Here is a 72,089-nt window from a genome sequence, read left to right on the forward strand (position 1 = left end):
ATACTGCAGTATCCGAAATTCATCCAGCTCCTTCCGCGACAGTACAATTATTATCTAATGAACAGATTGATAAACATTGTATTTGACAAAACGAAGACAAAGGCTATCAGACAGCACGAAGCTGTCAAAAGAGAGGAGAAAAATAAACGTTTAATTTGGAGAGATAAAATACAAAGAACTAATATTTGCAAATAACAGATCGATGAGTTAATCAGGGATCCGAGCAAGGAAATCGCGTGGGTGGCGTCTGTCTCGGTGGCGGCAATGTTTCGAGCAAATATATAAATACTCTATGATTTTACCTTCACCCAGTGGAACGGGAGGCTGACTCAGGTGGATAATTTAAAATCAAAAACAATTTTAACATTTATTATTTAAAGTTGCTTACATTTTGCACGCCGATTTTTCAGAATGATTGTATTCATTGTTCTTTAACACAAAGTGTTTATTTTGTTTCTTTTTCCTCAATTGTATCTTCTCATTTGCAGAATATGTTACATTACAACAACTCCCATAAGAACTAAATTCAGTTTACCAGTCTCTTACGTGTGGCATCGGTCAATAGTATATTTAACAATATGTGGAGATTGCAATTTACTTTTTTACTTGCCTGGTTTTGTGTTACTGGATCTACAATCGCAGCCACTTTTATATATTCTTAGCAAAATCTCTGTTACAATTACAACGTTGAGCATGAATGACATTCCACTAAATTAACAAAGCCAAGTCGGTTGGCTGTCTGGCATAACTTTATTGCCTTTAGGTTGTTTTTCCTCAACTCAAAGTCAATAATAAGCAGAAAATTTGTTTCACTTGGTGAAAATTCAGATTTTAGACAGTGAAATTTCATACGTTTCTGACAAAATTTCAGACTTGGTGAAATTGCACATTTCATATTCATTGTTTTGAAAATTAAGTACAGTGCCATCTTTAGCAAAGGGTGGAATTTTCATGATCTGGTCTAAAACTTAAGTTTTTAAAACTATATATTTAAATATTCACCCAGTGGCTACGTTATTGGGTACAAACGTTAATGCAAATATCTGACAGCCGAAGTGGCAGCAACTCATTGAATTAAAGCATACAGAGGTTCACTTCAGAGATCAAGGTGTTCAGTTGTTATTTTAGACCAAACATCAGAATGAGGAAGGAATGTGATTTTGACCGTGGAATGATATTTGGCGCCAGACAGGGTGGTCTGAGTATCTAATAAACTGCTGATCTCCTGGGATTTTCACGCACAACAGTCTCTAGAGATTACAGAGAATGGAAGCAAAAAAAAACTCCAGTGAGGAGCAGTTCTAAGGGTGAAAACACCTTGTTAATGCGAGAGATCAGAGGAGAATGGCCAGACTGGTTCAAGCCGACAGGAAGGCGACGGTAAATTAAATAACCACGCGTTACAACAGTATGTTCAGAAGAGCATCTCCGAATGCATAACATGTCGAACCTTGAAGTGGATGGGCTACAGCAGGCGAAGACCACGCCAGGTTCCACTCCTGTACCTAATAAAGTGGCCACTATGTGTAGAAGTACTGTACAATGTCACGATTACCCTAAATAATAAGTGTGCTGGTAGTGTTACATTATACAGACCATGTGTCTTGCATTGAGTTTAAAAGCATACCATCCATATTCTCCACAATCTGATATCGTGGTACGTAGACAACGTAAACATTGCAGGATCTTATGGCAGATACACACCAGCAGGTGGGGCTAAATTCAGAGGATAAAGTGGTTTGAATGTAAGAATCCTGACAAAGCTAATGAAATTGAAATTCCAGCATTTACCGTGAATCTCCGGGAGCTGCAAATGAACTGAGAAAGAGCTGCGTGCAATCTGTAAACTGCGGCTTGATTAGTCCTGAAAGATAGTCTATATAGATTGACCGATGTCAGCAAAAGCCAACGGCACTGCAGGGCTGTCACTATAAACTGGAAACACCGAAAAACAAGTCAAGATCGGCAAACAAACGTGAAAGGACTAGAGTCTCAGTCACAGAGTGCTTTATTCAGATGTACCATAAAGTGCTGAAACTTCGGGACACACACTCTCGGGAAATTTAACTGAAGTTTGGAAATTCGTGAACTAGAATCTCATAAGAGCTTGGAATGAGGAAAGCATGAAATTAATGGAAAAGTATTCAAGAATCCCGGGGGGGGGGGCGGTTGGATAACTAACGGAAGTGAAAAGAACATGAAATGACCCAACCCTACATAGATGCCGCATTCATAGAAAATAGGAATATGTATCCCATACAGATATATAGTTTGAGACAATCTTTTTCAATTGTTAAGATTTGTTGACCACTAAATGTATCTTTCCGCTTTCAGGCAAAATTATTAGCGCTAATCTTTCGTCCTTGGACTCACTTTACACCGCATGCTGTCGGAGCAGTGGTGCCAGGAAAATCAAGGATACGACCCACCCAGCCAACACACGTCCCTCTTCCCTCCGGAAGAAGGCTCAGGAGCTTGAAGACTCGTACGGCCAGATTTGGGAACAGTTTCTTTCCAACTGTGATAAGACTGCTGAACGAAAACACGAGAAATTCTGCAGATGCTGGAAATTCAAGCAACACACATCACTTTGATGTGTGCTGCTGAACGGATCCTGACCCGGATCTGGGCCGTACCCTCCAAGTATCCGGACCTGCCTCTCGTTTTTTTTTTGCACTACCTTACTTTCCCTTTTCTATTTTCTATTTATGATTTATAATTTAAATTTTTAATATTTATTATCGATTTGTGCTCCAGGGAGCACGAAGCGCAGAATCAAATATCGCTGTGATGATTGTAAAGTTCTAGTATCAATTGTTTGGCGGCCATAAAGTATAATAGCTGAAGCAGTGCCATCTAGAATTATGTCCTAATTCACCTTTCTAATACCCATTGGGTGGCGGGGTGAAGACTGAGTCTCTATGAAAAGAGGTGTAAGGCGCTCATTCCCTCCGCTGCCTGCAGGTCATTCTTGAGCAAAGTGTAGCACCTGCTTGACTCCTTCTCTCCCACCCCTCCGTTACTAGGGTCAGTGAAAACATGGGAGCAGGTGGTGGATGGTCGTATAGCAGCTTGTGCATATATCAGGTCCTGGTTATGTGACCACTGACGACAGGCAGATAATCTCCGAGGAATATTGATAATGGCTAGGGTCACTCGGTTTGTAAAGACACTGGCCAGAATAAAGCAATAATGGAAAACCAATTCTGTAGACAAAAAAATGCCAAGAAAATTATGGTAATAGATAATGATCGCCCACGTCATACAACACGGCACATAGTGATGATGATGAATACCTACTTCCTTGGTGTAAATGAAATTATTGAATGTTATTGGAGGCAGATACATCTTTGTCCCAGTTAGCTGAAAAAAATCAATAAATCCCATTCTTCTCTTTTCCTAGGATATTAACTTTTTTTCCAAGTATTCATCCAATTCCCCTTAAGTTACTAATATTTCCACCATATTTTAGTATAATTACCAATAAATTACAACACATTAAAAATATTCAGATCAAATTCACTGACTCTGTTGTCAATTACTTTAAATCTGCTGTCTTCATGTTACTAATATTTGCTTTCAACAAGTTTCTCATAACTTGGTCTTAAACAACATTTCCTTTAAATTTTTCCACTCCAAGGAGGACTTTTCCAGCTTCTCTGGTACCTCCCAAACCCCATTGCTCTTCTTGCACAGTGCCACAACGTGGACAGAGTCAGGGCATGAATACAAGCCATTCAGCCCACCATGACCTTTGGGTACCCATTCATGTTAATCCCACTTTCCAGCATTTGCCCCATAGTCTTCAATGCCTCAGTGATTTAGCTGTTCATCAGTACACCTCTTAAATGCTGTCAGAAACTGATTCCAACTCTGTGTGGCAGTGTATTCCAGGTATTTACCAATATACAAGGGTAAAAGATTCCCCCTCAAACAAATTCCCCTCCACGACACTCTCCTCCACCCGGCAGAACTGGCCCTCACCCTGAACAGTTTCTCCTTTGGCTCCTCCCACTTCTTTCATGCCATGGGCACTCGCATGGATCCTAGCAACACCTGCCTGTTCATTGGCTATGTGGAACAATCTGTGTTCCAAGCCTACACTGGCATCACTCCCCAACTCTTCCTATGATACATCAACTACTGCATTGGTGCTGCTTCCTGCACCTATGCTGGGCTCATCAATTTCATCAACCAACTTCCACTTGATCCATTTCCAACACACCTCTCCCCTTTCTTGATCTCTGGAGACAGTTTGTCTACTGACACATTTTATAAACCCACAGACTCTCACAGCTATCTGGACTATACCCCTTCCCACCCTGTCAGTTGTAAAAAATGCCATCCCCTTCTCTCAGTTCTTCTGTCTCCACCACATCTGCTCTCAGGTTGAGGCTTTTCATTCCAGAACAGAGATGTCCTTCAAAGGGGCTTCCCTTCCTCCATGATCAACACTGCCCTCACCCACATCTCTTCCATTTTACACACATCTGCCCTCTCCCCATCCTCTCACACCAGGAATAAGGTTCCTTTTGTCGTCACCTATAACCCCACGAGCCTCCACATCCAGCACATAATTTTTCATGACTTCTGCTATCTTCAGTGGGATCCCACCACCAAGCACATCTTTCCCTCCCCCCACTTTCTGCAGGGAATTGCTCCCTGCGCTACTCCCTTGTCCATTCATCCCTCCCCACTGATCTCCCTGCTGGTAGTTATTCTTGCAAGTGGAACAAGTGCTACACCTCCTCCCTCATTATCATTTTGGGCCCCAAACTGTCCTTCCTTGTGAGGAAACACTTTACCTGTGAGGCTGCTGGGGTTATCTACTGTGTCTGGTGCTCATGATCTGGCCTCCTGTATATCGGTGAAACCCGACATAGACTAGGAGACTGCTTCCTGAGCACCTTTGCTCCATCTGCCAAAAAAGCAGGATCATCCAGTGCCCACTCATTTCCATTCTGATATGTCAGTCTATGGTCTCTTCTACTGCCACGATGAGGCCACACTCAGGTTGGAGGAGAAACACCTCATGTTTCATCTGGGTCACCTCCAAGTTGATGGCATGAACATCGATTTCTCAAACTTCGGTAATTCCCCCCCCCCCAACCATTCCCCAATCCCATTTCCCTGTCTCACCATATCTCCTTACTTGCCCAACACCTCCCTCTGGTGTTTCTCCCCCTTCCTTTTCTTCCATGGCCTTCTGTTCTCTCCTATTAGATTACCCGTTCTGCAGCCCTGTATCTCTTCCACCAACTTCCCAGCTCTTTACTTCACCCCACCCAGTTTTCATTTATCACCTTGTGGTTCTTCCTTCCTACCCCTACCCACCCACTTTCTTACTCTGACTCCTCATCTTTTTCTTCCCCCCAGTCCTGATGAAGGGTCTTGGTCCCAAACGTCAGCTGTTTACTCTTTTCCACAGATGTTGCCTGGCCTTCTGAGTTCCTGCAACATTTTGTGTCTGCTCCCCTCGAAATCGGTTTAGTTGCTGAACGAGGCTGCCGTGCTCCTTTGCATGGTCCTTCTCCTTTTGGCAGAGGTGCGGAATAGAGTTATAGACAATGACGCTCTAGTCCTGTTACTTTATTTTTGTTTAAAAATTACACCTATGACAGTGAAATTTCACCACACATAGTCGATTGCATTTACACAGGAGATTGTTTGAATATTCGAGCATTTATTTCTTCAAGTACATACCCAAAAAAAAAAAAAAATTGGTATTCAGATACAAAATTAAACAACCCAGAAGTTGTATTGGGACAGAGAGCAGGAAGATTGCTGAAACAGAAAAGAACATTAAAAGAAAATTTTATTGATTGAATGAACAACAATGAGGCAAGGACTGAGTGATACAGTATACAGAGAAATTAGTATTTCAAAGCATTGAAAAACAAAATAGCAAAATCCAAAAGAACAAAACAAATCCTGATTTGTAGACACAGTTAAAATGACAGAAATGTAGCAATATTAATTATGCACCCGAAGTGGTAATTTAGATTTTGCTATTGAATTGTCCTCCACGGACTTTGACTGGTCAACATTAGCAGTATGTTTGTTTTCCTTGTCTTTTTTGTGGCCTTTCTTGTGCTACAAAAGGAGAAAATAAATACAATTATTAATTTGCTGTACACAGAGAAAAATGCTTTGATTTTAAAATAACGAGATGTTCAATTTACTACAAAAATTAAGATAACTTTGCTTCTTTCTAGTTAGTGGCCAGAGTCTCATTAATATACAGCATTAAGGCAGGATGAGTGTAATTAAATACCAGGCATTAAATCAATCCATGTTATGAAGAGCATCTATGGATATGCAAAATGAAAAGATGAGCTTAAACTGTAACCAAGAAAAAGAGATATTAAACAGGTACATTATGTCCTTTCAGCTGAAGAGAAAGGACTTTTCAGAAATAGTTGGGAACCAACTATCTACAAAGAAAGAGGAATTAATTGTAGTAAACTCAATCATCTGCAGTGGAGAAATTATCCAAGATATATTTCTACAAAAATTGAAAAGGACTGAGGGCAACAGATCCCATGACTAATGACCCATTCTTTGGATCTTAAGTAGCGAATTCTTTCCAACTTTCTAGAATTTGCTAGAAAAAGGGAACAATTGACAAGATAGTCTCAAATACACAGTTAGGAAAACATTATTTGCTGGTATTATTTTTATTAGGGGCAGGATGCTTTGGACTATTAACTTGAATATTTTATTTCAAAAATCCAAAGAATTTGCTATTATATAGCTACATGCTTCAGGTGGCAATATCCAAAGATCCCCACTTTCCAGGCAATCATTACAGCTACCACTGAACCAACTGGCAAATGCTGATTGGTACAGGCTAGTAACACTGTGACCATTTTGCACTAAAATTGACTTTTTTTGTGTTCTAATTGGGTTGCTTCTTTTCCTTGTGAATGCTGCTTATATGATGCTATGTGCCTGTGATACCGCTGCAAGTAAGATTTTCATTGCACCAATGCTCATGACAATAAATTCAGTTTGACATTTCTGAAATAGACGGGGGTGGGGTGTAATTGAGATTGATGTAATGTATTTGGATCTGAATTTCCAAACTGCAGTCAAAGTGCCACCTGAGAGGATATTACAATTAGAGTATATGCATGGGTGGGGCAAGGCAGAAAAATATAAACAAATTTTCAATTAGTAAAAATGGTCAGTATCCAGAAGGGAGAAATAGATAATTTAATTTGGCAGGGCGTTGATCATTTTTGGCCATAAAATTTCATATCGTTAGCTTAGATGAGTGCATCAACTGTAAATTTCCGTACAAACTGCAAGGAAGATGCAAAATAGGAGTCAAATGTTAGTGAGACTACACATTGAGCGATGCGTTTGAGTTTTCCTTATTGAGGGATATACCTGCATTAGAAGATTAATTGGACTGATTCTTGGGAAACATTTGTCGAATAATTGTGTAGAGTAAGCCAATATCCCTTAAATTTATGAGGACCTCAGCCTGAAACTAAGATTATTTTTTAAATGGGTATAACAGGATATTTACTAGACAATAATCCCCTTAGGTGGAAAGACCACATCTCAGAGGGTCAGTCTCACAGTTAGAGATCAGCCACATTTCTTCATTCAAAACACAAGATTAACTTATGTACAGAACACTATCAGAAAATAGAGAGGAGGTCAGATCGGTTTTAGATATTGAGGGCTCACAAGATGGCACAATAAGGTGTAGTTCAGCATCTGACACAACTAAGGTATTACTGAATGATACAGCAACCTATAAGAGACAAATGGGCTGGTCCTGTTACTTTTTCTTAAAAAAGAAAATGAAGCCAGTAACAAGTTGAACAGATTACCTGGAAGAAAGGGGCACCACCACCATGGCAGAAATCCTCACTACTCAGCTTCTCACTGGCAGAGCTTTCATAACTTGTGCTCATTTGTTCATTTTCCACAGTGTCCTGAAATTAACCACAATATGATATCCAAATTAAAATCTAAACATTAAAATTTGTGGCAATTTTTTAAAAAAACGTATACACTAAAGCACTTCCAAACTACGCCTGCTTAGAAAAAAGGCCAATTCTTAAATACAGCTCTACCTCCACCTAACATTATGTGGCACAGGAAACACCGACTGAACCAAGGTCCACACAATATCAGTTAAATCCAATTTTAAATAAAATTGTAATTTACCTTTCTATTTGTTCAAGGACACAACAATTGAAAACAAATAAAAATATTTTGTTTAAGTATGTCTTCAGGCGAGCTGTCATCACCATGTAGAGGTACAATGGAATGGAAGTTGGATTTCAGCCACTAAATTTATTGCGAGGACAGTTAAAAATTTTTTTGCAGTAATTGGAGTGGAAAAATCAAAAGGATTGAATCTTTCTATAAATGAACAGAGGTACAGAAATTCTTTATTTTCTCTCGGCCTGAAATACTGCTGAGGTGGCAAACAGGGCTAACCTAATCTAATGACTGGACTACATAGAAAAGATAAAGGTCATCAAAGTAATTATATGGGGCCAAGTACCTAAAAAAATTGCAGAGACTGTAACAGTCTGGAGCATTAAATAACCCCCTGCATCCAATTTCCATTCAATTATTTTGGGGAGGAGGGAAGACATTGTGGAACTCTAGCTCTGTTTCTATTCCTACATTAGATAAAGACAGTGTCTGGCCTCTATTTCTATATTTGATAAAGACTGGACTACGATAGCTACTTGATCAAAAGGGAGGGATCTATGAGGAGGGATCTCATAGAAACATTCCAAATGTTAAAAGGCCGGAACAGATTAGATATGGCAAATTTATTTCCCATGGTAGGGGATTCTAGGACAAGAGGGCATGATTTCAGGATTGAAGGGCGTCCATTTAGAACTGAGATGCAGAGAAATTACTTTAGTCAGAGGGTGGTAAATCTGTTGAATTTGTTACCACGAGCGGCTGTGGAGGCCAAATCACTGGATGTATTTAAGGCAGAGGAGTGGGGAAGACTGGAAGAATTGGATCAGCCCATGATTGAATGGTGGAGCAGACTCGATGGGCTGAATGGCCTACTTCTGCTCCTATATCTTATGGACTTATAATCAGAGATAATAGAAAGATTACTCAATGCAGAAAAAGCAAAAAGAGGATCTAATTCAGTGAGATCAAGACCAAATTATAGAGCCACAAATTGGGACCACACCCACATGCCATCAGACCATTGCTCTTATTACATCAGTGCAAACTAACCAAGAATTTTGTTCTTAACTTATCGCTAATCACAATATGCTGTAAGTGACTGAGCTAGTGCTTTCAAAAAGCCATTTTATAATGACACCTTACCTGCTCAGGAATGGTTTCCTCTTGGATAGACATGGCAGCAGCCAGAGAACCCTGCAGTTCCTGCTGTTGGATCTTGTGCTGAGCAATTAAGACATCGCGTGGCTCTGTTCTGGAGATGGCGTGTGGATATGGATAGTTTCTCCGCTTTGGAGTGGTACCTCAAATTAAAAAGCAACTGTCACCAGGGCAGAATCATACCTGGTCTGCCTCAATGAAATGGTACCACCCCACCCACTATTACTTATTGCCAAACAGTTCCCAAGATTTCCCCCATGGACGGTCCCATGCCCGGCTAAGAAAGGGGGGAGGGGGAATTGGGCTCAGGGCCATCAACCCCATCCCGTAAAAACCCAGAGCCAAAGCAACACCAACAGAAGCTCCTGAGACCTCATCCCTGGGAGAGAAGGGATCGATGACTGGTTATGCGCGGGGACATCTTGAAAGTCTGCCCAGGATTGAAGATTCAGGCAAGCAGCTGTTGGCAGCCTATGCCCCAGTTGGTGCAATGGTCTTGAGAAGAAACAGTTCCCAGGGCAGCAGATAATCCCAACCAGTTATCTCAGTGCAGCATGATTCTATGCACTGATGTACTGAGCCTGATGTACTTCCAGTATTCTAAGACACATTGTCAGAAGAAATGGCTACACAACTAGTTTCTTTTTCATTAAGCCTAGGGACTACTGCTCTGTTGCAGAACAGCACTGGTATAATAAAACCCAAGGCAAACAATGACAGCTTTGCAATCTATAAATCAAGGATCTATTCCAGTATAGTACTACTTTGTCAGGGGTAGCTGGCTTTAAATTTTAAAAAGCCAAATATAAAAGATTGTAAAATACGAAGTAAAACCATAAAACAGGAAGTTCTCCTCTGCCAAAGTCACTGTGAGCAGTCCAACCGGACGTTCGTCTCAAACATTCATGAGCCCATTGTGCTAATTAAAGTTATTGTATTCAAGGTACTTAATACAAAGATGAGGCATCGTATATTTGCAAGATTTTATCATTTCTAGACTATCAGCAATTCAGTGACCTCCAAATTTTTTAACTCCCATGTACAGCAATATAAATAATATTCAGTTGAGAAAAGTTGTTCCAGCAAGTTACTTTCACAGATAATCAGCACAATTCTAAACAAAATATTTTATTAGTATGATGATGGCTAGAGAGGATAATTTAGCTACAAAGGGTGGTGAACCTGAAACTTCAACTCTTTCCACATTCCACAGATACTGCCTACCCTAATAAATGTTTTCAGCATTTTCCATTTTATTCCCTTTAAAATTGCAGGAACTTAAGTTTTATCAAAAATTTCGTTCATTGAAGACACTTTCTCCTCCACCACTCTTAACAGTTTAAAATAATTTACTGAGTAAAGGAATTTAATCTCACCTGTGGGAATGTCCTGTCGGAGCTCATCTTTTAAAAAGTTAGAAACATGTTCTAATCCTGCCCGTTCTAGTTCAGTCAACTCTTTTAAGCATTGTGTCATTTCCCCTTTATCATCGTTAACTTGTTGAAGTATGGTGGAGAGTATTGACTCCTCTGCATCACACTGTCCTTTCAACTCTTCTGTGATCTTGGTGACATGGGGGTCACAATTCTCATTCATAGTCTGTGCAAAAGAAGACCACAATATATTTTGACTTGTTTGCAATAGTCAAGAATAGGTCAATTTCAGAGTAATGTCAACCCATTCCTTACAAGTTTAGTTACAATAAAATATTGAATAGCAGATCAAAGCTATTGTAAAATTCAGATTCTTAGATTATGAAAAAAAGGTATATTTTCTTATTAATCTCATTCTAATTGTCAATACCTTAAAAGTACATATTTTATTTAAAATTTCATTCCAAAATACAACCTTTAATAAGAGGGAATTGGGATGATTTTTGAGATTGGACACAGTGAAGCAGGCCAGGAAGGAATCACAGCATAAACACCTACCTGTACCAAGTTCCTTAGCTGCCTTTTGTTAACATCAAAGAAAGATTCTTGATCCTGACTTAACGTGTCAACAGTGCCCTCTGTTGATTCACACCACTGGCTGCTTTCCTGGTGAAGGACTTGCATGTTACAGCCAAGCTGCTGGCACTCAACATTCAACTTATCTGCAGTTGTTATCCCCTCACAGGACGCATTTTTGATTTCATTTGCAAAACCATCTAAAGAAGTGACAAGATTCTCTTGTTGAGAAGTAGCACCATCCATAACATCTGCAGATTGACTAGAAAATAAAACAGATGATTTTAAAAAGTAAGTTTTGTTGTAAGCCAAATGGTAAAGGCAAATGAATCAGAATCAGGTTTATTATCACTGGCATGTGTTGTGAAATTTGTTAACTTAGCAGCGGCAGTTCAATGCAATACATAATAAAATAGAAAGATAAACAAACATGTATATATATGTATATTGAATAGATTAAGGTGCAAAAATAGAAATAATATATTAAAAAAAGTGAGGTCGTGTTCACAAGTTCTGTGTCTGTTTAAGAATTGTATGGCAGAGGGGAAGATGCTGTTCCTGAATCACTGAGTGTGTGCCTTCAGGCTTCTGTACCTCCTACCTGATGGTAACAGTGAAAAGAGGGCATGCCCTGGCTGATGAGGGTCCTTAATAATGGACGTCACCTTTCTGAGGCACCACTCCTTAATGGCATTTTCGGTACTATGGAGGCTAGTACTCAAGATGGAGCTGACTAATTTCACAACCTTCTGTAGCTTCTTTCTGTCCTGTGCAGTAGCCCACACACCTCCCCCCACCTCCCCATACCAGGCAGTGTTGCAGCCTGTCAGAATGCTTTCCACGGTACATCTATAGAAGTTTGAGTGTTTTAGTTGACAAACCAAATCTCTTCAAGCTCCAAATGAAATGCAGCTGCTGTCTTACCTTCTTTTATAGCTGCATCGATACGTTGGGACCAGGTTAGATCCTTAGAAATCTTGACACCTAGCAGCTTGAAATTACTCACTCTCTCCACTTCTGATCCCTCTATGACGACTGGTTCACGTTCCCACGTCCTACGCTTCCCAAAGTCCACAATCAGCTCTTTCGTCTTACTGACATTGAGTGCAAGATTCTTGCTGTGACACCCTTCAACTAGCAAGTTTATCTTGCTCCTGTACGCCTACTCGTCTCCATCTGAGATTCTACCAACAATGATGTATCACTGTCACACCTCGCTATCAGGTGTGAGCAAGCCCGAGGAGGGCCACCAGTTGGGAAAAAAAACACAGATGGTAAACTGCAAAATCATGTTAGTGCAAAGGGGTTGTATTTAGTGCCGGGGAAAAAAAAAAGCAAAAGTTGTACATTTTTTTTCCTTCACAAGTACAGAAATGAAAAATAACATCTATGTACAAAACTACAGAGGCTTTCTCCAAGACACACTTTGTCTTTAACCCTCCAATTTAACTATTCACTGACCATCACCTCTGACCTCCACACCTCCAAGTGGTCACCAGTCCCGTGACTGAGCAAGAGACAATAGGGGTGTTCCTCTCTGGGTGTTGATGTATGCTGGGCCAGCTGTGCCGCGACCAGTCCATTGGAGGGCTCGTGTTCTTGGTCCCAGGTACGAACACTCCCCAGCGAGACCTGCACCAGCAGCTTGAGGATGATGAATTCCCCCATTTCTTCCTTGCTATGGACGCCTGGCCTCATCAGCTGGCACAGACCTCCCCCGCAACCTCAGTCAATAAGTCTCCAACGATATGTTGAATTTTGCCAGGTTCACCTCCTTCAGCTCAGGATAACAGCTGGACCTATCCTCATCTGTGGCTGAGTAGGCAACATGCCCACACCTCCAGGGGCCTCCCCCACAAGTCTTGGCCAGCCGTTCGAACCACAGCAGATAATTCTCGATATCTTCTCCCTGTTGGAAGGCTAGTATCTTGGGTTCTGACTAGAAGGCAAAGTCTCCACACAGCAGGCCCAGGGGAGAAAGAAAACTTCTTTTGGTGTTCGGAGAGCTACGAACCAGCCTGTGCAGGACTCCAGCACCAGAGACAAGTGTTGACCCGGGAGCACCCAGTGCATTGGGAACTCCAAGGTTCGTAGTGTCTCCAGTCACCTTGGAGAGCACGCCGGCGCTGTTATCTGGGCCTCCAGGTATGCAGGACCAGCCATCACAGACATCGCAGGTGCCTTTCCAGCAACCGGTGCCTGCACCCTCTCTTTCATCTGAGCCAAGACGTGGATATTTCACCTACCAGTCAGAAACCAAGATGCCAGCCTTCCAAGGGGGAGAAGGTACTGAGAATCGTCTCCTGTGGTTCGAATGGCTGGCCAGGAGGCCCCTGGAGGAGTGGGCATGTTGACTCCTCCCTCTCCTGACTGGGGAATTCATCATCCTCAAGCAGCTGGTGCAGGTCTTGCTGGGGGGTGTTCGTACCTGGGACTAAGAACACGAGCCCTCCAATGGACTAGTCACAGCACAGCTGGCCCAGCATACATCAACACCCAGAGAGCAGCACACCTATCGTCTCTTGCTCAGTCACGGGACTGGTGACCACTTGGAGGTGTGGAGGTCAGAGCTGTTGGTCGGTGAATAGTTAAATTGGAAAGTTAAAGACAAAGTGTGTCTTGGAGAAAGCCTCTGTATATTTGTACATGTTTGTACATGCATGTTGTTTTTCATTTGTGTACCTCTAAATATTTTTTTTCTTCACAACTTTTCAGCAACTTTTTCCTCCTGGCACTAAATAAAACCCCCTTGTACTAACGTGCTGTTGCGGTTTACCGTCTGTTTTTTTCCCCAGCTGGTGACCCTCATCGGGCACGCTTACCCATACCTGATAGTGAGGTGGGACAATCATCAGCAAATTTATAGATGGTATTTGAGCTACACCTAGCCACACAGTCAGAGGTATAAAGGAAGTAGAGCAGTGAACTAAGCACACACCGAAGTGTGCCAGTGTTGAGCATCAGTGAGGAACTGTGCTTCAAATTATTAAAGAGTAAAACTCTAAAGAAATTTGAGAATTTCCAGCATTTAAAACAGGCATGAAAGCTGCTGTCAGAATCAAAACAAAGTATGAAACTTGTGCATTTTTACAAGGTTGATAATAATGAAATACTGAACAGTGATTAGTACAACCCAGGTACTTACAAATGCACATTTTCCTGAAGCGTATTCAATGAATGTTGTACGTTTCCATTCTGAGTTAGAAGACTATTAAAACTCTTCTGAGTTTGATGAACTAACAGATCAAACTGTGTTTGTAGATTTGAAATCATGTCTTCCTGTGATTTTTGTAGTTCTTTCCTCAGTTCCTCATTCTCATTTTGGATTACACCCAGAGCACTGCAAGTGCTCTCTTGCATTTGCTTAAGTCTTTTGCTGTGTTGACTAAAAAATGCATTGGTTTCCATTTTCATAACTTCCATCTGAAACATGAAGTAACAGCACAGTAAGAAGCAGCATTGCTGCAAATAAATAAATTAAATAAAATAAACAAACTCAGTGGCATGATCTGGCTTCATTTTGGTTTCTTGAGTCTTTGGTGGTGGGTGCCGATGCTTTTTTTTGCTGGAAGGGGAGGGGGATCATTGCTTTGCTGCTGCTTACGCGTGGGAGGGAGGCGAGATGGGGGGTAACTTTGGGGTTCTAACATTTAACTGTCATTCATTCTTTGGAGGCACTCCTCTGTTTTCGTAGATGGTTGTGAAGAAAAAGCATTTCAGGATGTATATTATACATTTCTCTGACATTAAATGTACCTTTGAAACCTTTGAAATAATTGATCATTAATATTAAGTACTTATGTTCTAGTATTATTTATTTTTACACATTAGTTTTTTGTCAGCCTTAATGCTTAGTTTTTCATAAATTCTATTGTATTTCTTTTATTTTCCCATAAATTCCTGCAAGAAAGTGAATTTCAACGTAGTATATGGTAACATACATACATTGGTAATAAATTTCCTTTGACAGGTGTGTTAGCAGCAAGAATATTTCCAAAATGGTAAGCTTTCAGTATCTGCAAAAATATCTTTCTTTTTTTTTTAGGGAGAAGTGAAGACAGATGAAAGGAAAGAGAAAATCTCATTTTATTAAACAGATGCAGAACAAAGTATTAGTCACCTTCTTTGCCATTCCAGAATATGTCTCAAAGTTCAGTTTGAGACAATTGTTCAGTTCTAATATGCTGGTAATCATGGGCTTTAAATTCTGCTTGAACTTCTTTTCCATTCCTTGCTTGTGGTCAACCTGAAAACAAAGAGAGACTTAAAAACATTTATAAACCATAAAACCAGTAATCACAACTCCATTATCTACCAGCCCCAAATGCTAATTAACCATAGATAAAAAAGGATCAAAAACATGTTGATTCAGATAAGTAGAACATAGACATCGACAGCACATTACAGGCCCTTCAGCCCATTATGTTGTGCCGACCATGTAACCTGCTCTAGAAACTGCATAGCCCTCTATTTTTCTAAGCTCTCTTAAAAGACCATTCAGACAAATCTGCAGAGCGACTGATTTATAATCAAAACACACCAAAACTACATACTCAGCAAAAGTCTTAGAGAATAAAAACACATTATATCTAGGGTGCCAAAGACTTTTGCACAGTACTGTAATAATTTTATGTGTTGCATTGTCCTGCTGCCACAAAAACATATGGGTGATGATCAACCTCATCTGATATAGGATCTCTATGGTGGACTGAGAGTGGGAGAGGGGAATTCTAGTTGAAAAAATAGGAAGAGAAAGGGGAGGGAGCAGGAAGCATCAGAGAGACATTCTGTAATAATCAATAAACCAGTTTTTTGGAATCTAATAACACCGCCTGGTATCTCAGGCTGGGTGTGTCTGCACCTGTGCCTCCCTCTGTCGCTGGCACTCCTCCTCTGCCACCTGTCCCACATCCCTCCTGTTGCACTTCCCTCTTGCCATTCCCAACATGGTTTTCTCGCACTCTCCAGTCCAAATACAGTACTATGCATATGCCCTGAAATAACACAGATTCAGTCACTGTAACCAACATAGGAAAAGATGGTATTTGTTTCCATTTGGGAGGAAAATGCACAGACAATTCATATTCAGACAAAAGAAAAGACAGCTGAAAAAAAGAAATGATTTTTAAAAAAAAACTTCCAACAATGTATGGCTATGAATGTTCTGCAACTCACTGGAAGAGTGAAACAAGAGCAGCATGTTTAAATGATAACTCCTTTCCACAAGCCCTGGTAAACTAATCTCAGCCTGAAAAGTTGGCCAAACTTCCTTATTCAACAAATGTGTATTTTTATTTTTTCTAGGTCTAGTGGCTTGAAAGAGACTGCATTTAGTACATTTGTATAATAGTAACAAATCTAATTATGTGCAGGGATACAATGCTTGGATAATCCCGACTTAGTGTTCAAAAAGGACAGGATCAAGTTTCAGGCACCTGAAACTTTCTAAACAGTGAGGTGAGTGGGGAAAATAAAAAAATACATGTTTGCTTTTTAAGGTATTGGAAAGAGGGCTGCAACTCCGACATTCTTTTTATACCAAAATCACATGCTTGCCTTCTCTCAGTGATTTGGTGCTCTCCCATCTATAGGTGGCTCAGACATTGATCACTATCTCATAACAATCTGTGGAACCTCAGTAAGGAGGAGGGTGTAACCAAAACTACACTTTACGTGATGATATGATTGAATGGTCAGCCAATGCTGTCAGACCCATGTAGAGGAGGCATTTGAATGAAACAAAAGTTCCCCAGACATTCCAGGACGAAAAGTCTGTCCTGGAAAGGAGGTTTAGAAAAAGTACTAAAGGGAGGATTGTGAAACAAACTCTGACACATTGTAACTACTACTTCCTTCCTCCACTCTTTGTAGGAACTTACCAGTGCCTTCTGTATGGAATTTAGTGACTGCTCAGTCATACTCTCTTGTTTTAACAACTCCTGAAGACCTTGTGATACTTCCGAAGATATCACATCCTTCATTGCTGAATATGCAGCAGCCGTTGATGACATGGCAGAAGTTATTGCACGGACATTTGCACCCACGAGGTCACCTGAAAAAAAATTTTTACATACTTAAGCCAAGAAGGACAGAAGATTTATTTTGTAAGAAGCAGCCACTTATGAATTTAAGTAAAAAAAAACATTTGAAATCCAAAACTCACCTACTGACTTTGCATAACAATCTAGCACTCCCCACTGCCTAACACGGGCTTTGTCAGTTTTTGTCTGCATTTCAGTGAACAGGTCATTCATCTGATTTAGAAAGGCCTCCTGTGCCCTATGGTTATGAAATTCGACGTTGGTTTTACGGTCAAGCTTATCATGAAGACCAGACACATCTCTTGTACTCACTTCAACCACCTGCAACAACTGAAAGAAGTGAACAAATTTATTATAATAAAAAACACCTGGGGGAGAAAAAGAAAGTGAAGTGGGGAACAAAAACACTCCATGTACTTATAAGGCATTTCACATTACCTTGATTCAGTGCTTAACCAGACTATAAATCAGACAAAGAAACGATTGACATAAGCCAAAGATGATATGAGGGTAGGTGATCAAAAAGGGACAAGTCCTGAGATAAAACTTAATGACAGAAATCCAGTGCCTGTGTCAATTTGATAAAACATAATCTTTTAAGATTTTAAAATCAAACAACAACTCCCTCAATGTGGCTAACAGTAACAGTATGCATATCACACAGAAATACTGTAGCTGCAAGGAAACTTTAAAATTGTTATTAAAATGTATACCAACTTAATCATTGCATTTAGTATGATAAAATACTCAAGGCCTTGCTCAGTTAGTGGAATAGTAAGCCTCTGTGTTATCAAATTAATTCTGTTCATTGAACTACCAGCCAGAATAATGTAAAGACTCGGAAATCAGAGGAGAGAATCTGTACCCCAAACACAACACCTGGAATTTATTGTGATACATTATCTGGTCATTCTCTTGTCATTGAAATCCAGATCATATAAATATACAGGACAAGACTGAGGTCAGATGTCAACCTGTCGTGCTGAGGGAGCGAATGTAGAGGAGAACAGTGAGAGTGCACGTTTCACTTCTCCCTGTACCGAATTTAAAACAGAATCTCACTGCTGACTATGGAACATTCCAGTTTCAGGCAGGATGTGAGCATCTCCAACAATCAGCACACGATTTCAAAGACTGAACCCCACAGGAATAAAAACTAAAGCTAGTCATTAACTCACAAACAAGAGAAAATATACAGATGCTGGAAATCCAAAGATGAGCATCTAATCATCTTTTTTTTTTTTTTAAATCCAGTCCTCCCAAATGGTCTCGGCCTGTAACGTCAACTGTACTTTTTCCCCATAGATGCTGCCTAGCCTGCTGAGTTCCTCCAGCATTTTGTGTGTGTTGCTAGTCACAACAGGTCAAAGATACCACATTTATTATTTAAGGAGATCTTCAGAATGTCAAAAGAACACACACATCCCATTGCCATGTGTGGCATAGTCTTTATATGGTAACCATCATATGGATTTGGCAACGCCAAATAGATTCTTATTTTATAAAATGGTGAATGAATTTCTAATAAAATGTCATTATTTTAAAGATAGTATTTCATAGATTAATGATCCTTCTGACTTGTAGAGCATCTGAAACTGCGTACTTTAAAGAAAATTGATAGCTTGGTCTTTCCATTCAAGCTTCTTAGTCAATTTACACTGCGCTGTAGAGGCCCAGGCCTGGTCTTTATGCTCAGTGTGCTTCTCAATGGGAAGGTCTGGAGTTACCAGATAATTAGGATGTGGGCTGAGTTTTATTTTGCCAATTGTATTGATGCTTGCTGAACAGAGCTAATTCCACTTTCAGACACATGATCTGAAACCTGAAGGGACACAGACCAGAAAGGGCTCTTTTACATATTTCTGGCTCTTCCACCCTTTTGGATGTTTAGCACTAGACCTGAACATGGAAGCTCTCCCTCTTCCCCCTACCACATCTCCAAGTCTCTCTGATTCATCCACCAATTTCTTTAAAGCTATTACCTCTGCTTATTTGCTTGGTCTTTCTTATCTGAATTGCCCATAACTGTACATGCCTCATTTAAATCTTCTTCCACCTTCCTGTGTTCTAATCCAACTTCCCTAATCGTTGCTCACATGGCTGTCCTGGCAGCAATCTGGGAAAACTTCTCTAGCATGACTGTACTCCATATAAATAGTAACTAGAAATTCGGACATCAACTCCAAAATCTTTGTCCTCCTTTTCTCAAAGCTTTTCACTGCATATTTATTCATCTATTTTACTCTAACAACCTACCGACATCACCCAACCCACATGTTCATCTCAGTCTAAACTGAGAAATCAAATGAAATGTTCCTACTGTCTATAGCTTCCATCAGTTTCAACCACATGGAAAGCATCTGCATCAACTGCAATTTCTTAAATCATTCTGTCTAGATTCAGATTCGGCCAACAATGTTGTACCAAACTTTTAACCTGCACCATGATCGATCTATCCCTTCCCTCCTACATAGCCCTCTAGTTTTATAACATCCACGTACCCATCTAAGTGTTTCTTAAATGGCCTTAATGTATTTAGAGTTAAACTAGAGTTGCAAGGGAATGGGAACCAGTGTATGGAGACGCTGTGCAGACAGGTGTTGTTAAGACCTCAGACAAAGTCAGGGATCAAAAGTCTGAGCATGGTGTGACTAATGTTCTGAGTTGTGTATATTTCAATGCAAGTAGTATTGTAAGAAAGGCAGGTGAGCTCAGGCCATGGATCAACACTTGGAATTATGATACTGTAGCCATTACCAAGGCTTGGTTGCAGGAGGAGCAGGGCTGACAGCTCAATATTTCAGGGTTCCGTTGTTCTTGACACGAGGGATGAAAGGAGTAGGGATGGCATTACAAGTTAGTGAAAACGTCATAGCAGTGCTCAGACAAGACAGACTGGAGAACTTGTTTAGTGACGTTTTATGCGTGGAACTGAGGAATAAGAAAGGTATGATCAGAGTGCAGGATTTAGAGGAGCAAATTTGTAGAGAGATTGCAGACTGCAGCAAGAAAGAATGTTGTTATAGTAGGTGATTTTAACTTTCCACATATTGACTGGGACTCCCATACTGATAGAGTTTGTCAAATGTGATCAGAAAAGTTACCTTAATCAGTACATAAAAGGCTCAATGAGAGAGTGGGCGATACTAGATCTCCTTTTAGGGAATATGACAAGGCAGGTTACAGAAACTTATGTAGGGAAACACTCTGCACCTTGTGATCATAATGCCATTAGTTTCAAAGTAAATATGGAAAAGGATAGGTCTGGCCTCAGGTTTAGTTTCTAAATTGGAGACAGACCAATTTTGATGGTAGCAGAAAGAATCTGGCAAGTGTGGACTGGGACAGGCTGTTTTCTGGCAAAGTTGTTCTCTGTGAGTGGAAGGCCTTCAAAAGTGAAATTTTGAGAGCATAAAGCTTATATGTGACTGTCAGAATAAAAGGTAAAGATAACAGGTTTAGGGAACTTTTTTTAAAAAAAGATATTGAGGACATGGTTAAGAAGAAAAAGTAGGCGCATAACAGATAGGAACAAATGAGGTACAAGAGAACACTTAAGAAAGAAATCAGGAGGGCTAAAAGAGGGCATGAGGTTGCTCCAGCAGGCAAGGTGAAGGAGAATCCCAAGGGATTTGACAGATGTGTTAAGAGCAAAAGGATCGTAAGAAACAAAACTGACCCACTGGAAGATCAGGATGGTAATCTATGCATGAAGCCAAAAGAGATAGGGGAGATCTTACATAGGTTTTTTTTGCATCTATATTTACTCGGAGGTGTTTGCTGTATTGAGGCAAATTAGAGTGGATAAATCCCCAGCGTCTGACAAGGATATGGGGGTAGAAGGGTGGGTTGGCAAGTTTGCAGACGATACAAAGGTTGGTGGTGTTGTAGATAGTGTAGAGGATTGTCAAAGTTTGCAGAGAGACATTGATAGGATGCAGAAGTGGGCTGAGAAATGGCAGATGGAGTTCAACCTGGAGAAGTGTGAAGTGGTACACTTTGGAAGGACAAACTCCAAGGCAGGGTACAAAGTAAATGGCAGGATACTTGGTACTGTGGAGGAGCAGAGGGATCTCGGGGTACCTGTCCACAGATCCCTGAAAGTTGCCTCACAGGTGGATAAGGTAGTTAAGAAAGCTTATGGGGTGTTAGCTTTCATAAGTCGAGGGACAGAGTTTAAGAGTTGCGATGTAATAATGCAGTTCTATAAAACTCTGGTTAGGCCACACTTGGAGTATTGTGTCCATTTCTGGTCACCTCACTATAGGAAGGATGTGGAAGCATTGGAAAGGGTACAAAGGAGATTTACCAGGATGCTGCCTGGTTTAGAAAGTATGCATTATGATCAGAGACTAAGGGAGCTCGGGCTTTACTCTTTGGAGAGAAGGAGGATGAGAGGAGACATGATAGAGATAATAAGAGGAATAGATAGAATGGATAGCCAGCGCCTCTTCCCCAGGGCACCGCTGCTCATTACAAGAGGACATGGCTTTAAGGTAAGGGGTGGGAAGTTCAAGGGGGATATTAGAGGAAAGTTTTTTTACTCAGAGAGTGGTTGGTGCGTGGAATGCACTGCCTGAGTCAGTGGTGGAGGCAGATACACTAGTGAAGTTTAAGAGACTACTAGACAGGTATATGGAGGAATCTAAGATGGGGGCTTATATGGGAGGCAGGGTTTGAGGTTCGGCACAACATTGTGGGACGAAGGGCCTGTACTGTGCTGTACTATTCTATGTTCTAAGGTGTTCCCTCAATCCTGTGGGAGGAAAATGCACAAATTGCAGAGGCCCTAGCAGAGGTACCGGAGGATTGGTGGATAGCTGAGGTTGTTCCACTGTTTAAAAGACCAGGATATTATAGGCCAGTGAGCCTGATGTCAGTAGTGAGAAAATTATTGGTAGGTATTCTAAGGGATTGAATAAATGAGTATTTGGATAGATATGGACTGATTAGGGATAGTCAGCAGGGCTTTGTACATGCTGATCAATCTTATAAAGGACTTTTGAGGATGTTACCAGGAATGTGGATGAAAGCAAGGTAATGGATGTTGACTACGTGGACTTTAGCAAGGCATTTGACAAGCCCCACATGGGAGTTTGATCAAAGAGCTTCAGTTGCTCAGCATTCAAGATGAGGTAGTAATTTGGATTAGACATTGGATCTGCGGGAGAAGCCAGAGAGTGGTAGTAGCTGGTTGCTTCTCTGGCTGGAGGCCTGTGACTCGTGGTGTGCCACAGGGATCAGTGCTGTCCATTATTGTTTTGTCATCTATATCAATGATCTGGATGACAATGTGATTAACTGAATCAAATTTGCAAATGACACCAAGAATGGGGCTGTAGTGGACAGCAAGGAAGACTATTAAAGTTTGCGCGGGATCTGGACAAACTGGAGAAATTAGCTGGAAAATGGCAGATTGAATTTAATGCAGACAAACATGAGGTCTTACACAGCAAACGGTAGAGCACCAGGGAATGCAGTAGGACAAAAGGGATCTGGGAATACAGGTCCATAATTTAAGGAAAGTGGCATCACAGGTAGATAGAGTGGTAAAGAAAGCTTTTGGCATATTGGCCTTCATAAATCAAAGTATTGAGTACAGGAGATCGGATGTTATTTTGAAGTTGTACAAGACATTGGTGAGGCCTAATTTGGAGTATTTGTGCCGTTTTGGTCACCTACCTACAAGAAAAATGTAACTAAGGTTGAAAGAGTACAGAGAAAATTTACAAGAATGTTGCCAGGACTGGAGGACCTCAGTTATAAGAAAAGATTGAATAGGTTAGGATTTTATTCCTTGGAACATAGAAGATTGAGTGGAGATCTGATAAAGGTATACAAGATTATGAGGGGTACAGATAGGGTAAACGAAAGCAGGCTTTTTCCACTGAGGTTGGGTGGAACTATAACCAGAGGTCATGGGTTAATGGTGAAAGATGAAAATTTTAAGGGTAGCATGAAGGGAAAATTCTTCACTCAGAGGTGGAGAATGTGGAATGAGCTGCCAGCACAAGTGGTGCATGCAAGCTTGATTTCAACATTTAAGAGAAGTTGGATAGATGTACGGACGGTAGGGGTATGGAGTACCATGGTCCAGGTACAAGTTGATGGGACGAGGCAGTTTTAAATGGTTCGGGACGGACTAGATGGGCAAAGGGCCTGTTTCTGTGTTGCACTTTTCTGTGACTCTTTGTACCTCTAACAACGCCCCTGGCAGGTTGTTCTATACACTCACCACTATGTTAAACAAAAATAGATCTCTGACATCCGCCCCCCCCACCATACTTTCCTCCAATCATCATAAAATGATGCTCCCCCAAAAACCAGTAGAAGAAATCTTTGGAAACAAACAAGATGATTTCAACATGTTCTGCATTGTGAATTAAGAGTAGAATAAAGACGATATGTAGAAAGCCCATTGACCACTAGAAGCAAGAAACTTCATTGCCATCCACCACCACCATTTGGAAGGTCATTTAATTCTTCTGTCAGCCGAGTTAGCTGCAACAGTTCAGAAGATCTGAATGTGATAAGGAAGGAGAGATGCACCGTAGACAGCCAGAAATCAAGCAGCTTCCTACCTCATTGGCTGTACTGTAGAGCTTTTGTTCAGTGTGAGCATGGGCATCACAGACAAATTCTTCTTCAGACAGCTTTCCTTTGGTCAGCTCCAAATCTTGCCAAGTCTCCTGGAGTGCCTGCTCTCGCTGTTGCAGTTCAGACACACACTGTTCAAGTTCTTTCTTGCCATCCAGAAATAGCTCGTTAACCTGAAGGTAAGCAGGGAGAAACAAAAAGGGGAATTGTTATCTGGAGTCCACTGAGTGTTAGATGATTATTTAATCATTTTAGCTAATTCTATGATACTAAAGTCATCCCCAGAGGTGGTGACTAATCAGCCATTTGCTATCAGCACTTGGCATTTTGATTTCAGATTTCAATATCTGGAATTTTACTCCTAGTCAGAGCGATGTAGCACAGATACAGGCTCTTGGACTCAACCAATCCATGCCAGCCCAGCTAGACCCAATCTCCAGCATTCTGTCTATATCCCACTAAATCCCACCCATCGAAGTGTATATCCAAGTGCTTCTTAAATGATACGACTGCACCCGTCTCAACCACGTTCTCTGACAGCTTGTTCCATAAACTCACCACCCACTGCATGAAAAAGTTACCCCTCAAGTCCTTTTTAAATCTTGGCCCCTTCACCCTAAAATTTATACTCCCCTACTCTGGGTAAAAGATTGCTACCCCCCCAGTTTATCCATGCCTCTCATAAGTTTAAACATTTCTATAAGATTGCCCGTCATTATCCTACTTTCCAAGGAATAATAGCCTAGCCTGGTCATCCTCTTGCTTTAACCACAACTTTCCTATTACAAAATGACCAAAACTGTGTACAATACTCCTCGTGTGGTCTCAAAGATTTACACCACTGCCACATTGTATCCCAACTCCTACTCAATCCCCTGACTGATGCAGACCAGTATGCAAAACACCTTTTCACCACCCTGTCTACCTGTGGTGCTGCTTTCAGCAAACTTATCATCTCACACTTATCAGTATTGAAATCCATTTGCCACTCCTCAGGCCAGCTTCCTTAACTGATCAAGGTCCCCTTGCAATCTACGATAACCTTATTCACTAGCAACAGCACCTCAAAGTCGAGTTATCAATAAACTTACTGATCAAGCTTCGTGTATTCACAACCAAATCACTTACATAAATAGCAAAAACAAGGGTCCCAACGTTTGCCCCCGTGGCACATCACAAGTCACCAGCCTCCACGTCCATGCACAAAAATTTATGTCTTGGCATCTATACATTTCTCAACTGTTTCTTTTAAAATCTCAGGACAGAAGAGCTTGTTTCAGAATATTTGTAACTCACTTTTGCTCTTTATCATCACTAAGTTTTAGCAAGACCCAACTCAGAAAGCAACATTAGTTTCCTTGGGATACTAGCTCTTCCTTCAATTTAAATAGTTTTGCAAAGTACTCAGAATCAATTGTATTTCCACTACTTAAAAACATACAAATAAAAGCAGGTTACCCAGTCCCAACTACAACCCATCTCCTGTATCATAAAGCATGTGTATCATTTCTTTACAATTGGCATTGTTATCTCAGCTTTTTCTTTTTTATTTATTCCTCTTCAGCTACCTGGATGTGTAGTAAATCTGATTTTATAAGTATGCCATTAACTTTACCACACCAATTTATTTTGGCAAATAGAGCTCCTACACTGGCTGTGTTACATAAACCCATCTTAGAAAATATCCCAGCACTCTGCTGCACTTGTCTAAATTATAGACTTCTTGGTTTACTGAAGGCAGTCTCTCTCATCACATACAAGTCAACTTTTCTCAGCTTTAGATTACTAATAGCTTTAACTATTGCCACTCAGTGTTCCTCTCTTCAATACACAACATTGAATTTATTAAGAATGGTATTAGAAAAACATTCATATGACATTTAGCTAAATCATTCTCATCTGCTCTGATAATGGCCCACACCCTTTTTAGATTATTTGGATACATTTCTGCAAAAACCTATTTTATGCCCAATCCAGAAATTAATTGCTTTGTGAATACAAGGTACTTCGCTTATCTTCATCTATATGAAAAGTTCTTCCAGCTACTTACTGGGTGGACTGGTCAATGGCTTGAAATCAAGTTCATCCTTCTCTTTAGCAACCATCTGAGGTTGAGGCCAGATTCATCAACAGCCTCTGTATGGAGCTTGATCCAAACAGATATAATCTACGACAAGACCCTTTTCCAATTCTGGAATATCATCCAATTTGCCCCTGCCTCAATTCAGCTACTACTGAACCAATAGCTTTGACTATTCCAGTGCTCACTAGCAACCCATCTCCCACCTCCATCAAGTGTGTCCTTCCACAGTACACTGCTGCCTGTCCCATAGACACCCCGGTGCTCCCAGCCCAATAGCACAGCAACCACTTCCTCTATGGCCTCATCCCACCCAACCTCTTCGTCCTCTTCTAGCCTTCGATATTCTACCCATTTTGACATCTTCTACAAATTTATATTAGAGAACTATATTGTACCTCCAGCTTTCTTTGTTCTGGTCTGGAATTCCCTCCCTCAAAGTCTAAAGTGACTCCTTAAAATCTGTTAATTAAAGTTTTGTCTTAATAACACCTTCTGTGGCTAAACCTCAAATTTTAATTTACTTGGTAGTTCTGATATACCGGGGATATTTTGCTGTGTTAGAACTGCAATACAAATGCACATTGTTATCCTGGGGTAACAATTATTATGGTGGCCTCCTACCCGTTTCAGCTCTTCCTCCATAGCAGCGATCTTTTCTACATAGTCATTAATCATCTCTTCCTGAACGGTCACTTTACTCTGCATCAGTCTAAAAGAAAAAAAAAGTTGTATTACCATAGCATAGACTTCCATATTACACATCTAAATTTTGCACAAACTGCTGGGTTTTCCTTGCTACAGTATCAAACCACTTAACATTTATTATGAACAGTGTAATAGAGCAGCTCAATCTCATTCCCTTGGCAAAAACTGCTAGAATTGTCACCCGCACAATACTTATCACATGACCAAACTTATCCCCCACAGCCCAGATCTTAACACTTCTGTACATGCCGCTAGTATCAGATTAGCTCTTAAATATATTCAACATGAGGACATCTGGAGTCTGGAATCATTGTATATTGCATTTAAGTAGCCCCCTCTGCATTGAAAACAGTGGAAGGAGGGACGAGAAAGCTGCGGACCACCATAAGTGGGGAGTGTAAACATCCATACCCCTTACCAAGCAAAGCCCTATATCAGGAGCCTCACTGTTCAAAAGTTGCATTCTAAAAACCAAAAAAAAGCAAAAAATAACAGCTCAAAGGTTAAGCTGAAATCACCATTTTGTTTCAATGGAAATTTAGACTCAACATTTGTACCTGAAATGTAAACTTACTCGTAGTTTTCTACAGACATGAATACTCCATTTTTTTCACGTGCTGCAGCAAGATCCCGTTTTAGTCTTTCAATCTCCTCGGTGTACTCCTGCAATCAAATCAATTACCCAGTTGGACCACTTACACCAAGTTGAACTTGAACTACAATCATTTGGAAGTACATTAAAAGAAACTACAGCCGGCCCTCCTTATCCGCCAGTTCCGCATGTGCGAATTGAACCAACCGCGAATCGAGAAAACCCGGAAGTGCTCTTCCAGCACTTGTTGTTCGAGCGTGTACAGACTTTTTTTTCTTGTCATTATTCCCTAAACAATGGAGTATAACAACTATTTACAAGGCATTTACATTGTCTTAGGTATTATAAGTAATCTAGAGATGATTTAAAGTATACGAGAGGACGTGCGTAGGTTATCGTGGATCGGGATCAAAAAAAAACGGAAGTTCTCTTACTAAGTGGGAGCAGGTACACCTGATATTATTTAGCGTCAGTTAGTCAAACGTTTGTCTTAGTATATAGTATATATTTTACCTTTCTAGGCATATAAAAAAATTAAGAAATGCAAGTTTCAGCGCCGGGCTTGGGAACGGAAGTTCCTGAGTTCGATCCAGTGACAGACCGTGCTCTCCATCCCTGCCGGGATGATGTGGGGGTTCAAAAACCCAAAACCCCAGAACCCAATAATTAAGCCACTACGTTGCTTAGTAATAATTGTAGCTTTCATTAGGGCAGGGCCTTTCTCACTTTATCCTTTAAAATTGTTCCGATCGTTGACCGACTGCAGCCTAACGCTTTTCCAATGACCGATGGCATTTCACCTCTTTCCGATCGCTTCATTATTTCCACTTTATTTCAAATCGCGATCATGATTATTTTCGTAAACAGAAGCACTGCGGATTCAGAGCTTCGCTGCCGGGTCCTAATGTCCACTGCACTGAGACGGCTTAAATAAGGTCCGGGGTTCCGCTGGGTCCTAAGATCCACCGCATTGAATCAGCTTGAATAAGGGACTTGAGCATCTGCGTTTTTTGGTATCCGTGAGGGGTCCCGGAACCAATCCCTCGCGGATAAGGAGGACAGACTGTAATTTGTTACATTGTATTCTCACTCAAAAATACATCTAGCTGGATTGTAGAATGTAATACAATAACTTTTAGGAAAATCATGGTTCTATTTCTACATATGCATTCAAAAAATAAAACATCAGAAAAAAAACACATGAATTGTCATTACTGGAGTCAGAAACAACAGTCGTTACTGCTACAGTTTATTTCATGTTCTTGGTTCTGCCACGCAGTTTCTGGTGTGAATACACGAATAGTTGAACCACAAGTTTGAAACAAAAAAGAAAGGAAGTGAGAGATAATCAGTATCTTTAAATGGTATATCAGCCTCTGCCTTTTGCAGATAGAAGCTGATCCAACTTATTCAGGATTTGTTTTTTTAAATCCTTGCAAAACAGAAGAGGCTGTGCCAGACTTTCAAAAGGTTACATCTAAATAATGACAACTCATGAATTGCTAAGGATTTTGATTTTATGGCTTGTTTCATAAATTTGTAGAGTATATCTTTTTTTAAAAACATTGAATGAAGCATCTTAAGATACCTTAATCAAGGCCCTCTTGGTGAGTTTCTGATTCACTTCGGGTTTATTCAAGATGTTCTTTGCACGATAGGCATAATCCAGAGTGCTCATGGTTTCCTGTTGTTAGGGGACATTGAACTGGATTAATTAACTCCAAGCAAATGTGGCAGCTCTACTTCAATGAACAATCAAATAACCGTTTCATAAATAGGCTTTCAAAACTATTTTGAATGGCAAACAAGAAAGAACAACAGAACTGCCATTTTGATCTCTCTAGATTAACAGCAACTTGCTGGCCTCAAGTTAGATCATACTGACTTCAAGATTCACGGAAGCAGGGGAAATGGTGGCAATAATTGAGGTTTTAGTCCGTCCTCCAAGAGAGTCCTGAAGAATCCTGGTAAGTTTTGATTCTCTACAAATGTACAGAGAAAAAAAAAACATCATGAGCAGGTTCACAAATAATATGATCCATAAGTAGATTTTTAAAAAAAAAATGTTGAAGATATATACCTGTATGGTATATGAGGGGCTCTCTCAACTAATGCTGTGATTACTCTTCCCAGAGTAAGCAATGACTGATTTATATTGCCAGCTTCACGAGCTCGTTTATCCACAGCTCCAGAACGGCCAATATTTTCGCTCCCAGCAAGATCCACCTTTAGGGGTTCAGAAAATAATTGGGTGCAATTAAAACCACGTCTATTTGCACTAACTATAATTGAACAGAAGATTCTGAGCCACCAATTATCCCCTCTTACCTAGGTGGAGCATATCTTACGGTATCTTAAGGAACAATGTTTTCAGCTACCTCAAATCCTTCTGAACATTTGTTTTAATATAGCAAACCAAACATAAAACAACACAAATTTGTCAAGATTACTCAGTTAGAGATATCCTGCAATCCAGTTCACAAAGTGTTTTGTTTCAAAACAAATTTTTGATCATCTTTATAGTTTAAAAAAAATTCCATTAGTAGCTTTCAGCAATTCACCTAATTTTTAAAAAAATATACAAATGAAAGCTGCAAAGAGTATTGTAGGTTATTTGATCCAAGTAGTTATCATAAAACCATAAGATATAGGAGCAGAATTTGGCCCATTGAGTCTACTCCACCTTTCATCATAGCTGATCCAATTTCCCCCAGTCCCAGTCTTCCGTCTTCTCCCGGTATTTTTTCATGCCCTGACTGATCAAGACTCTATCAACCTTTGTCTTAAATATACCCAATGACGTGGCTTCCACAGCCACCTGTGGCAACAAATTCCAACATTCACCACCCTCTGGCTGAAGAAATTCCTCATCTCCGTTCTGAAGGAACCAAATTTAATTCAGAATGGCAGATACATACTCCTCTCAGAGTCACAAAATGTTGATCAAATTTAAAATTGCTACTATCATGCACTCCCTACTTTAGAATTTTTAACACAAATACATACTGACCCATTGGTGATCAAAAAAAAAATTTGGCAAGAATCAGGGATAAAACTGAAGGAAGAGAGCATGAAAACGACCTTTAATTTATAAAGCACAAAGAGGATAATAGTTCTCAGTATAGAACAGTAGACCACAGGATCAGGCCCTTCAGCTCATGAACATTGCCAAACTAAACCAAGTGCCTTCTCTTACACGTGATCTGTATCCCTCTATATTCATGGGTTTATGGAACAGCCGTTGAACACAGCTATTGCATCTCTTCCACCACTACCCCAGGTGTCTGGATCACTCTGGAGTTATGACATGATGGACAGCATAGCAACTGATTAACTAAAAGAACCAGTCTGCAGGAAATAAAACTTGTACACACTACAATGGGACATGTTGATTCTATCCCATTGAAAGTACAGAGGGGGAGACAACAGATGAACAATCCTACTATTTAACACATTGTTAAAGATGTATCCTTGCATAGTGCAGGACAGATGTGTGTGTCTCTTAACTTTCTGGATAGTTGCCTCTCAACACTGTAACAGAAAGGGTGTATTTTGTGTCTAGCTTTTCAATATTCTAAGGGGTTCTGCTAGCTGGGACGAGCTACTGCTGTAGTTAAGTAATTCTGTAAATTTACCTGACTATATTCAAAATGTTAAAATGGGTGATTGAAACCATTGCTCATAGTTAATTGCTCATTGTTATCTTTGAGATGAAGTGCTTTAAAACATTGCATCAGGAGAGCAAGAGTGTCTTGGGCTCTCTCTCCTGTAGATTCACTGTGTGAATAAAGATTTTTATATTTCCCAGTTACAACTTCCATGCAACTCAGTTCTAGTTAGTCACAGCATCAGGTACCTACAAACCTCTAAGTAAAAAAAAACTTGCCCACACAACTCCTTTAAACTTACCCCTCCTTTTTCAAAAAATGCATGCCCTCAAGTGCTTGCCATTTAAAAACAAAAAGGTCTTCCTCTGAACAGGTTGCTTTATGGGGTTTTCTTTCCCAAGGGTTTGATCTGCTATGGTTTATACGAAGTCAACACAGAGATAAAATTTGCAGCTCCAACACCAGATGGAGGTCTAAATCAGATGTTTCATTTTGTATTTAAGACAAATTTACATAAAATGATACTTACCAAGTTCAGTTTTCCGATCTTTACGAGCTCTTCCCCATCAAGGGTAGTCTCCTTCATATGTATTGTAACAGAAAAGACTGAATGTGAACGACTGGGAAAGAAATGTACAAGACATTAAAAGTCTTTTAGTCTCTAATACCTCGTCCTTCAGATTAGTTTTCAGCAAGTACCCATAATGTTCATTACTTTGAAATTCAACTGAAAAGGTGATCTCCATTTAGAAATATAGAAAATCTACAGCTCAATACAGGCCCTTCGGCCCACAAAGTTGTGCTGAACATGTTCCTACCTTAGAAATTACTACGTTTACCTCTAGCCCTCTATTTTTCTAAGCTCCATATACCTATCCAAAAGTCTCTGAAAAGACCCTATGGTATCCGCCTCCACCACTGTTGCCGGCAGCCCATTCCACGTACTCACTACTCTCAGCATAAAAAAAAACTTATCCCTGACATCTCCTCTGTACCTACTCCCCAGCACCTTAAACCTGTGTCCTCTTGTGGCAACCATTTCAGCCCTGGGAAAATGCCTCTGACTATCCACACGATCAATGCCTCTCATCATCTTATACACCTCTATCAGGTCACCTCTCATCCTCCGTCGCTCCAAGAAGAAAAGGCCGAGTTCACTCAACCTATTCTCATAAGGCATGTTCCCCAATCCAGGCAACATCCTTGTAAATCTCCTCTGCACCCTTTCGATGACATCCATATCCTTCCTGTAGTGAGGTGACCAGAACTGAGCACAGTACTCCAAGTGGGGTCTGACCAGCGTCCTATATAGCTGCAACATTACCTTTCGGCTCCTAAATTCAATTCCACGATTGATGAAGGCCAATACACTGTATGCCTTCTTAACCACAGAGTCAACCTGCGCAGCTGCTTTGAGCATCCTATGGACTCGGACCCCAAGATCCCTCTGATCCTCCACACTGCCAAGAGTCTTACCATTAATACTATATTCTGCCATCATATTTGACCTAACAAAATTAACCACTTCACACTCGTGTGGGTTGAACTTCATCTGCCACTTCTCAGCCCAGTTTTGCATCCTATCAATGTCCCGCTGTAACCTCTGACAGCCCTCCACACTATCCACAACACCTCCAACCTTTGTGTCATCAGCAAATTTACTAACCCATCCCTCCACTTCCTCATCCAGATCATTTACAAAAATCACAAAGAGTAAGGGTCCCAGAACAGATTCCTGAGGCACACCACTGGTGACCGACCTCCATGCAGAATATGACCCCTCTGCAACCACTCTTTGCCTTCTATGGGCAAAAGTCAGTTCTGGATTCACAAAGCAAGGTCCCCTTGGATCCCATGCCTCCTTACTTTCTCAATAAGCCTTGCATGGGGTTCCTTATCAAATGCCTTGCAGAAATCCATATATACTACATCTACTACTCTACCTTCATCAATGTGTTTAGTCACATCCTCAAAGAATTCAATCAGGATCGTAAGGCACAACTTGCCTTTGACAAAGCTATGCTGACTATTCCTAATTATATTATTCCTCTCCAAATGTTCATAAATCCTGCATCTCAGGATCTTCTCCATCAACTTACCAACCACTGAAGTAAGACTCACTGGTCTATAGTTTCCTGGGCTATCTCTACTCCCTTTCTTGAATAAAGGAACAACATCCGCAACCCTTCAATCCTCCGGAACCACTCCCATCTCCATTGTTGATGCAAAGATCATCGCCAGAGGCTCAGCAATCTCCTCCCTCACCTCCCACAGTAGCCTGGGGTACATCTCATCCGGTCCCGGCAACTTATCCAACTTGATGCTTTCCAAACGCTCCAGCACATCCTCTTTCTTAATATCTATATGCTCAAGCTTTTCAGTCTGTTGCAAGTCATCACTACAATCACCAAGTGAATTTCCATAGTGAATACTGAAGTATTCATTAAGTACCTCTGCTATTTCCTCCAGTTCCCTACATACTTTCCCACTGTCACACTTGTTAGATCCTATTCTTTCACGTCTTACCCTCTTGCTCTTCACATACTTGTAGAATGCCTTGGGGTTTTTCCTTAATCCTGCCCGCCAAGGCCTTCTCATGGCCTCTCCTGGCTCTCCTAATTTCCTTCTTAAGCTCCTTCCTATTAGCCTTATAATCTTCTAGATCTCTAACATTACCTAGCTCTCTGAACCTTTTGTAAGCTTTTCTTTTCTTCTTGACTAGATTTATTACAGCCTTTGTACACCACGGTTCCCGTACCCTACCATAACTTCCCTGTTTCATTGGAACGTACCTATGCAAAACTCCACACAAATATCCCCTGAACATTTGCCACATTTCTTCTGTACTTTTCCCTGAGAACATCTGTTTCCAATTTAAGCTTCCACTTTCCTGCCTGATAGCCTCATAATTCCCCTTACTCCAATTAAACACTTTTCTAACTTGTCTGTTCCTATCTCTCTCCAATGCTACTGTAAAGGAGTTAGAATTATGATCACTATCTCCAAAATGCTCTCCCACTGAGAGATCTGACACCTGACTGACCAGGTTCATTTCCCAATATCAAATCAAGTACAGACTCTCCTCTTGTAGGCTTATCTACATATTATGTCAAGAAACCTTCCTGAACATACCTAATAAATTCCACCCCATCTAAACCCCTTGCTCTAGGGAGATGCCAATCGATATGTGGGAAATTAAAATCTCCCATCACGTCAACTCTGTTATTATTACACCTTTCCAGGATCTGTTTCCCTATCTGCTTCTTGATATCCCTGTTACTATTGGGCGGCCTATAAAAAACACCCAGTAAAGTTATTGACCCCTTCCTGTTCCCAACCTCCACCCAGAGACTCTGTAGACAATCCCTCCATGGCATCCACCTTTTCTGCAGCCGTGACACTATCTCTGATCAACAGTGCCACGCCCCCACCTCTTTTGCCTCCCTCCCTGTCCTTTCTGAGGTATCTAAAACCCAGCACTTGAAGTAACCATTCTTGTCCCTGAGCCATCCAAGTCTCTGTAATGGCCACCACATCATATCTCCAAGTACTGATCCACGCTCTAAGCTCATCTGCTTTGTTCACAATACTCCTTGCGTTAAAATAGACGCATCTCAAACCTTCAGTCTGATCGTGTTCCTTCTCTATCACCTGCCTATCCTCCCTCTCGCACTGTCTACAAGCCTTCTTTATTTGTGAGCCAACCTCCTCTTCCCCAGTCTCTTCAGTTCGGTTCCACCCCAAACAATTCTAGTTTAAACTCTCCCCAGGAGCCTTAGCAAACCTCCCCGCCACGATATTTGTCACCCTGGGATTCAAGTGCAACCGTCTTTTTTGTACAGGTTACACCTGCCCCAAAAGAGGTCCCAATGATCCAGAATTCTGAATCCCTGCCCCCTGCTCCAATCCCTCAGCCACGCATTTATCCTCCACCTCATTCTTAGATTAGACTTGATTATACAACCATATAACAACTACAACACGGAAACAGGCCACCTCGGCACTTCTAGTCCGTGCCACACTCTTACTCTCACCTAGTCCCACCAACCTGCACTCAGTCCTCGTTTATTGTCATTTAGAAATTCATGCATTAAAAAAATGATACAATGTTCCTCCAGAATGATATCACAAGAAACACAGGACAAACCAAGACTAAAACAGACAAAACCACATAATTATAACATATAGTTACAACAGTGCAAATCAATACCGTACTTTGATAAAGAGCAGACCATGGGCACGGTAAAAAAAAAGTCTGAAAGTCCCGATAGCCTGATCATCTCACGCAGACGGTAGAAGGGAGAAACTCTCCCTGCCATGAACCTCCAAGCGCCGCAAACTTGCCGATGCAGCACCATTGGAAGCACCCAACCGCAGCGGACTCTGAGTCCGTCCGAAAACTTTGAGTCTCTGACACAGCCTCTCCAAGCATCATCCTCTGCCGAACACTTCGACCCTGCCCCGGCCGCCGAGCAACAAGCAAAGCCGAGGACTCGGGGCCTTCCCCTCCAGAGATTGCGGACCACACAGTAGCAGCAGCAGCGAAGCAAGCATTTCACCAGATGTTCCTCCGTGCTCTGATATCCATCTCCATCAAATCAGGATTGTGCACAGCACCCTACTTAACAAAACAGACATCACCCCCGGAGTGGCCGCTGCGAGCTGCGTCGTGCCGCCATCTTCTCCTCTCCTCTCATTCTATTCCTAGTCTCACTGTCGCGTGGGACAGTGTTCTGTTTATTCTGTTTGTTAATAATACTTAAAATTTGTTTGAGAATATTAAAAAATGGTTTAATGGCACAGGAGACAAATATTGTAGAAATAGTGCTGAAAGGAGGACTCCAAATGCTTAAGTGTCACGATTCAGTAACATTAACCACAGCTACCTAGAACAAAATTGTTAAAATGCCAGGCTCTATTTTATTAATGAATACCAAAAGATATATTTACTGCAAAACCATATCCCTGAATATTTAACTTAATCTCTTGTGCACATAGCTTATTTTGGAAATAGTTTTTGGAAGTTTTCAACAAGAAACAGTTAGCCATACCTTGAGTATGCGTTCATCAAAGTTGCTGCAGTTGTCCGCTTTGCTGCTCCCCTCTCCAGAATCTGATAAACTTCATCTTTATTATGGACAGAAATTTCTTCAAGTCCTTTAATTATAACTCCTCTCTACAATGCAATGCAAAACAAAAAGAAAGAAAAACTGCATCTTAGAGTTCTTCAAGCCAGAGAGAGATCCTGCGGTAGCGTAGTGGTTAGATGATGCTATAACTGCTTGGTGCGGAGTTCGGAGTTCAAATCTGACTTCATCTGTGGGGCTGTACATTCCCCATCTGGAACATGTGAGTTTTCACCGGATGATCTGGTTTCCTCCCAGTCTAAAGTTGTACCGGTTAGTAGATTAATTGGTCATTGTATATTGTGCCGTGATTAGGCTAAGGTTAAATTGAGTGTTGCTCAAAGCTCAAGCAGCACAGGATTACAGCACTGTTTTACCAGTAATGTTACCTTATTACGAGGATCGTCAAACATTTGCAGCCTCTCACCAACATCAGCTGAGGGGCTCAGAAGGTCAAAGAGCTCCTCGTTATAGATTTCCAACAAAGAAACTTTCACAGAGAACTCAGCGCCTTGAGCTGCCAGTCTTTCAAAAATCTGATGCAGAGTACGTGGAATGATGCCTGCCAAAGGATCCTATGGAAGGCAAAAATCAATTCAAGTTTTTAAACAGCTGAGGATTAAAAGGAATGATTTTACATCACACCTTCCACAGCTTCAGGACCAACAGACTGCTATTACAGATATTTATTGTAAGCATTATTGAAATAAAGTCACTCTGAGCAGCCAAAATATTACCATACTGTGATCCCTTTTTCTCAGCCTGAAACATCAACTTTTTAATTCCACTTCATAGATGCTGCCTCGCCTGCTGAGTTCCTCCAGCACTTTGTATATAACTCTGGATTTTACTCTCATGTTTATGAAACAAGAAGCTACTGTCTGTGACCCAAAGGTGAATAATACTTATTATTCTGCCCCCTCATTAGCAACACTCAACTTTACTATTCATTTGATATCACTTTTTTATGAAGTCTCAGTACATATTATTTAAATTACTGGACCACATGGATAAGCAAATTAGCCATTCTCTGCTATGGAAAAAAAATGAAATTCCCTCAACAGATCTCACACCCTAAAGAAATCAATTGCACACACGTCATGGAGAAAGATTAAACGTTCCTTTGCCACCATTTTTTTTTAAAAAGGGGAGCGATCTTACCAGTTGACAAATGTCACCCCTTTGCTTTGTTATCAATTAATAAATTGGCAGGATATAATTTAATCCTTATTACCAAGACAGGTCAGATATGATTTATTCAGGTCTATCCAACCCATATCACAGGGAAAAGTGAACCTTTTGGAAAAGCCACAGAATGTTCTCAGCTCCCATACATTGAAATTTGTTCAAAAGTTAGTTCCTTTATTCCTCAAAATGCAGTTTTCACGATTTATCACTTCTACTCTGCACTTGAATAGCTTCCATGCTATTTGACCATCTGACATTTTGTTAGCATAACTTAGCTTCACAGTACATCTCGAAAGTATATCAATTGGTTGTAAAGTGCTCGGGTAGACCAAATTTATGAAAAGTGCAAACTCTTGCCCTTGTGCACAACTTCATACATAACTCCACTCAATTAATTCACTTAGACGTTTGTAAACTCTGAATTCATTAATAATTTTTTTTTGCTCCAATGGGCTGACAAGTAGTGTATAATTAAAAATAAACCAAATTAATTAACTTTCTATTAACCATGTTGTTCGTGTGTAGTCAGTTTTAAATGGATGCAATGGAAACACAAATTCCCTCAATTACATAATACGCAACTAAGCAGACACAAAGAAAGGACTACCTTACAAAAATCATAATTAACTACATCATTTCAAGCTCAGTTCTTCTACAGTTGGAAGTGATAGAGGAATAAATACAAGACTGTCACTTACTTCTTCCCAGGTGAATTGTTCACTTTGCGACCTTTCGCCTTCCATTGTAAAGGTCTTCCCAGTACCAGTTTGGCCGTATCTAATTCAAAATGGAGAAATTTAAGCAGCCCAATGAACAGTTCATTTGACACAAACTTAAACAGCAACTACAGAATTTAAAGAATGGACTTTTACGGCTCATAGAAGTCCCGCATGAGATCCTTGATGTACTGACTTCTGTTCTAATATTTGTATATCTGTGCACAGTAATGCTGCTGTGACACTGTATTTTCCTTTGTGATCAATAAAGTATCTATCTATTGCAGCAGCAGCTGAAAAACTACAAATGGACCCCAAATCCCATTCACCCTGTCTCCCCTTTCACCTTTCCATTACCTTCTCTGCCAATCAAGTGCATGGTTAGTAAGGATTGATTCCAACTGGAAAAAGAGCACTTGCAAACTTTTAGCCTGGATCAAGGCCAGCAGTTACACCCTCAATGCAATAAAGAAAAATGCAGCTGAAAACTGAATTGTTAAGCAATTCAGTTCATCTGTTTTGTGATTGGCTTTGGAAAGAAAAGACGCGAGATATCATTGGTCATTTTTCTGATGATCTCTCACTTTTAGGATTAAGCTGAACAAAATTGCTTCTTCCTCGATATTTATTTTAGTCCGTTGGCAACGTACCAGATAGGAGCCTGTCTGATTAATCTTTTTTCTCCTGCTAATCTCTTGAGGGACAATTGTGAGATTTAAGAATGCGTAAGGACACTCAGTGAAAAACTTGAATTATTTCAATTTGGATGCATGTAGATGAGCAAAACAGACTATGCTCTATCCTCACCCCACCATATTGATGCAATCACAACATCAGGAGTTTGAGATAATTTGGCATGTCACCAAAGACTCCAGCAAATTTCTATAGCTATACTGTGGAGAGGATTCTGACTCGTTGCAGCAATCTCCGGTAAGGAGGTGCTAATGCACACGATCATGAGAGACTTCAGAGAGATGTAGACCCAGCCATCTTCATCATGGGAACAAGCCTCCCCACCATTGAGGACATCTTTAAAAGGTAGTGCCTCAAAAAGGTGGCATAGGTCATTCTGCTTCTATGTCTTACAGTCTTATTAAGAACCACCACAACCCAGAGCATGCCCTCTTATTACTACCATCAGGGAGGTGGTACAGAAGCCTAAAGACTCACAGCCACAGGTTTTAAGAATATTCCCCTCACACTATCGAGCTATTCCTCTTTTGCACTATTTATATTTTTACTGTAACTTGGAAGTAATTTGTTATGCTTGCACTGCACTACTACATCGACTCAGGCCTAGGGGGCCGGTGTCGGGCATGATGACGAACTCTTCACTTCTCCCCCTCCCTCATCAGTGTGTTCAGTTCATCTACATTAGCCGCGCCACTGTCTTCTAGGAGGGTGTTGACCATAGTCTTGGGAGGGCACCCAGGGTTCATCCTCCCATGCTTGGGCTCCCATATGACGACTAGGCTGGCAGATAGCTCGGGGTGGTGTAGACAGTGCCCCGCTAGTTGCAGTCTTCTCGCCTCGACATAGCCCTCCATACCAGCGCCTTCCATTTCTTTATGTCCTTCTCCGAACTCATCATTCTTGACCTGAGGTGCTTGCAGTCAAAGACTTTCTAAATGGTATCATTCTTTATGGTCTTAAGGGTACCTTTGTCGCAGTTGAACGCCATGTACTCCGTCTTTTTAGCGTTTAGGTGAAGCCCAACTTTATTCCATTCAGCTTCCACTTTTGTCAGTAGCTGCTGTGCTTCCTCCATCTGGTCAGAGAGCAGGACTATATCATCTGCAAAATCGAGATCTGTGAGCGTAACTGGTCTGACCCTTTTGGTTCGTCCTGGTTTTATGGTAAAACCAAGCTTGTCATGATCTTTGGTAGCTTGACGCAGAGCGTAATCAAGGACGATTATAAAGATGTAGGGTGCCAGAGTGTCTCCTTGCAGCACACCAGCTAGGAGCTCGAACACTGCTGTTTCTCCGTCTGGTGATACAACTTTCGGCATGGTTTTGGTATAGCTGGACTCTATTGCTCTCAGTAGACGGTCTGGCACTCCGTAAGCTTTCAGGATCTTCAGCATTTTACCTCGGTGAATGGAGTCAAAAGCTTTGTGAAAATCGATGAAAGTAAGCACGGGTGGTAGGTTGTTCTTCTTGACTTCCTCAATGATTCTACGGAGAGCAAGTATTTGCATTACTGTTGTGCACTTCTGCCGAAAATCATTCTGATTGAATCTTAGCTCAAGGTCAATCGCGGTGCAAATCCTGTTCAAGATCATCCAATTGTATAGCTTTGCTAAGATGCAGGTCAAGCGGATACCGTGGTAGTTATCTGTCTTCGTGAGGGATCCAGACTTGGGGACTGGGATAATGTTTGAGAGTGACCACTGTTCTGGTTTGTCGCCTTTCATCAGTGCCGTATTACATATGTCCAGCAAGACGTCGTCCAGGTCGCAGTTCTTCAGGGCGTCTGGTGGTATCCCATCTGGTCCAGCACTCCTGCCCTGTTTGAGTGCATATTTGGCCTTCTTCAGTTCCTCAATGGTAAATGGGCCGTCATCGATGTCGACTTGCGTTAGTACCGTGGGTATGTTCGTAGACATACAAAAACAGAACCTCCACCTACAGGAAACAGCTCGACTACATCCTCGTAAGAACAAAATGGCGTAATTGTGTGATCAACACAGAAGCCTACAGCACCTTCAACTCAGTCAGTTCTGACCACAGAGTAGTGTCAATGCAAGGGAGACTGAGCCTGCGGCAACTAAAGCCACAGGTCCCTAAGGGAAGATAGACTGGAAGGGTTTCTCCTTACAACCTATTCTTCAAGCCCAGTACATAGTGGAGGTGAGAAATCGCTTTGGCCCACTAGAAAGGGAGGAGGAAGAGACTGCCACCCTCCGCTATCAACGGCTCATAGACATACACACAGATGCAACAAAGAGTTTGCCTACTGTGAAGCGAATCAAGAAGAGCCGGATCTCGAAACATCCCAATGTCGTCGCAGCAAGAAGTGTGGTCAATGCTTGTCATGCCAAACTTAGAAGGAGCGAAACGGAAGAGCTAAGAGACAAGTTCAAGACAGCAAAGAGGAATCCCTTTGCCGCCTACGACTGACTGAAGGAAGAGGAACTAGCTGAGAGGATTAGAGAGGTAGAGGTTGCTAATGCAGGCAAGCAGCATGGAGAAGCATGGAGCCTAGTCAACGAGATCAGCAGACGGAAGAGGTCCCCATCAGGTCAAATAAATGGTAAAACAGCAGAGGACCATGTCCAGACATGGTTTACCCACTTTAAGAACCTGTTGGGAAGCCCTCCAATGGTCATGGAAGAAGGAGGACATACCTACGATACTAATGCACTGCACTGCTGCCACAAAACAACAAATCTCCTGACTAACGTCAGCAATAATAAAACTGAATCTGACTGTGGGACGACAGATTGATTGAAAATAAAGAATCCCAGTTTTTAAAAAGATAAAAAGCCCACATCTGAAGCAGGGAAATCTTATTTAACCATTTCTAGATGATGGAAAATTTGTCAACTTACGCAAAAATAGTACAGTTGTACCCCATGATTACTTCATCCAGGATGGGGTACACCACACTTTTGTAGACATCAATTTGCTTTGCTGTGGGTCCAAACACCTGAATTAAAACAAAGTATATTCAGGACTCACTTTGACATTTCTTTGATTTCTGTACGAGGCAAAAATGAAGGTTCATACCATGTCAAATGTGTATCTTTTGGCACTCTTTTCAATTCCCAGTGCAAAGTTGCGCACTGCAACTTCTTTTCTGGTTGGGTCACAGTCAACCACGTTGGAGGCATTTGACTTGCGTTCTGATAAACTGAGCGGCCTGTGAAGAGCAGAATGTGTTGAATAACATCTTAGTGTTTGCATAAGAAATACATACATCTTTTACAAAAAAAAAGCTGTGTTCATTTCCTGTCAGAGCTGTCTAGACTTGTGGACAGAAGCCCAGTCACACCACAACAGAACATTGTGAAATGGATATTAAACAGAGACTGCTGAAAAAACCATAATCGAATACCCACGACCTTCTCCAGTTATCCACTAAGGAAAACAAATGTACTCTAATTCTATGCTCACAATAGAATTAGAATTTAGGATTTTTAAACTTGGCTTTGGAAAGCAGAAGTAAAAAGGAAGTGGAAAAACATAGATTAAGGTTGGAAAAATACTATGCTCCAAGAAGTGTATGGTAAAATATTTTATGTGGATAAACCACATATTACACCCAAAACCATTCAATTTTGCAAATTAATAGAAACATGGATTTCCTTTTTAAGGAAAAAGACAGCTGTGGCAATATGCCCCTACTACCCATAAAAATCCAAACTTATCTGCACATTGATTTGTACATGATGATATAGTCAAAAGAATACCACTCTAAAGGTTACATATCAGAGGTTGCAAATAGACAACCTTTAAGCAAAACTCAATTAAGATTTCCATCTCCAAATGAAGATTTCTCTTCTCTCTCCTAAAAAAAATTGTCATGGAATTTTCAATTTATAATGATTTTAAATGTGTTACCCCTAGCACTAGGTTAAGTAGATGGGTAAAATTGACTTTACAAAATGTGGCTTCATAGACTTTGGTCTCCACTGGTGTCCTGAGCAGAGGTAGAAACAGAATATTGTTGATAGTTGATATTTAATAGTTATTTTTATCAGAAGGGGTCGTGCAATGAGGTAGCAAAATATAGACTGGAGACCCACATAAAGAACAATTCAGCACTTCCTGTCCATATGGAAATACCACAAATTCACTTTAAGTTGTAAATCCATTATGTCTTTCTTAGAAGTCCTAAATATAAAACTTTCTATAACCCATCAGGAAGGTCTCAAATCTCTCGGCTTCTTTTTGGATTCCAGACCTAACCAGTTCCCCTCTACCACCACTCTGCTCCATCTAGTGGAGTTAGTCCTTACTCTTAATAATTTCTCCTTTGGGTCCTCCCACTTCCTCGAAACTAAGGTGTAGCCATGGGCACCCGTATGGGTCCTAGCTATGCCTGCCTTTTTGTTGGTTTTGTGCAACAATCTATGTTCCAAACCTATTCTGGTATCTGTCCCCCACTTTTCCTGCGCTACATCGATGACTGCATCGGCGCTGCTTCCTGCACACATGCTGAGCTCACTGACTTCATTAACTTTGCCTCCAACTTTCACCCTGCTGTCAAGTTTACCTGGTCCATTTCAGACACCTCCCTCTCCTTTCTAGATCTTTCTGTCTCTATCTCTGGAGACAGCTTATCTACTGATGTCTACTATAAGCCTACTGACTTTCCCAGCTATCTGGACTATTCCTCTTCTCACCCTGTCTCTTGCAAAAATGCCATCCCCTTCTTGCATTCCTCCGTCTCCGCCGCATCTGCTCTCAGGATGAGGCTTTTCATTCCAGGATGAAGGAGATGTCGTCCTCTTTTTTTTTTTTAAGAAGAAAGGGGCTTCCCTTCCTCCACCATCAACTCTGCTCTCAAACGCATCTCCCCCATTTCACGCACATCTGCTCTCACAAATATCCTCCCACCACCCCACTAGGAATACGGTTCCCATTGTCCTCACCTACACCCCACCAGCCTCCAGGTCCGACATATAATTCTCCATAACTTCCACCACCTCTAACGGGATCCCACCACTAAGCACATCTTTCCCTCCCTCCCTCCCTCTCACTGCTTTCCGCAGGGATCGCTCCCTACGCGACTCCCTTGTCCATTCGTCCCCCCAATCCCTCCCCACCGATCTCCCTCCCGGCACTTATCCTTGTAAGCGGAACAAGTGCTACACATGCCCTCACACTTCCTCCCTCACTACCATTCAGGGCCCCAGACAGTCCTTCCAGGTGAGGCGACACTTCACCTGTGAGTCGGCTGGGGTGATATACTGCGTCCGGTGCTCCTGATGCGGCCTTCTATATACTGGCGAGACTCGACGCAGACTGGGAGATCGTTTCGCTGAACACCTACGCTCTGCCTGCCAGAGGCCACACATTTTAATTCCACGTCCCATTCTGCTATGTCTATCCACGGCCTCCTCTACTGTAAAGATGAAGCCACACTCAGGTTGGAGGAACAACACCTTATATTCTGTCTGGGTAGCCTCCAACATGATGGCACGAACATTGACTTCTCAAACTTCCGCTAATGCCCCACCTCCCCCTCGTACCCCATCTGTTATTTATTTATATACACACATTCTTTTTCTCTCTCTCCTTTTTCTCCCTCTGTCCCTCTCACTATACCCCTTGCCCATCCTCTGGGTTTTCCCCCCCTCCCCCTTTTCTTTCTCCCTAGGCCTCCTGTCCCATGATCCTCTCATATCCCTTTTGCCCATCAACTGTCCAGCTCTTGGCTCCATCCCTCCCCCTCCTGTCTTCTCCTATCATTTCGAATCTCCCCCTCCCCCTTTCATATCTCTTAATAACTCTTCCTTCAGTTAGTCCTGACGAAGGATCTCAGCCCGAAACATCGACTGTACCTCTTCCTAGAGATGCTGCCTGGCCTGCTGCGTTCACCAGCAACTTTTATGTGTGTTGCTTGAAATTCCAGCATCTGCAGATTTTCTCGTCAACTTTTTTTCGCTTTTTTGCTCTCAAAACATCCTGCTTCAAAGCTATTATTCCCATCTTCCCTTCAATCTCCACACAATTTCCCTCATTCCGAGCTCTTCGTAAGATCAGAACAATTAAAAAAGAACAGGAGCAGGCCAAATGATCCCGAGACCACTCTAGTACTGAACTCCTGGCTAGTCTGAAACCTGGCATCAATTGTTGAACTTGCAACCAGACCCTGCCAAACCGGCTGTAGAACACAGTCAAACACTGCAAATTAGGTATCACCATTTGCAGCAATTAATGAACACAATTAAAATTTGTTACCCTCATGATCCGCAGACACACAGCCCAAGTCTTACCTGCATCGTACAACCACTTGTATATTCTTGGCTTTTTCTTCTTTTTTAGCCGAAGAGATTAGGGATGACATTTTGGTTTTGGTTTACAACAGCACCTGTTGAAGAGAGAAATTCATTAGAACCTATTCCCAAGTACTCACATTTCACCAATTCATATGATTTGGCAATGTTCCAAAAATTGGTCAATCCCCAAGCAGGCATTTTTAAATTGCAAACTAGATGTCTCTAAGTGAGTTACGATATTTTTGATACAATTCTCTTGTATTTAAAGTGATGGAACTGAAATGAGATTTTTAATCTGATGAGGAACAGAAATCACAATCAAAAATGAAGGTAATTAGCTTGGGCTACTTTGAGGAAAACCTTTCCACAGAAATCACAGTGGAAATCCAGAAATCATTCTATAAGACCATTAGGGAATTAGGCCATTTGACCATCAAGTGTGCTCCGCCATTTCATCATGGCTGATCCAATTTTCCTCTCAGCTCCAATCTTTTGCCTTCTCCCCGTAACCCTTTATGCCCTGACTAATCAAGAATCTATCACCCTCTGCCTTTAAAATACCACAGCCACCTATGGCAATGAATTCCACAGATTCACCAAGTCTATGGCTAAGGAAATTCGTTATCTCCTTCCTAAATGGATGTCCCTCTATTCTGAGACTGCCCTCTCAGGCCCTAGACTTCCCCATCATAGGAAACATCCTCTCCACATCCACTCCATTGAGGCCTTTCAACAATCGATAAATTTCAATGAGATCTCCCGCCCATTCTTTTGAAGTCCAAAGTCCAGTGAGTACAGACCCAATCGGTCCTCATATGACAACCCATTCAATCTCAGAATTATTTTTGGGTACCTCCTCTGAACCCTCTCCAATGGCAGCACATCCTTTCTTAGTTAAGGGCTCAAAACTACTCACAGTGCTCAAAATAAATGCTCACATTGCATTTGCCTTCCTCACCACAGGCTCAACCTGCAAGTTACCCTCTTTAGGGAACCCTGCTCAAGTACCTTTGCACCTCAGATTTTTGAATTTTCTGTCCGCTTAGAAAATAGGCTATACTTTTAATTTTTTTACCGAAGTGCACGATCATACACTTCCCGACACTGTATTCCATCTGCCACTCCTTGCCCATTCTCCTAATGTTATCAGTTCTTCTGCAGCCTCCCTGCTTCCTCAAAACTACCTGCCCCTCCGCCCATCTTCGTATCATCTGCAAACTTGGCCACAAAGTCATCAATTACATCATCCAAATCATTGACATATAATGAAAAAAGAAGCGGTCCCAACACAGACTCCTGTGGAACATCACTAGTCACCGGCAACCAACTAGAAAAGTCTTCATTTATTCCCACTCTTTGCCTCCTGCCAGTCAGCCAATGCTCTACTCATGCTAGTATCTTTCCTGTAATACCATGGGCTCTTCTTAAGCAGCTTCATTTGTGGTACTTTGTCAAACAAAAGTGTGGCGTATTTTATATTTAAGTAATTAATGTTTGAATAATTATTTAAATAATTCATTACGGGTTATATCCACAAGTACGTGATTTGCATACATTAACACACTACCATGTGCTATGTGCGTGCCTCATTTAAAGTAAATATGAATGAGGCACGTACATATCACATGGTAGCATGTTAATGTATGCAAATCATGTACTTGTGGATATAACCTGCAATGAGTTATTTAACCCGCATTTCAGACTCCTGGGTCTTCCTTTGAATTAGTTTAATGTCTAAGCACAGGTCCAATGCCATATTCAAGTTTGGTGATGACACCACTGCTGTAGGTGGTGACGAATCAGCATTCAGGAGGGAAATTGAAAATCTGGCTAAGCGGTGCCATAACAACAATTTCTTACTCAATGTCAACAAGACCAAGGAGCTGATTATTGACTTCAGAAAAAGGAAACCAGTCCTCATCAGAGGTGGAAAGGGTCGGCAACTTTAAATTCCTCGGTGTTATTATTTCAGAGGGCCTGTCCTAGACCCAGTATGCAAGTGCAAACACAAAAAAAAAGCACACAGCGCCTCTCCATCATTAGGAGTTTGTGAAGATTTGGCATGACAGCTAAAACTTTTATAGGTACGTAGTGGAAAGTATACTGACTGCATCATAGCCTGGTATGGAAACACCAATGCCATTGAACAGAAAATCCTATAAAAACTAGTGGATATGGCCCAGACCATCAAGGGTAAAGCACTCACCACCATTGTGCACATTACATGAAACACTGTTGCAGGAAAGCGGTACCCACAGACTAGGCCATGCTCTTGCTGCTGCCATCAGGAGTGAGCTACAGGAGCCTCAGGACTCGCACCACCAGGTTCAGGTACGGTTATTACCCCTCAACCATCAGGCTCTTGAACCAGAGGGGATAACTTCACTCAACTTCACTGTTCCCACAACAAAGTGATTCACTTTTAAGGATTCTTCAACTCATGTTCTTGATATCTATTGCTTATTTGTTCTTATTAATATTGGTTTATTTTGTATTTGCAGTTTGTTGTCTTTTGCACACTGGTTGGGGCACCCCAGTTGGTGTGGTCTTTCATTGATTCTGTGATGGTTATTATTCCATGGATTTATTGAGTATGCCCGCAAGAAAATGAATCTCAGGGTTGTATGTGGTGACACATGTACTTTGATATCAACTTACTTTGAACTTTGGAAATACTTTTATCTGCAGATAAGAGTAGATATTAATTAAGACATCAATATGAGTGAATAGACAGAAAGGTTGCAACACACACAAAATGCTGGAGGAACTCAGCAGGCCAGGCAGCATCTATGGAAAAAGAGTACAGTCAATGTTTCGGGCCGAAACCCTTCGGCAGGACTGGAAAAAAAAGATGAGGTGTCAGAGTAAGAAATTGGGGAGGAAGAACTACAAGGTGATAGGAGAAACTGGGAGGGGGGGTGAAGGAGCTGGGAAGTTGATTGGTGAGAGAGATACAGGGCTGGAGAAGGGGAAATCTGACAGGAGGATAGACGGCCATGGAAGAAAGAAAGGGGATGCAGCACCAGGGGAGGGAAGGGGGGCATTACCAGAAGTTTGAGAAGTCAATGTTCATGCCATCAGGCTGGAGGCTACCCAGACAGAATATAAGGTGTTGTTCCTCCAACCTGAGTGTGGCCTCATCACGACAGTAGAGGAGGCCATGGACTGACATGTTGGAATGGGAATGGGAAGTGGAATTAAAAGTGGGTGGAGACTGGGAGATCTGCTTTTTCTGGCGGACAGAGCATAGGTGCTCAGCGAAGTGGGTCTCCCAGATACACAGGAGGCCACATCAGGAGCACCGGATACAGTAGATGACCCCACCAGACTCACAAGTGAGGTGTTGCCTCACCGGGAAGGGCTGTTTGAGGCCCTGAATGGTAGTGAGAGAGGTGGTGTAGGGTCAGGTGTAGCACTTGTTCTGCTTGGAAGGATAAGTGCCAGGAGGGAGATCAGTGGGGGAAGGACAAACACACAAGGGGGTCACATAGGGAGTGATACCTGCAGAAAGCAAAATGTGATGGGTGGGGGGGTGCAGGAAAGAGGGGAAGATGTGCTTTGTGTTGGGATCCCGCCAGAGATGGCAGAAGTTATGGAGAATTATGTGCTGGATGTGGAGGCTGGTGGGGTGGTAGGTGAGAACAAGAGGACCTATTCACGGTGGAGCGCTGTCACCCCATCTCCCCCACCCTAGGGCCAGAAGTGCCTATTCCATGCTGCATCTCAATCAATAACCAAACGTCTGCAAATGCTAAAAATCTGATGAAAACGGAAAAGGCAGTAAGTGTCCAACAAACCATGCTCAACCTCTGCTGTGAGGAAAAGTTAATGCTTCAGGATGACTTTCTTCAGAACAAGGCGGTGAGAATTAAAATACATCAACACAAGAGGCAGCAGATGCTGGAACCTGGAGCAACAAAAAATATCTGCTGGAGGAACTCGGAGTCAAGAAATTTAGGGAGGGAGCCGTCCATCTTCCAGTCAAAACCTTGCATCAGTTCGAAGTTGGAGTGTAAACCGGAAACGTCTCGCCCCCCCCGCACCCCGCCACCCGCCACCCCAAGAGCTGTTCAAGCAGCCAAATCCTTCCAGCAAGTTGTTTGCTGAGTTAGTAATGAATATGCAGAATTTCTGCGTGAGAGGAGCCGTGGAGAAAATAGACTTACGACTAGAAGGTTGATTTAAAGGATTGATGTACTTGTCAAAACGGGAACCAGGCGATCTAAATAAACCCTGTTTAGATTTTTTGATTAGTTTTAGATGTAGAGTTTATATCACGTGGGCACTCCGTAATAACTATACACCATTTAGGCAGAAACGGGCAAAGCATAAGCTAATTGAGTCGCAAGCTGCAAGGAAAGGGCATTTAACACCTCACTAAAGTGGAGTCTTTTTACTAAAATGAACTGTTACCATCATTGGGAAATAGTACAGTTATGAATGCCATATTTAAAACCCTCCGATTCCAATTGCAGATCCTTGTATTATCCTGACAGACCTTTTACACCACTGCAAAATCTACCTACTGATACAAGTTATAGCTCACAAATCTATAATATGGAACAAAGGCGGCGGCCATACAGTAGTAAGTAAGGTCTTACTTAACATTTGCTTTCTCGCCCAAAAACAAACAACCTGTACCTTTAAAAAGTTGAAGAAACCGGCACAATATTGTCACATTATCTTAACACGAGGAGAAGAGAAGGTCAGAGACGATCTTACAATATATGAAAATCACTCCGTTGGTCTCAGACTTTGTACAAGTTCCCCAAAATTTTAAACACAAAAAGGCGGTCACAAACTCGATATTTCTAGTCAGACCAAGAGGCTCCCTATCGGTTGCTTTAAACAAATAATCAGAGCTAAGCTTACCAAAACGAAAGTTACCAGATCTCTTGAAGAAAATGTGCGCTGAAATTAAATTCTCAGCAGCCAAGAATCCTCATGAAGTTTTTCCAACCTGTCGGTCATCCGATGCCAACCTTCTCCTCGCATTCAAAAATTGCGCTTCCGTAAGCTTTGTCCAATCAGAGCCTCGGCCTGAGTACTTCCTTTAGGAGCTCTGGGAAGTTTCGCTGTTGCAGCCAGGCAGAGAGAAGGACCGGGTCTTCTGGTAGCCATGTTGATAAGGGCGTATTTACCCGGAAGTTCCATGTAACAAAGTTCAAAGTAATTTTTTAACCGGAGTTCGTGTATGTTACCATATACAACCCTGAGATTAATTTTCGCATGAGCATACTCAATAAATCGAATAACCATAATAGAATCAATGCAAGACTGCACTAACAGGTGGACAACTAGTGTGCAAAAGACACAAACTGTGCGCATACAAAAAGAATAACAATATTAATTATTACAATAATTATTAATAATAAATAATTAAGAAGTAAATAACAAGAGCATGAGATGAAGCATGAAAGAAAACTATTTTTAAATGCCCACAACATACTAAAACACTAATGACTTACATTTGATGCCTGGCGATAGAGGAACAAATTGATTTCTATCCATTTGTACAGTCATGATTAGAGCATGACATTTGCAGCAGATAAATAAATACCATATATTTTAAACTTTATTGTGTGATTTGGTGACAAAATGTGGTTTTTGCTTAAAAGCTTCAAATGTAAGTAATAGATGGTTCTTGATTTGACATGGCATCAAAAGTTATGGGGAGAAGGCTGGGAAATGGGATTGAGGAGGAGGAAAAAAAGCATTAGCCATGATTAAATGGCAGAGCAGGCTCGATGGGCCAAATGGCCTAATTCTGCTCCTATGTCTTATGATCTTATGATCTTATGATCTTAAGCATCCTTGAAACTGAGTCCATAGCTTGTGGGAATATAGGGTAATGTAATTGGGAGAAATGTGCATAACTCACAATCACCAAATTGAGTTAGGGTTTCACTTTAAGAGGCTGGTCTGACATGAGGACATTGTTACATAAGGATCTTTAGCACACTTTTGTGTTTCAGGTTTTGGAGTTCAATAAAAATTGTTATGATTTTCATTAGACATAAATTGCCCCACTTGGTTTATTTGTGAAAACCTACAGGAACAGTTCAGCAATGGGGCAAGTGCAGTTGAGTGAAGTTATCTCTTCTGGTTCAAGGGCCTAAAGGTTGAGGGGTAAGAACTGTTCCTGAACCTGGTGGTGTAGGTCTTGAGGCTCCTGTACCCACTTCCTGATGGTAGGAGCAAGAAGAGAGCATGACCTAGTTGGTGGAAGTCCCCCTAGTGATAGATGCTGCTTTCCTGCAACAACATTTCATGTAAATGTGCTCATTGGTGGGGAAGGTGTCCCCGGACTGGGCTGTATCCACTACATTTTGTACAATTTTCCATCCAAGGGCATTGGTGTTTCCATACCAGGCAGTGATTCAACCAGTCAATGGTCACTCCATCGCATATCTATAGTTTGCCAAATACGTGTAAGAAATTACTGGCACTGCTGTGCTTTCTTTGTGATGGCAGTTATTTGCCGGACCCAGCACAGGTCCTCTGAAATGATAACACTGAGGAACTTAAAGTTGTTGACTCTCTCCACCTCTGATCCTCCAATGAGGACTGGCTCATGGACCTCTGGATTCCTCCCCCTCAAATCAATAATCAGCTCCTTGGTCTTGCTGAAGTTGATTGAGAGGTTGCCTTTGAGCCACCACTCAGCCAGATGTTCAATTGTTCTCCTAAATGCTGATTCATCACCCACCCTGATTCAGCCAGCAAACTGAAATATGAGCCCTCATGAAGGTCTCAGCCCCAAACATCGACGGTTTTCTCTTTTCCATAGATTCTGCCTGATCCGCTGAGTTCCTCTAGCATTTTGTGCATTTTGGTTTGGATATCCAGCATCCTCAGATTTGTTCGTGCTTGTTTAATATGACATTGGAGCTTATCCTTGCAGTCACCCATATAAAATGAATAGTGCAGGGTGCTGAGTGCACAGATTGTGGTGCGGTGCACCAGTGCCGATGGTGTTTGTGGAGATGTTGCTGCCAATCCAAATTGACTGGGGTTTGCAGGCAAGGACATAGAGGATCCAGTTGGACAAGGAGGTCTTGAGGCCTATGTCTTGGAGCTTATTGCTCGGTTTTGAGGGGACGATAGTATTGAATGACAAGCTGTAGTCAATGAGGAGCATCTTGATGGCTGCATCATCATGGGCCAGATGTTCCAAGGTTGTGTGAAGAGCCAATGAAATGGCAACTGCTGTCGACCTGTTGTGATGGTTGGCAAATTGGAGCAGATCCAAGTCACTTGTCAGCCACGAGTTGATATGCCTTACCACCAACCTCTGAAAGCACTCCAGCGCTTCGTACTGGACGATAGTCATTGAGGCAGGTTTCCCACATTCATCTCGGGCACCAGTATAATAGAAGACAGCTTGAACCGGGTGGGTACCTCCTATTGCCGAAGCGAGAGGTTAACGATGTCAGTGAACACACCAGCCCGTTGATCATAGTATTCGGTCAGGTACCCTGTTTTGGCTGAATGCTTTCTGTGGGGTCACCTTCCTGAAGGCTGCTCCGACATCAGCCTCAGAGACTGAAGACTCAAGGTCACTTGGGAGCTGTGGGAGTTTGTAGAGGTCCCTCTGTGTTTTGACTGTCAAAGTGAGTATTCAATGCATTGGGCTCATCTGGAAACGAAACCTTGCTGTCACTATGTCACCTGGTTTCACTTCGTAGGACGTGATAGCATTCAAGCCCTGCCACAACTGTCAAGCATCCTTTAGTGATCCACGTTTAGTCTGGAATTGCCATTTTGCATGTGAGATAGCTTTCTGGAGGTCACACCTGGATCTCCTGTACTTCAGGTAGCCAGACCTGAGGTGGCCCTCAGCAGAATGCAGATCTCTTGGTTCATCCAAGGCTTCTGGCTGGGGAACACTGTGAGTGACTTGGTAGGGAAACACACATTAATGATTGTTTTTATAAAATCAGTGACAGTTGTGGCATATTTGCTGAGATCCTCTGATGAGTCCTTGAAGACGGCCCAGTCCACTGACTCAAAGCAGTCTCCTAGCCACTCCCCTGCCTCCCGCAACCACCAGTTTGTTGTCTTTATCTCTGGAGGCTTGCTCTTTAGCCTCTGCCTGTGTTCAGGTAGGAGGACAGCCAGATGGTCAGATGTCCTGAAATGATGGAACAGAAGGCATTCATAATTGTAGCACAACAGTGGCTGAGTGTGTTTTGGGCCCCTTGTGATGCAGGTGACATGCTGATGATACAGTTTTATAACGTCTCAAGATCACGGCAGTATTGTTCATTAGCGAAGGTGTGCTTCTACCTTCAATTTACCGCTTCCAACTTACAATTTGCATTATGACCTGAAGACTGGGCTGGCTGGTGGCGCAACGACATCGGCGCCGGACCCAGGAGCAGAGGTTCCCGGGTTCGAAACCAGTCGGGTCCACTCCCAAGTACACTTTCCATCCGTGCCGGGTTGAGTGTCGGGATTGCAACTCGACCTCATAAAATAAAGGGAAAAATACTGTGAAAATGTCTGTGTGAGGAGTGGCGCGCCACACAGTCTCTCTCGCTCCGCGCCTTGTAAAAGCCATGAAAAAGACATCATCACAGACGCACGCAAGCACATGCAGACGCACACACGCAGACGCACACGCACGCACAGACTCGCTCGCACGCAAGCACATGCCAAAAAAAAAGACCTGAAGACTGGTTCTTGTTTGCATAAACATCTGATTTCTTCACATAACTCCAGGATACTTGTGGTCATGAGGCACATCGAGAGTTTTCGGTGTGGCAGCCAAGCAGAGAGAATCAGGACCAGGTCTTCTGGTAGCCAGGTTGATAAGGATATATTTACCTGGAAATGCACTTACAAATTGTATATATTTTAACAAGGAAAGACGAGTCTAAATAACAAGCACAAGAAATTCTGCAGATGCTGGAGGAACTCTGCAAGTCAGGCAGCGCCTATGGAAATGAGTAAGCAGTCGACGTTTCGGGTCGAGACTCTGCATCAGGACTAGGAAGGAAGGTGGAAGACTCAAGAATAAAATGATGGAAGGAGGGGAAGGAGGATAGTCAGAAGGTGATAGGTGAAGCCAGGTGGATGGGAAAGGTAAAGGGCTGGAGAGGAAGGAATCTGATAGAAGAGGAAAGTGGACTATAGGGAAAAGGGAAAGAGGAGGGGCACCAGAGGGGAGGTGGTAGGCTCCTGCGAAGAGCTAAGAGGCCGGAGTGGGGATTGAAGAAGGTAAAGGGATTTTCTTTTTACCGGAACAAGAGGTCGATGTTCATGCCATCAGGTTGGAGGCGACACAGACGCAATATAAGGTGTTGCTCCTCCACGCTGAGGGTGGCCTCATCGTGGCAAAAGAGGAGGCCATGGATCAACTTGCCAGAGCGGGAATAGAGATAGGAATTAAAATGGTTGGCCACCAGGAAATTCCGTTTTTGACGGATGGATCACAGGTGCTTGACAAAGCTATCCCCCAATTTAGAACAGGTCTTATGAATGTAGAGGAGGCAACATCGGGAGCACTGATACAATAGATGGCCCCAACAGATTTGCATGTGAACTGTTGCCTCACTTGGAAGGGCTGTTTGGGGCCCTAAATGTAGGTGAGGGAGGAGGTGAATAGGCAGGTGTAGCACTTTGGTCGCTAAAGGGAGTTTAAATAAAGCCATTGGATTACGAGATGTGATATTTTATCTTGAAGTTTTTTTTACCTGTTGTTGACCTTTTATTTCCTTTTGGGGAAACATTTTATAAACAACATTGTTATTCTGTTGTAAAGGAAGATTTGATTAGATCTGCACTCACTTGAGGTTTTCACATGAAGGAATGCTTTTTAAACTTTACAAACTCGTCTTTATGGCATTAAGAACATTAGCAAAGATTAAACATCACACAGAGCACAGAGCATTATTTTTAAATTGGAAAAAAATAGTTAAAATATCTAAATGAAGGTGTCATTGTCAATAAGAAGTTAAAATAAAAGCAGATAATGAGGATTATTTTAAAGTTATTGCTGATGATTAGCTTGATAGGTGAGTGAGGAAGAAGAGGTTGCTCTTTCTCATTTAAGCTCAAGGCAAAACTGGGTAACACTGGGTGCACTGCAGAAAGTACCCTCACAGGCCTTATTCAGCAATTATAATGCACAGGAACACAGGAGTGCTGAGGCTAGTGGACACAGACTGGGCCATCCCAGGCACAGCCCCACCCACCATTGAAAGTATTTACAGGAGGCACTCAAACTTGCGGCATCTATCACTAAGGAACCCCACCCATCCAGGCCTGTGCCCTCATCTCGCTGCCTAGAAAGAGGTGCAAAAGCCTGATGTTCAACACCACGGAGTTAAGGAGCAGCTATTCCTTCCTACGACCATCAAGTTCTTGAATAACCTTAACCCTATCTCAGCAACGGGACACTCCAGATTTCCTCTCGGACTACTATGGACTTGTCTCTAGCATTTTCTTTCCACTCATGTCCTGTTGAGCACAGTCTTTTTTTTTCCATTGTCTGATATAATTTATGTTCTGTCGGGAGCTGAATGCTTACAAATGAGATGATGAAAGAGCAGGACTTGAATACAAGGATATTTAGGATGCAAAGATTAATGATCTGAAAATGAGGATAGTTAAGAGGAGATTTAATTGTTTTAAAATGTTTACGTCTGAAGGCAGTTTACGATAGTTACCATTAATAATGAGGATTTAGTGATTTAGAATTAGCAGCTAGATACGGAGGAACGAGATAAAGAAAAGTTTCCTTATTCAAAGGTGAAAACTGAGGTGGAGAAAGTGAACTGTCATGTCTTTCCGGTTCTTGTCTTTTTTTAAACCCCTTGAAAAATACTGACTCATTTTGCATACCCTAGGAACAACCAACTCATTATCTCTGATAATCCACAAAGAGCAGATTCAATGATCAACCATTTTTAAAAAAACTTCAATTTATTTTGCCACTTAAAACGGTGAACTCTGTTTCATGATCTTGGTGTCATGGTAATTACAAATGAAAAGAATATAACTCGACCTCACTTGTCATGAATGATAGTGTTTACTGCCTATTATTTTTAAGTTTGATTTTGCGCAAGTAACAATGAAAACTGGAGTGTTCAGGTCATTGGACTGAAAAATGAGATTATTGTATACATCTCCAACTGCAGTCGTCTAATCTTTCACAGCTCCCCTTCCCACTTGCAAATCTCTTACTATCTCTTCTTTCAGTTAGTCCTGACGAAGGGTCTCGGCCCAAAACGTCGACTGTACCCCTTCCTATAGATGCTGCCTGGCCTGCTGCGTTCACCAGCAATTTTATGTGTGTTGCTTGAAATTCCAGCATCTGCAGATTTCCTCGTGTTTGCACATTAGTTTGCTGTGGTTCCAGCACTGAACTGAATAGACTTCAGCAAGGGTCAGAAGGCATATTAATTGTCCATTCCTTACAGAGTGCTCATGTGCCTATCTGCTATGTCTCAGGAGGTGTAAGTGGTCTTTCCTCATTGATTGCAATGGGAGGGAACAACTGCTGTGAGACTAATCATACTTCAGTCATTTAAAAACATTTTCCCACACCTTCTTAAAACCACCTTTAATTGCTTAATTTAATGATTTGTATTATATTAAGAATATAAACATGTTTAACATGATCATTTAAGTCTTAAGTTTTTTTGAATGATACTGTATGTACATTCAGAAATGTTGTCTTTTACAGCATGAAAGTGAACTCTAATTATGAACTCTCCTGAGAACTCTCCTGTGTTCTGATTTAACATTATTTTGGCTTTATTTTCTCTGATTTTATGCATACACTCATTTGATGTCTGTCTGATGCCCTTTTTCTGTCCAGTGAAGAGAATGGCATGTTACCATTGCTATGGAAAATCTTCCCAAGGTTTTCCTCATTATTTAATGAGGAGAAGACCACTGAAGTTAAAGTCCTATTTCATTCACAGGATTTGATGGAACATCAGTGACCACATACAGTAACTGGGTTTTATTCTTGCCTGTGATCCTTTCCAAGACTTTTGTGGTAATTTGGGAGTCAACATGATAATATTGCCTCCAGCATGGTACGAACAAGACCAGCAATGTTGTTTCTCCTTGACTGAAAAATCCTTGTGAATCTGTGTGCAATCTAAACCAGTAAGTATAGACTGTATAGGAAGATGTAATTCAATGCAATATCATGTTCAGAAAGCAAAGTGCATGTTAGAATCAGTAATTTGGCACTAAATCATATACAGAAATCAAAATAAAGTGCAAGACAGATTAGATGAAGAGATGATAAATGAGAACAGGTACTAACTTTAAATTTGCAAAACTAAATTCTGACATGCTATGAAAGATTGTAACTCTACATCTGTAGCTTTAACGTCCAGAAAATTTACATGGTAATAATTAACTTTATAGCACAATTAAGTCAAGTCAAGTTTATTTTCTCTTAACTATATATAGTACATGTACACTGCCAAATGAGACAACATTTCTCTGGACCGGTGTGTAACACACAGTTGTACAGATAACACACAATAACTTAGGGAAGTGAGAATTAAATCTACAAATTATTTACGCACAGATAAACAAAGTAAAGTGAATATTGCAGGGTACAGTACAAATTATCCAGTGACACTGAATGCAATGTGGCAGGGAGTTCAGAAGCCTAATGGCCTGAGGGAAGGAACTGTTTCCCATCCTGACTGTTCTTGTCCTTATGCATCGGAGTCTCCTGCCTGATGGTTTAAAGTCAAAGAGGATGATAGAAGGATGGGTGGGATCCTTGAATGTACACAGTGCTCCCGATAAATGTCCCTAATGGACGGTAGGGAGACCCCTATGATCGTCTCAGACGTGCTCACAGTCCTGTGTAGTGACTTCCAGTCTAATGCTTGGCTGCTCCCATACCAGATGATGATGCAACTTTACAGGACACTCTCAATGGTTCTCCTGTAAAGGGGTAAGGGGTTCTGTGAGGAACCTCACTTGCCTCAATCTACTCTGGAAGTGGAGGCTTTGCTGTTCCTTCTTATTCAGGGAGGTGATATTGAGGGACCAGGTGAGGTCGTCCATGATATGAACTCCCAGGAACTTGGTGCACTTAACCCTCTCCACAGAGGAGCAATGTATGTGCAGCAGGGGATGGTTGATCTGCAACTCCCTGAAGTCCACAATCATTTCCTCGATCTTCTCCACATTCAGATTTAGTCTGTTGTTCTCACACCAGTCCACCAGCCACTCCACTTCCTCTCTGTACTTTGACTCATCTTCGCTGTTGATGAGGCCAATAACTGTTGCGCCATCCGCAAACTTGATGACACGGTTTGAGCTGAATCCTGCGACATGGACATGCGTCAGCAGCGAGCTGAGCACACAGCCTTGGGGAGCTTTAGTACTCAGCGTAATAGGACTAGTGACATAGCTGCCCTCATGGACTGACTATGGCCTTTCTGTTAAGAAGTCCATGCCCCTTGTATAGAGACCCAGCGAGGACAGTTTGCAGCCTCCTATATGAGACTCCATTCTCCAGGTGGGACAGGACAGAGTACAGAGCAGAGGCTATGGCATCATCAGTGGATCAATTTGAGCTATAAGCGAACTGAAAATAGGACATACATGGTAAACGGTAGGGCATTGAAGAATGCAGTAGAACAGAGGGATCTAGGAATAATGGTGCATAGTTCCCTGAAGGTGGAATCTCATGTGGATAGGGTGGTGAAGAAAGCTTTTGGTATGCTGGCCTTTATAAAACAGAGCATTGGGTATAGGAGTTGGGATGTAATGTTGAAATTGTACAAGGCATTGGTGAGGCCAAATTTGGAGTATTGTGTACAGTTTTGGTCACCGAATTATAGGAAAGATGTCAACAAAATTGAGAGAGCACAGAGAAGGTTTACTAGAATGTTACCTGGGTTTCATCATCTAAGTTACAGAGAAAGGTTGAACAAGTTGGGTCTTTATTCTTTGGAACGTAGAAGGTTGAGGGGGGACTTGACAGAGGTACTTAAAATTATGAGGGGGATAGATAGAGTTGATGTGGATAGGCTTTTTTCATTGAGAGTGGGGGAGATTCAAACAAGAGGACATGAGGTGAGAGTTAAAGGGCAAAAGTTTAGGGGTAACATGAGGGGGAACTTCTTTACTCAGAGAGTGGTAGCTGTGTGGAACGAGCTTCCAGCCAGAAGTGGTTGAGGCTGGTTCGATGTTGTCATTTAAAGTTAAATTGGATAGATATATGGACAGGAAAGGAATGGAGGGTTATGGGCTGAGTGCAGGTCGGTGGGACTAGGTGAGAGTAAGAGTTCGGCATGGACTAGAAGGGCTGAGATGGTCTGTTTCCGTGCTGTAATTGTTATATGGTTATATGGAAAGGATCCAATTTAGCCGGAAGTAAGGCTTTAATGTGCTCCATGACCAGCCACTCAAAGCATTTTATTACAGTTGATGTTAATACCACTTAACAATAGTCATTTAGACAAGTTACTAATGCCTTCTTTGGCACTGAACTGATGGTTGCTGCCTTGAAAACAGAGGGGATGATGGTCTATTCCAGAGAGATGTTCAATATATCTGTCAGCACCTCAGCAACTTGAATTGCTTACTGAATGTTTAGTGTTTGTTTTGTCCTGTGGATAACAGGTAACTTACTTGCTGGTAGTGAGTGTCTTCTGTCGCCATTTACCAAAATCACAGATCATATTTCACACAACCATTGGCGCTGCGAGCAGGGTTCAGTCATTGCACGGATTAATATATATTAATAAAGGCAAAAACAAGAGAGGGACCCCCCCCACTCACACCCCAAACATGATGTGAGGAGTGCTCAGTTCCAGGGTGAGCTGACAACAGTGCAGGATTTGGGAGTCTTGCCTACCCACTAGGGCACCATGGGATGCCAGTAGATTGGTCAGACATGATGGACTCCCATGGAGTGAAAATGGGACTCCGCAACATGCCTGTACTTAATGAGGTAGAGGAGACTGTGGGATGTTTTCTGGCTGCTGGCAGCCATAGGAAAGCAGCAGTATGAGATGATCTCACAGGATGAGAGAGAGGTAGATAGTTTGAGAAACAAAGTGGAAGTGCTAAACCATAGGGTAGGTTGCCCAGTCAGCGCAGGCTCAGGTTGAAGAGTTCGAGGATAGGAGAACAGAGGTGGCCTGTCGGCTAATAAAGGTGCAGCAAATAGAGGCTGACTGCAGGGCTAACTGGTGACCGGACCCTGTTAAGATCAGAGCCCTGATGTTGTGGGGAGGTGATCCCGATATGTTGATGAGGGATAGGGACGGTTGGTTAGACAGTGAGTATGGGGAAGGGAGGTTAGTAGAGGGGGCTGCCCCTCTAAATGAGAACCCTTCCCCCTATACAGCCACAACAGTACAGGCCAGACCGGAGGCCACATGGTCCCACCTGGCAAGAGGGCTACTGGCCCATAGCCTTTCCAGGCTCCATGGCAGCAGGCTGGGCGGGGGTTGGTGTGCGTGGTGCAGGAGGAGGAGAGGGATCCGGGGAGGGTAACACATTGCGTCTCACCAAGACAACTACTTTCGGAGAGTTCTCCACTAAGGTAGTGGCAGATTTGGGAGACAGGTACAGGCAGAAGCCAGCGGAGTCTCTGCTCACATGGTTGCTGAGTTTCTGGGATGAGGATCAGTGCTGGAGAGAGTTTACGCACTGGTGGACCTGTGGTAGCAGCAGGGGTCAGGCAGTGGGTGACGCCTTCCCGCCCCACTCCCCGCAGGAAGCTCGCCATTTGCTCCGGACACCCCCAGAATAAAATATGAATGATTTGAGCTTAAGAAATGTCGTGTGAGGTGTGGCCACATGAGTTCACCTGGGAGAGCGAGAGCACGTGGGAGAGAATGCACGAGTGAGTGAATGCAAAATCTATCATGTGCTTGTTAAATCTGTATTGGAAAGGTGTTAGAATTCATATAGATCAGGGGCTCCCAACCTGGCATCCACAGACCCCTTGCTTAATGGTATTGGTCCATGGCATAAAAAAGGCTGGGAACCCCTTATTCAGAGGATGATTGTGTTATTTAATGTGCAATGAACTTGCAGGATATCCTATCTTTGGAAGAAGTCTGAAAGAAATATTGTGAATTTGAGGGGGGCCCTTCCATTCATCTTTTTCTTTTCCTCTGTTCTTTGGAATGTGTTTATTCGATATTAGATGTTTGTGCCAAGTATTTTTCAGTTTATTTGTGAAGCTTCAGAAGGAACCAAAGTGCAAACATCAATTGCTGTTACATCTTTTCTGTGTGTTAAGTTTGAGTATATTTATTTCTTTGCTTTGGAATGAGAGAAAGAAACCCTGATTCCACACTGGCCATGTGGAATCCAGGTTAAAGTGATGGAAATGTGAGAGTCCTTATTCCGGATATGAAATTCCCACATTCTAGAAAGAATTGGCATTTTGATAAATTGGTGATTTGTGTATACTCAGATTGGGATTTTGAAATTTATGTTGTAGGAGGGAGATTGGGACTCTTAGGGAGTGATCTGAAATACTGGTTTTCTTAACAAGAATGTTCAATAAGCTTATAATATACGGTATATTTTGGGTATTGTCAATGCAATGGTGGAGTTTTAGTTCTTTTGGACAGACCTTTGCAAAGTTGAGACATAGTCAGTGTCAAATAGGTAGCCAGGATTTAGGTCATTGCTATCTCCTAGAATGCAAATGTAGAATGTGTTTGTGGACCAGCATGTATGGGTAAAATGCAAATAAGAATTCACTATGGCTGGCCATAGAAAACCAAAGGGAGAAGGCAGACCAAGTGAGTCAGTTCAATAACAATCTCTTTACAGGAAACTTAAATAATGGCCATCAACCTCCTGATTGAAGAGGACCTGCGAATGAAAAGAAATACCAACACAGAGGACGCAGAGAGCGCATGACAGCAAACTGTGAATAATGTGTTAAAATATAATAGTGACAGTCCTTTAGAATGAAGCCTGGTTCTGGAAGGAAGATTGTTAGTTATATAGATCAGAATAGAAAGATACTGGGAAAATAGTTGGGAGGGATCGGAGTTGGGAGTCAGAGCCGTCTCTATTTCCTGAGGAGACTGAGGTTCTTTAACATCTGCCAGACGATGCTGAGGATGTTCTACAAGTCTGTGGTGGCCAGTGCGATCATGCTTGCTGTTGTGTGCTGGGGCAGCAGGCTGAGGGTAGCAGACACCAACAGAATCAACAAACTCATTCGTAAGGCCAGTGATGTTGTGGGGATGGAACTGGACTCTCTGACAGTGGTGTCTGAAAAGAGGATGCTGTCCAAGTTGCATGCCATCTTGGACAATGTCTCCCATCCACTACGTAATGTACTGGTTGGGCACAGGAATACATTCAGCCAGAGACTCATTCCATTGAGAGGCAACACAGAGCGTCATAGGAAGTCATTCCTGCCTGTGGCCATCAAACTTTACAACTCCTCCCTTGGAGGGTCAGACGCCCTGAGCCAATAGGCTGGTCCTGGTCTTATTTCCTGGCATAATTTACATTTTACGATTTAACTATTTATGGATTTATTACTATTTAATTATTTATGGTGCAACTGTAACGAAAACCAATTTCCCCCAGGATCAATAAAGTATGACTATGACTATGACTATTATGGCAGAGACGTCAAGTTTCTCCCCTCATTCGTTCCACAGCCTCGATTGCAAGGCAGACTGAAAGCAGACACCCCATGCTGCTTGTGGTAGTAATTGAAAGGGTAGTCTGTGAAGGGCAGCCAGCAGGACGAGGTCTTTGCAGCTTGCAGCTATTCAAATAGAGACTGTCCCAAACCCTCCTGGAGAAAAATCAAAGAAACTGCGAGATTGGTGGTCAGATCATTCTGATAATGTTCTGTCATGGCATGGAATGTGAACTGCTGCCTGTGAATGAGAAACAGTCACCTTTTTGTGATCCCTTTTAGCCATCAGAGATTGAAGGGGTAAAGAAAAGGATTTGATCAAACTGTAATGGGCCAGTGGGGAAGGAAGCAGCAAGCACAGGAATGACAAAGCGGCAGTTTAAAGTCTGCTTGGAATCAGGAAGTGTGTCCAAGAAGAGGATGTGATCAAATTTCTGGAACATTTTATTGCCCTCTTTGCTCAGTCTTGCAGATAACCATTTAGGGATGTTAGATAATGTAGATGTCAGTACACATAGGGACATGATAATTGGGGAAGCGATCTGAAGTGAAGAGCATTTTTGCTGCCTTGTTCAATAAGATCCTCCTTAAATTTTGGCCTTCCTTGGACAGATTTCTGTCCAAAGGCCAAGAGGAGGGAGTTAAGGAGTTTTCTGGAGTTATGTGAATATAGCAGATATTAATTCAAGCAAGAACCAGTCTTCATTTCTTAATATAGATTGTAAATTGAAGTTTGTAAATTGGTGGACTACTGTAATAGATTGGACAGCGACTTGTGGGCTGATAATTCTTCATATCATAATGGGTGACAATAGGGAATATACTAGTCTGCGGACTTGGTGTCACAGTGTTGCGTTTTTTGAGGAGTAGATTGTGGAACATGGTACTCCCCTGTGCTAGCTGTGGATTGATCATATTAAGCGCATTGCAGCCTTCCCCCGGCTGCCAATTGGCGCCTGCGCCTGCTGATGATGTCATGGTGCAGGTAAATCTAGCACACTGAGAACACCTGGTCTCTTTTGATCTCTGAGTCACGGTGAACCTGGCCACAGGTGGTGCCATGGAAATAGTGGAAATGTAGTGACAGTAAGAGAGGGCCAGGGTGCACACTTTAAATAAGTATTTGTAACTGAGTGTAACTTGAGTGGTTTACCGAATGTCTGTCTGTCTGTACCTTATTTTACGGCGGTTGGCATCCAGCTTAATGGTGCATTACCGCCAATTACCAAATGTTTAGTGTTTGTCTTGTCTGTAAATAAGTGGGTAACTTACTTACTGGTAGTGAGTGTCTTTTGTCCCCACTCACTGAACATTTAAAATTTGAACAAGCACCATACTAGAATCAGCCATGACTGCCAGAGAGGTAACCTGTACTATTCGCAAACGTAGACTCCGCCCTAGCTTTGCATTATTCAATTTAGCAGAGAAATAACCAACAGGACGCTGCAGGTCTCCATGTTCTTCAGTTAAGACTGCCGTGTTTCTCATTGACATACAAAATGGTCTACCTGTATCAGGGAATCCTAATGCAGGTACAGTACGCAATGCCGCCTTTAATGTTTAAAACACTTTTAGTTGTTCTTCATGAAGAGTCACAGGGTATCTGAGCACTTACTGCTCTTATTGTCTCATCACTGTTATTTTCACGTAAGTCACTAGGGGCCACTGTAGAGTCCATGTCATGTCCATCCTGTAATTCTTTGGAGCTTGGATGGTTGTGCTGTCTTGGAGACTGTTCGATCTAGGGCGGAACTTTAAAAGTAGCGTCTCTGGAAGTGTCACTAGCAAGACAGCCCATTTGAGGTCCTGGCTGCGCTTTCTCACATTGTTTCAGTTTGTTTCTGAGCTCCATACAATGCACTATGATTTTATCATTTTTTTTTACCTCGTTCCATTAATCAAAATTGGCTTTTAGACCTTTTACTGTCCTTATAACCTTTGTTGCCCTTACTAAGCAAGAACCTATCAACTTTGCCTTAAATATCCAATAACTTGGGCTCCACAGCTTTCTATAGCAATGAATTCCACAGTTTCGCAACTTTCTGTCTAAAGAAAGTCCCCTTTATCTTTGTTCCTTCTATTCTGAGACTGTGCCCTCTGGTCTAGATTCTCACCATTAGAAACATCCTCTCCATGTCCACTCTATATTTGTCTATCCCAGCATGTGAAGACAGACTCCGGCAGATTGAGGGGACAAGACCTTTGGAAGGTCCAACGGTCAAAAAGGCGGTCTCTGCGAACGTTGTGAAGTGTATAGAGCACAACAAGACGCAGAAAATGTCCTGGTCGTCCATTGCGCCTAATCCCATCTCCAGCCGTCTTGACTCTTGTCTTGCTACTGGATCCAGATGGGAATTGGGAAGAGAGGGTGAGGCTGACGCTGCGCAACTCTCCCTACTTAAATCCAAATCAAGCGCTGGTCTCGACACCATCATTAAATGGTGTCAACGTCTTCATCGACGATGATGGATGAACAACTATATAGGCCTTTCAATATTTGGTAGGTTTCAATGGGATTCCCCCATCTTTCCTCTAAACTCCAGCAAGTACAGGCCCAGAGCCATTGAATGTTTCACATATATTAACTCTTTCATTCCCAGTATTATTCTCTGGACTCTCTCCGTTACTAGCACAACTTTCTTAGATAGGCAACAAAAACTACTCACAATTCTTCAAATGTGGTCTGACCAACGCCTTACAATGCTTCAGCAATAGATCCTTGGTTTATATTCTAGTCCTCCGGAAATTAATGCTAACATTGCATTTGCCTTCCTTACTACAAACAGGGGGAGGAGAAGATGGTGATGCGACACAGCGCACGCGGCCGCTCCGAATTGATATCTTATTTGTGAAGTAGGGTGCCGTGCACAATCGTGATTTGATGGCGATAGCCGTGAGAAGCACGGAAGAACACCTGGAGAAACTTCTGAAATGCCTGCTTTGATGCCGCTAACTGTGCGATCAAGAATCTCTGGAGGGGAAGGCCCCAAATCCTCGGCTTTGCCTATTGCCTGTTGCTGGGGCTGAGGTTGAAGCGCTCGGCAGAGATGGTGGTCGGTGTTTGGTGTCGGAGAGCTGGTCAGAGGCTCGAAGTTTTCGGATGGACTCGGAGTCAGGCTGTGGTCGGGTGCTTCCAGGATGCTGCATTGGCAAGCTTGCGGCGCTGGAAGCTCATGGCAGGAAGAGTTTTCTCTCTTCAACCGTCTGCGTGAGATGATGGGACTTTCGAGAGACTTTGAGACTTTTTTTACTGTGCCCATGGCCTGTTCTTCATCAAATTACAGTATTGCTTGCACTGTTGTAACTATACGTTATAATTATGTGGGTTTTGTCAGTTTTTTTAGTCTTGGTTTGTCTTGTGTTTCTGTGATATCACTCTGGAGGAACAAATTGTATCATTTCTTAATGCATGCATTACTAAATGACAATAAAAGAGGACTGCGTGTCCTCATAATCTAATCTAATCTAACCTGCAAATTAACTTTTAAGGAATCCTGAACAAGGACTCCCAAGTCCACTTGCACCTCTGATTTCTGAATTCGCTCCCCACTTAGAAAATAGTCTGCACCTTTACTCCTTCTACCAAAGTATGTAACCATACATAGCCCTACGTTGTATTCCATCTGCCACTTGTTTGCCTATTCTCCTAATCTGTCCAAGTCCAGGTAGTGGATACAGACCAGTCCAGCACAAGAAAAGCCCTCCCCACCATTGAGCACATCTACAAAGAGTGCTATTGCAAGAACGTAGCATCTATCAGCAAGGAACCCGCCATCTGGGCTCTGTTCTCTTCTTGCTGCTGCTCTCATGGTGGAGGTACAGGAGCCTTCAGTCCCACACTACAAGATTCAGGTTCATTTAACTCACCACAGCACTGAACTGATTCCACAACCTGCACACTCACTTTCAAGGACCCATGTTCTCAGTATTGTTTATTTATCTATTTGCATTTGCACAGTTCGTCTTCCCTTGCACATCGATTATTTGTCAGTCTGTTTGGGTGTAGTTTTTCACTGATTCTGTTGTATTTCTTTGTTCTAATGTCAATCAAGAAAATGAATCTCAGGGTAGTAACATCTCCACCACACTGACAGTCAGCACTGACACACGTTAGGGATGTGTGCTTAGTCCAGTGCTCTACTCTCTCTATACCCATGACCATGTGGCTAGGTATAGTTCAGATGCCATCTATAAATTTGCTGATGATCCATTGTTGGCAGAATCTAAGATGGTGATGAGAGGGCGGACAGGACCGAGATATATCAGCTAGTGGAGTGGTGTCGCAGCAACAATCTTGCACCCAACATCAGTAAGAGCAAAAGGTGATTGAGGACTTTGTTGTTGCATGAATGAAGTCACTAGAGAAAAGTACTGGTAGTTATGAAGCAGTCTCTTTATTCCACACAACAAGATACAGCAGGCATCACATGGAGACCCTTTTGGTTGGAAAGAGCTCTGGCTAGCCCAGCACTACCACACAGTTTATATGCTGCAGATCAAACAAATTCCAGTTAAATTCAAACCAATCTATACTTACAATGTCCACTGAACTATACATGTAACAGTTTAAAATGTCCGGATCTTCCTACCATCACACCCACAATAAGTGTTAATTACTATCATATCCAAGCAATGGGATGTCGATTGGATTCATGCATATGTAGACAATCAGTTAAGTGCCTGTTTCCTGGTCTGTCTGGTCTGTGATTCCAGGCTTTTAGGAATCTATTGTTCAGAGCTGCATTTTAAATTAAATCTACAATCTATATTCAAAATTGAAGATTGGTGATTGAAGTAATTTGCTAAATGTGCTAAACCCAAAAATTGCTCTAACAAACTTCAGAAAGGGGAAGACTTGGGGACATACACCAGTCCTTATATAGGGAGCAGAAGTGGAGAGAGTGAGCATATGCAAACATCCCATCGTCACTATTTTGCAAACTATATCTCTTAGAGCCAGTATTGTTTATTTTCGAAGGTGTGCTTTTAACTAAAATTTACTGCTTGCAATTTACTATTTGCATTAAGACCTGAAGACTGGTCCTTGTTTGAATTAATATCTGCTATATTCACATAACTCAGAATACTCCCTAACAGTCAGTATTATTTTTGATTATGCAGCATATAGAGGGAATCATCACCGGGTCTTCAGGTAACCATGTTGATAAGGGCGCATTTACCTGGAAATTCATTGCAACGTGCATCTACTATATATAAAATGATAAACAACAAGACTAAATAATGCCACTGGATTATGTGGGGTGATAATTCACTTTGTCTTTTTTTTTACCTATTGTTAATTTTCATTCTGTTTTGGGTAAACATTTTATAAACAACACTGTTACCCTGTTTATATCTGCATTCATTTGAGTTTCGTACGTGAAGGAATGCTACTTTACAAACCCATGTATTTGGTGTTAATCTATCCACGAATATTAACAAAGAGTAAATATTGCAAGGAGCATTTTGAAAATTGAAAAATATTTAAAATTGCAAAATTAAAAAGGTGTCCTCTGGCAATATTGAAGTAAAATAAAAGAGGGTAATGAGGGTTAGTTTTAAAAGTATTGTTAGTGGTTGTCTTGATAGGTCCTAAATGAGGAAGCAGAGCTTGATCTTCCTCATTTAAGCTCAAGGCAAGACTGGTTAGCATAAATGGCAACGACATCCCTTTCAAGTGAGCTCAATGCCAGTTATACACCTTTTGAAGGGGAGAACAATGACGTTCCTACCCACGCCCCAACAGCTCCTGATGACCCTGTGATCTCAGTCTCCAGGACAGATTTAAAGTATCATCAGGAGGCTGAGCCCTTGAAAAGTCTCTGGTACAGACAGTGTACCTGGCCAAGTGCCTAAAATCTGTGTAGAGCAACTGACACGTGTACAAGGACACTTTCAACATTTTGCTTTTGCAACCTAAGGTTTCAATCTGCTTCAGAAGGACATTTATACTACCTGTAAGCAAGAAGGGCTTGGGGACCTGACTCAATGACTATTTTGTGAGACTAGCTAATGGCACGGATCAACTCCTGCCTCAGTTCCCCTTTAATTTGCCTATCACCACATCATTCAACAACAGAATCTATTTGACTGGCTCTCCACTCAGTTCTGAACAATCTGGACAACAGTAATGTATAGATCAGATTCCTGTCCATTGACTACAGCTCACCCTTCCTCACAATCTTCCCAATCAAATTTATCACCACGTTTCAGGACCTTGCTTTCCAACTCAATCCGTGACTTTCTCATTGGCAGACAACAATCAGTACGGATTGGACACAACATCTCCTTCTCACTTGTCATCAACAGATATGCACCTCAAGGCTGTGTGCCTAGGCCCCTACTCTACTCTTTACACCCACAACTATGTAACTAAGTACAGCTACAATAGCGTTTACAAATTTGCCAACACCATCACTATGGTTGGATCGAGTCACAGGTGGTGACGAGTCAGCGTACAGGAGTGAGAGAGACCAGTTGGTGTCACTATAAAACAAAACCATAACCAAGCAGCCAAACATTGACTTCTTAAAGGGAAGCTGAGGAGGTGACCAGATCTCATTGGTGAGTCCAATTTTAGTCTTCTGGGATATCAATAATTTGGTTTCTAGTGTAAGACTGAAAGCAGTGTAGAAAAAAAAAACATTGAAGCAAATATTGATGAAAAGAATTACAAGCAATATTTGGATATTATAAACTTTTCTTTTTCTTTAAGATAATTATTTGAACGTTTTTAAGAACAAATTAATGTGATATATATGGGCAATGTATATTGCTTGCAATGTCAGATTTGGTTATGGGAATCAATTTGAAGAATGACTACTACTACTACTACGGTGACTCAGGCCTAGGGGGCCGGCTTCGGGCACGATGACAAACTCTCCACTTCTCCCTCTCCCTCATCAGTGTGTACAGTTCATCTACGTTAGCCTCGCCACTGTCTTCTAGGAGGGTGTTGACCATAGTCTTGGGAGGGCACCCAGGGTTCATTCTCCCGTGCTTGGGCTCCCATATGATGACTAGGCTGGCAGGTAGCTTGGGGTGGCGTAGACAGTGCCCCGCTAGTTGCAGTCTTCTCACCTCGATTTTAGTGGAGAGCATCAGTAGGTTGTTATAGAGCTCGACGTTCGTCATGTGCTGTTGCCAACTCACGTCAGGAGCCATCCGGGGCATTCGTGTATAGCAACCACCCAGAGACTTTCGCATCGTCTTGGTGAGTGTTCACATCTCACATCCGTATGTGAGAATAGACTCTATGACTGCTATGAAAATCCTCTTTTTTAAGCCCTCTGGTCAGGTTCAACTTCCAGATTTCCTTCATGTCATTCATAGCCCTCCACGCCAGCGCCTTCCATATCTTTATGTCCTTCTCCGAATTCATCATTCTTGACCTGAGGTACTTGTAGTCAAAGACTTTCTTAATGGTATCATTCTCTACGGTCTTGAGAGTACCTTCGTCGCAGTTAAACGCCATGTACTCTGTCCTTTTAGCATTTAGGTGAAGTCCAACTTTATTGCATTCTATTTCCACTTTTGTCAGTAGCTGCTGTGCTTCCTCCATCTGGTCAGAGAGCAGGACTATATCATCTGCAAAATCGAGATCTGTGAGCGTAACTGGTCTGACCCTTTTGGTTCGTCCTGGTTTTATGGTAAAACCAAGCTTGTCATGATCTTTGGTAGCTTGACATAGAGCGTAATCAAGGACGATTATAAAGATGTAGAGTGCCAGAGTGTCTCCTTGCAGCACACCAGCTAGGAGCTCGAACACTGCTGTTTCTCCATCTGGTGATACAACTTTTGAAGAATGAACTCTCTAAAAACTCCATAACGCTCTTACTTTTCTGTAATTCCCCCTGTTGGCACCCTAATCCACACCTATGTTAGAACAACTCTTGACAGATAAAATAAGTTGTACTGAAGTCTTTCCAAATCAAAGACCTGAGAATATTTGTGATGAAGATTCCAAGTCGGCAGGACGATGGATGGTCAGGATGGCGCCACTGGTAAAACACGCCGGTGTTTAAGTGAGGTTGTATCAACCTCTTAAAGATAACTGTAATCTATTTTCAATGGAAGAGTGCTGGGGGCCATATAACACGTGAAGCATTGTAAAAGTAGAGAGAGTACGGTTATACATTGTCAACACTTAATCAGGTTTCAGCACTCTTACAAAAAAGACTTTGGAGTACTAACTTCATGAAGTATTTTACCAAAACAAACATTCACGCAAACCTATCAATATAAATGTCAATCTAAAATGATTTGTTTAAAACCTAATAGATCCATGTAGATTCCTGACTTATTCTCACTGAGGTACTATTGTTACAGTAAATACTGTTTGTAGAAAGTTCACAAGCCCCACTCAACATTCTGAGACATGACAACATCTGGGTGTTCCGATTAATGCTTACTGCCAGGAACAGCGGTGAAGATAGATCTTTCCATGTCACGAATCAACAAAACTCTATCGTAACAAAAACAAGTACAAGTACTATTAGGAGCGACTGGTGTGCGGACTTCCAAGACTGAATTGCTGTGGCTAATGTACAAGCGATGCTTTTTGGCTTGAGGGCGATAGATTGAACAAAGACTATTGGGCAACATCGTGGCAGTAAAATGGTGTGGATAAAATGGAATGAGTGTAAGTGTAGTAAAATTGGGTATTTGATGATCAGCATGGACTTGATGGGCTGAATGGCCTGTTCTATGACCACAGTCAAGACAACAACTTCTTTCATTGGATTTACAGTGTATCAAAATGAAGCGCTGTTGGCTTTCAAGATGAACGTGCAAATAGTTTACATTTGAATTTTTGTTATTAGAAATCTCAAGTGAACTTGTATAAACAACTTGTTTGGCTGCACTCCAACTCTGAGTTCTAATTGGAATACAGTGGTCCATGAGAGAGGGGTAGGAGGACATTAGATGAAGAAAGGTTGAAAGACTTGCAAATTAGGACTGTGTGAGAAATAGTTTTAAATGCTCGTTTTGGGACCATGGGATACATAAGAGATCATTGTATATACCCTTGATTAAATACATTTGCAAGTGGAGTAGGAAGACTGGAATGGAAAATAAAAATACACTTGAAAGTTTGTGAAGATGGAATAATCACAAGGGTTTAACCATTCTATGAATTAATCCTGGTAATGATTGCAATGAAGTTTGCTGGATTTAAATGAAACAGTGTAATTATTAAATCCCTCCTGAAATTTAAATACTAGGAATTTATAGTTACAGCTGTTGGCACGTGGCCAAGTGGTTAAGGCATCGGTCTAGTGATCAGAAGGTTACTAGCTCGAGCCTCAGCTGAGGCGGCGTGTTGTGTCCTTGAGCAAGGAACTTAAACACACATTGTTCTGCGACGACACCAGTGCCAAGCTGTATCGGCCCTAGTACCCTTCCCTTGGACAACATCGGTGGCATGGAGAGGGGAGACTTACCAGTCTTCCATACAACCTTGCCCAGGCCTGCACCCTGGAAACCTTCCAAGGTGCAAATCCATGGTCTCACGAGACTAACGGATGCCTATATAGTTACAGCTGAAAGGAGATGTCCCTCTTGTGCATCAGTTGT

At 41.9% G+C, this 72,089-nt stretch overlaps 1 protein-coding gene across 2 annotated transcripts; it reads right to left on the bottom strand.

Moving 5' to 3' along the window:
* Nucleotides 1–5,585: 5,585 nt before the first annotated feature.
* On the bottom strand, nucleotides 5,586–49,876 carry kif11 (kinesin family member 11). 2 transcript variants are annotated; one of them, XM_072239338.1, is made up of 23 exons: nucleotides 49,781–49,876; nucleotides 44,891–44,985; nucleotides 41,676–41,808; nucleotides 41,498–41,595; nucleotides 37,927–38,005; nucleotides 36,430–36,615; nucleotides 35,966–36,090; nucleotides 31,444–31,534; nucleotides 29,387–29,532; nucleotides 29,192–29,288; nucleotides 28,895–28,990; nucleotides 27,289–27,377; nucleotides 26,631–26,718; nucleotides 23,911–24,099; nucleotides 17,452–17,659; nucleotides 17,168–17,340; nucleotides 15,409–15,534; nucleotides 14,434–14,711; nucleotides 11,271–11,550; nucleotides 10,716–10,938; nucleotides 9,325–9,482; nucleotides 7,845–7,949; nucleotides 5,586–6,093 (listed from the first exon to the last, which is right to left on the bottom strand). In XM_072239338.1, the coding sequence occupies exons 2-23, from the start codon at nucleotides 44,959–44,961 to the stop codon at nucleotides 5,974–5,976; spliced, it is 3,159 nt and encodes a 1,052-aa protein (XP_072095439.1). In that variant the 5' UTR covers nucleotides 44,962–44,985; nucleotides 49,781–49,876; the 3' UTR covers nucleotides 5,586–5,973. The 2 variants fall into 2 exon arrangements, with proteins under 2 accessions (XP_072095439.1, XP_072095438.1); XM_072239337.1 differs by having other exon boundaries at nucleotides 49,766–49,876.
* Between the last annotated feature and the right edge of the window lie 22,213 nt (nucleotides 49,877–72,089).

The sequence above is a fragment of the Mobula birostris genome, chromosome 21, assembly GCF_030028105.1.
Source record: "Mobula birostris isolate sMobBir1 chromosome 21, sMobBir1.hap1, whole genome shotgun sequence".
Taxonomy (NCBI): domain Eukaryota; kingdom Metazoa; phylum Chordata; class Chondrichthyes; order Myliobatiformes; family Myliobatidae; genus Mobula; species Mobula birostris.

Coding starts and splice junctions, on each gene's coding strand:
- kif11 (XM_072239338.1), bottom strand. CDS start 44,961: ATGTCATCCCTAATCTCTTCGGCTAAAAAAGAAGAAAAAGCCAAGAAT. Junction 36,616..37,926: donor AACAATTCACCTGGGAAGAA/GTAAGTGACAGT, acceptor TGCCTTCCATAG/GATCCTTTGGCAGGCATCAT. Junction 17,341..17,451: donor TTGTTATGCAAAGTCAGTAG/GTGAGTTTTGGA, acceptor ATTTTTTTTCAG/GTGACCTCGTGGGTGCAAAT.